Source organism: Poecile atricapillus, chromosome Z (assembly GCF_030490865.1).
Source record: "Poecile atricapillus isolate bPoeAtr1 chromosome Z, bPoeAtr1.hap1, whole genome shotgun sequence".
Lineage (NCBI taxonomy): Eukaryota > Metazoa > Chordata > Aves > Passeriformes > Paridae > Poecile > Poecile atricapillus.
Window position 1 is genome coordinate 47,421,501 of NC_081289.1, and position 72,089 is coordinate 47,493,589.

The 72,089-nt window shown below is 38.1% G+C and overlaps 1 protein-coding gene across 2 annotated transcripts; it reads left to right on the forward strand.

The window, feature by feature from the left end:
* The first annotated feature begins 8,495 nt into the window (after positions 1-8,495).
* LOC131573663 (glucoside xylosyltransferase 1) lies at positions 8,496-37,590 on the forward strand. 2 transcript variants are annotated; one of them, XM_058827835.1, is made up of 8 exons: positions 8,496-8,823; positions 16,627-16,719; positions 26,105-26,279; positions 27,218-27,343; positions 28,131-28,382; positions 34,371-34,494; positions 34,808-34,980; positions 36,960-37,590. In XM_058827835.1, the coding sequence occupies exons 1-8, from the start codon at positions 8,624-8,626 to the stop codon at positions 37,119-37,121; spliced, it is 1,305 nt and encodes a 434-aa protein (XP_058683818.1). In that variant the 5' UTR covers positions 8,496-8,623; the 3' UTR covers positions 37,122-37,590. The 2 variants fall into 2 exon arrangements, with proteins under 2 accessions (XP_058683818.1, XP_058683819.1); XM_058827836.1 differs by lacking the exon at positions 16,627-16,719 and having other exon boundaries at positions 8,497-8,823.
* Positions 37,591-72,089: the final 34,499 nt, after the last annotated feature.

Sequence of the window (72,089 nt, forward strand, 5' to 3'; positions counted from 1 at the left end):
GTGGATTCATTACTCGCGGGTCAAGAAAGCTCCAGAGAGTAAACAAGAGGAACGGACATCATGACCTTGACTTCACCTCAAGCCCTTTCAACCCTGATCATTGGACTCTCGATAAGTATAGTTCTTCCCCGAGACTCTGACCCGATAGATCCATGGTCTCACGCACACCCGTGTACCCACCCGGAATGGGGAGCGAAGGGACCCTATTTCGAGGTATATGCCCTACGTAACAATCAGCCATACGCAAGTAAATTATGGCATCAATCTTCCATGGTAGCATACAAGGGAGACCAAATCCAAATTGGGTGTCGAGAGCTTGACTCAGTGGAAGGAAGAACAAAGCAGCTAGTATTGACAATTCGATCCTTGGGGAAGTCAGCATCCGAACATAACTTAATTACCTTTAGTCCGGTAAAAATGGGTAAGCCCACTATTTGGAGGCAGCAAAAGGGCCCAATTTCATGTCGGTGGAGTGATTTCCGGGAAGATCCAACCGGATCACAGCCCCAAAGACTTGCCCCAAGAAACCACTCCACCAGCGGAATGCAAACAATGTTTGGGCCAGTTATGATTATATCAAAAATAAGTGGCAATCGGTTAGCACAGAGGCATGTATTCCTAGAGGACAGCTAGGTTATGTTTGCGAAAACGCTGTAGTGGAGGCAGAAGATTTATGCTTAGATGCTGAGAATAGAGTGTGCACCTTTGAAGTGCTTTTGCGTAATCGAACACAGTCACAAGTTTACTATATAGGGAATGGGTGTGCTTGCGTACGGACAGCCTGTGACAATGTCACTATAGATAATTGCCAAGAGGAAACTAACAATACTAACTTTTGTGTATGCAACTTTACCAAAGTAGTGGGTTGCGATTTTCATTATACTGTCCCAATAACTACTCAACAGCTAATTAACACAGATTTTAACCTGTATCGAGAAATACCAGAATTGCAAATAGGGATGGATGTCAAAATTCTCAAAGCAATGCTTGCACACCCTAAAGTAAAGGAATTGGTGCAAAGAGTGAATCAAACAACTACACGGATGGTATGGCAGGTAGAACATGATTCAGAAAGAATAAAGAATGTCCTCACCGAAGTAGAACAAGTAGGCCAGCATCATTGGTGGGATATCTTCACAGGATTTTCCCCAACAGCCACACAGGTTTTCAATTACCTGGTGCCCCCAATGATATTGGTAGTTGGAGCCTTGTTGGTTTTAACTTTTACAAATATTTTTATGTGGTGGAAGCTAAGGATCATAATGAAAAGGACCCAAATGGTTTGGGCTATGGTACGAGCGCATCAGCGCTCTTAGGATTAGACATCAGCACTCTTAGGATCAGACCTTGACGAAAGAATTCGTAAGTCATAAGAAAAGGGGGGAATGAAGCCATAAAATAGATAGCCTTCGAGAAATAATGGGTTAAAACATAGAATATGAAGGGAACATCTGGAAGTAATAAACACAACGACAGGAGGGAAAGAGAAGGATAAAAAAAATCACCGGACTAAGCGTAATTTAAGCCGAAGCTAAAGCATGCCTAATGTCAATATGATAAGTTGGCCCTAGGAGGTTGGGAACTCGGCCAACTACACCGGGAAAGGACCAAATTTGGAAAGAAGTTCAAAAGTTTAAGGAGGAAGACTCCTCGGAGACCCTCGCCCACGATGAAGGCCGACCGGAACGACCCCCGAAAAGATCCTCAAAATAGAAGTTTCCGCCCACGCCCCGCCTACGGCACGCCCCATATGAATATGCATTGATATGATGTAATTCCAAACCTAAAACTGTATAAAAGGCATGCTTTTGTTGTAAGACTTTGGAAAACTCCCTTTAGAGATTTCCCCAACGTGCACGTTGCTAATAAAATACCTCCTGTCTATCTGACTTAAACTGCGTCTCTTAGACAGTTATTCATCGCCTTTTGGGGCAAAATTCGGCATCAGTGGACTAAAATCTTGGCTGGCATTGGTGGTGTTCAGGGTCTGTTATGATAAAATGGTAAATAAAATTACTAAATTGTTCAGAACCCCTTTCTGAATGTATTATTTTTACTGTCTAGGAGAAAGTGCAAGAAATACAAGTGGGCAATTTGGGGATAAACAGCAGACTTTGGGAATTTGATCTCAAAATACCAAGAAGCCTCTGCTAATTTATTCATTACCACTTTTGGTTATGATAGAAGTTGCAATATTCCTGGGAGTACCGCTTCTGAAGCAAGAAACTATGAAAGCATCCATGCTTGCAAATTAAAGTAATAAATGAGGTAAGAAACTTCAGAAGGGGGCTTTGTCTAAGGCTTCATCTCACTGTATATAAAAGCTGTACTTTGCTACTGAAGCAGATTATAAAACAGTGGTCTGTGTGGATTCCTTCATCTTCAGTTCTTCTGTTCTGCTCACTGAATTGTCATTTGTGTTGCTTTGCAGTGTGAGGCAAAGGTCCTACAAGGCATTCTTGAAAGAAGCTGATTCTCTTGTAAAGACCATCAGTTTCCTATTTGTGTAGCAGGTAACTGAAGTGTCAGCCATGAGTATGGGACTTCATCCCTGCTCCAAGGAGGCAGCATGTGAGGCTGATACCTCCTTGGATGCAGAATGCATTAAATGCCACCCTGTCATTATTGGGCATAGATCCCCAAGTGCAGGCAGCAAGTGTTGGGAAACTGTTGACGTAACTACCAAATTTGGTACTAGCAGAAATACTGACTGAATTGGCATCAGATACCAGAATAGGCCTATTGTCACTAATTAAAGGGGTCTAATTTGGTCTTACTCATATATTTTTTCAAGAACAGAAGGGATTCAAAAGAGGAGAGCAAATTGTTAAGCTCTTCTATCACCCTTTTATTCATTTCTTTCCGCTATTGACTGTTCGGCAAGACTGCTACACAATTATGAGTCTGAAGATCAAAACAAATTTCTTAAATTCCACACAAATGTTTTGGCAGCCATGGGAGATCACAGCATTCCCCTGCAGATATGGGCCTGGTGCCTGGAGATAGTTTAGGACAGTGTCCAACTTTATTTTACCCTTTCTTGTCCTGAGGAAAAAAACCCAAAAAAACCCTAAAAACTAAATTTGTAAAGTTACAGATTAAAGATGGGCAGAGGAAGGCTAAGTTATGCGTAAGTACAATCCTGAGTTAGTAGAACTTTAAATTATTTTGGGTGTTTCAGGCTCAAAGATCAACGCTACACAATATCCCAACTACTCGCTGGCTCTGCTGCCACTTGTGCAGCAGAATGGTCTGAGAACAATCCAATTGACACCATAGATAAGGCAGTGTAATGTCTGCACACTCCAGGGCGTGCACAGGGCAACGCAGGGCAGGCTGACTGCTCACAGCCCTTACTTCTGTGAGCTTCGGGCATCACCAAGGCTGTCACTAAGTGTGAGGGTGCTGGGTACCTTAGGCACTTGGCTGTCATGTGGCTGTTGTATTCAGTGTTAAGCAGTCAGTAAAAAGGGCAATATTAGCATCTCATCTCTTCTTCCTGATAATTCAAGTACTAAATGCTTTAAACTGCATTTGAAGTAGATATGATTTTGAATTTGTATTTATCAAAATTGAGCAACCCTTAGGGAAAAAGATGTGGAGAGACAAATAGTAGGATTTTATTTCTCAATCTCTGACATTGTCTCTACATCGGTTTACATGCAAAATTCTACTTGAAGGGGGAGTAAAACCAGGGTACAGATGAACAAAATAAAAACGTAAAAAAATCAGTCAACACTTTACCTGGTTTGACTGACTGACCACTTTCCTAAACACCTCCTTACTGAATGACCATCTGTTGTCTTTTCCATTTGAAATAGGAGCTACTGGCTCCAGTGTATCATCTGGCTTGCATTGCTGAATAGCTCTTAGAGACTTGATAGCTCTCCTATACCTCTGTTTCCACTTATAAGAACAGCTGGCAGTTGTCATGTAATATTTTTTTTAATTTTAGCTGTTTGCTAGATGGAGTTTTAGTTTCACTTTCCAAGACATACAGCCTTTTTTTGATTGCAAATAATAAGATACATGAAATTTTATATCAAATATGAAAAAAACCACCAAAACCTAAAATAAAAGGAGTGTTTTTTTTCTGTTTATGGCCTGAATATTTCCTGGGCTAATGCATTAATTTTAAGGATCTTCAAAAAAGTGAGTGGGATAACATACTTAGTACAAGTAGTATAAATTCACAGTGTGGAATCTTCACTGTTACTGTGAAATGGAAAAGGTAAAAAATACCTTAGGTAACTACTTTCAGACATTTAATCTTAAAAATTCAACTTTCAAAGCAGAATTTGGGGTTACCGTTGCGCATAGTTACTGCTGGTAAATATTTTTTCTATTAGAGATAAAAGAATATATTGTAGAAATTAAAAAACCCTGATCTGGGTATCAGGACTCAAAACACCTGTTGCTCTAGCAAACAACAGCAGGACACAATAAGGACTTTTAAACTTCAGTATAGTTATGTATAATTGAGCAAACAAGTAAAAACCAGCCCTGCTTGCCTTATTTCTGTATTTTTTGTATAAGGTACATATTTACATAAGTAAGTTTGTTTTGACTATTTCCAAAAGTACTTTAAACAAAAGTCACAGAATCACAGAATGGTTTGGGTTGTAAAGGATCTTAAAGCTCATCTAGTTCCAACCCCCCTGCCATGGGCAGGGACACCTTCCACTAGACCAGGTTGCTCAAAGCCCCATCCAACCTGGCTTTGAAAACTTCTAGGGATGGGACGTCCACAGCTTTTCTGGGCAACTTGTTCTGGTGTTCTACATCTTCATAGTGAATTTTTTCTTTCTTATTTCTAACCTAAATCTACCTTCTTTCAGATTAAGGCCATTCCCCCTTGTTTTACCAATAACATGCCCTTGTAAGAAGTCCCTCTCCAGCTCTCTTGTTGCCCTTTAGGTACTGGGAGGCTGCAGCTAGATCTCCCCAGAGCCTTCTCTTCTCCAGGGTGAACAAGCCCAGCTCTCTCAGCCAGTCTTCATAGGACCTCTGGTCAACTTCATAGCCCTCCTCTGGACTCTCTCACAAGGTCCATGGCAATTTATTTAACACCTGTAGTTTATTAAGATAGCTTTTTTTTCTGGATTTATACTATTCTCTGGACATAGTAAATAGAATTGAATTCTAAAGATACAAAAGTTACCATGGCTAAATAACTAAATTCTAGTCAAGAAAATGATTTAAAGATTTATAAAAGTTAATAAAAGGAGGTAATCTTGCATCCAATTGTAACTTTATGTTTTAAGTACATTAAAGAGAGTAGCAGACATTGTAGCATAAAATGTTACATATTGTTCATAAACTATTCATGATTAGTAATAAAGATACATAATTATTAATGTTTAAAGAATTTATAAACTGTATTGGGTTGTTATACCACCTGATAAGGTTTATACCACCTGAATAATGTTTTTTTTTTTTTCAGTGATACAATTTAGGTATGGTATTTCAGTAACTTTTGCTTATCTTCCTTACTCACAAGGCCAAGTTTGTAGTAAGAAGCATTTTACTTTCTGTCACACCAACTGGTAGTTAGATTAAATGGACAGATTTTGCAGTGTGAAAAAAAGCCTTATGTGTGTGTAAGTTTAGCTGGTTTTTTCTCCCCAGTAGCAACAGAGAGCTTAACAAAGATGCTTTCTCTTTGACCTTGACTTAGTTATATTCTTAGACCACTGCGGATACATTCTCATTCATTAATTATTCACATATTATTGAACAACACTGAAGAGAATTTCTTAAATTCATATTTGGGTAATGACATGTTTGATAATAATAATAAAAAAATTCTCCCTATGTCACCTCTCTAGCACTCCCTATTTATTCTTTGCTCCTCTAAGAATATAATTTCTTCTACTGAAGCATGAGACCATTGTTACTACCCATCTGCCACATTCATTCTTGGTGCCACTATAACACCCGTCAGACCTCATTTTCCCCTGGGTGGAACACTCTTCCATATAAAAGACAAGTGTCACACCTCAGCAGGGAATAAGTGGTCTCTGCTTTTAAGCTTGCTGTCAGTAAATACTCCGTTGTATCTCTCTACTCTGACTCATGTCTCTGTGTTACTCATGCCCTGCCATATGGACTTGACAGTGTGTGTAAGGGGCTGTGGAGTGGGAGAGTGCAAGAATTCATGACTCAGGTCAGCAGGTAGATATGCAATGAGAGCAATGAAGCCGATTTTGAGCACAAACAAACACAAAATCAGGGAAGCAGAATAGCAGGCTGTGGCAGAAAGCACTGAGAAACACAGAACAGAGGCAGAAAGCCCGGCTAAGACCTTGAGTGGTGCTTTCAGAGCTAGTTCTTCCTACAATGCAAGCCAATAATCTCTCTCCAGAGTTCTTTTTATAAATCCTCTGCCATTTCATCTATGACTCTCCCATCACCACCCTGCGATCTTTGGCCCTGATTTCTCTTGTTCCTCCCTAGTTCCTTACTTCTCTTTGATTCTACGTTTTGTTGGTTTGTTGGTTTTTTTTTTTTCCCCTCAGCCTCAATTTCCCTGCTTGTATCTCTTAATAATCATCCCAGTATCTCCACTGCAAATGGAATTGAGTATTCCATATTTTCTGAGGGCCACCTTTTCTCCTAATTTCTTTTTTATTTTCAGGAAGAGGTGATGAACAATTTTGGCATTACTTCTATTCCAACTACCACAGTTGCCAGCTGGCATCCTGCTTTCCCCTTCTTTCAAGCACAGCCAAGAACAGCAGTAAGCTATGGCTCAGTTTTTATGAGCATTCACATAAAACCTACATCCTTAGACTGAAAAAGCTATAGCATAACTATTTTTTTTAATGGTTTATTGGAAACCATGTTGGCATTTTTCTTAAAATGCAGGGTCCTGAATGGGGATATTACTACTTATTTTAAAAAAGGATGTTTGTAGTCTATAGGAAAAAAAGTGAGCAGAATTATTCCAAGCTTCTATTTTTTTTTTTTTTTTTAACCAGTGTCAGAAGCTGAGAGAGCAGCACTGAATTATGACTTTAAAATACTTACCTTGGCAATAGTATAGGTTAATTAAGCTGTTAGGCTTTTGCTCAGTGGTCTGGGCTAGAGAGAAAAGATGCACTACTATGTTGGATTCAGCTGAAACCCAACCAATATTCCCCCAGTCTAGCAAGATGTACAGTGTCACTGTTGGACATGAAATGATTCACACGGATGCATCTTGAGGTGTGGTGAAAGAAAGAGAGTACTTTATTTGTTCTTTCAGTATTTATAGGTTTCTGACCACGACCAGGCATTGGATGGTCAGGTTAACACCTTCCCAACCGCACTGGCCGTAAGAGATGTCCATCAAAAGGCATATCTTTAATGGAATGTATAAACACCTATGTTTATAGTTACTTTCCTGGGAAAGTGGCTAGAACTTGTAAAAGCAATATTGAAGGCCTGATTCTCAGGGTGACAGTACAGCTATTTCTTCTGCCACTTCCCATACCTACATTTTGTTGTCCAGAAGCATGACTTGGTGATCTAAACTACCCCTATCTTTGCCAGTGACTGCAAACAAATCCTTCGGGCTCAGTTCTCCAAGCTTCTGTGGCCCAGCAGCACCCACCTGCTCCTTCGGCCAGGGTGCCACAGTCACCTGTGTGCCAAGGCCAGAGGAGGGAAGGGGGTTGGAGTCCAAAATGATTTGCATGCGCAGACTGTGTCTGTACAAGGAGAAAGGATCTCTGTGTAACTTCAGCTGCCTAAGGAATGAGTGGGAATATCACAAAATGGGTAAAGGTTGTAAGGGACTACAGTGGGTCATCGTCATTCCCCCTGCTCAAGCAGGGTCCTCCTAGAACACATCGCACAGGATTATGTTCACACAGCTCTGGAATATCTCCAGTGAGGAATACTCCACAACTTCTCTGGAAATCTGTTCCACTGCTTGGTCACTTGAGCAGTAAAGAAGTTCTTCCTCATATTCAGGTGGAATTTCCTGTCTACCAGTTTCTCCTGTTGCCTCTTGTCCTGTTGCTTGGAACCACTAAGAAGAGTTTGTCTCCATCCTCTTGGCACCCTCTCTTTAGGTATTTATATGTACAGAATATCCATGTGCAAAAGTAGCTGTGCAGATTTCACACAGGAAAAGTGCAACAGAAACACTGAGAGCAGGGCAAGAGTGTAATTTTGAGGGAGCTTTATCCCCATTTTTGCCCTTGATGAAGACACACAGCCTCTAATATAGCTTTACATTCTTCTTATATTAAGATCCTCAAAACTGCACACGGGATTCGAGGTGAGGCCGCACCAGAGCGGAGCAGACCGGGACCGCCACTGTTTCTACTTTGGATATTTCATCGCTCGACTTCTCTCGGGGACGCCTGAACGGGGACGAGACCAGGCTGGGCACAGGGCCGCGACAGAGGGAGGGAGAAAGCGGGAAGAGGGGGGTGCGGCTTCTTTCACTTTTGGGGCAAATAAACAGCGGGCGCTACCACGGCCCCGCCCTGCGGCCCGCCCGGCCCCGGTCCCGCCCCTGCCCGCCCCTCGCACGCCGGGACCGCGCTGGGAATCGCGCTCTGCCGCTCCCGTGGTGCTCCCGCTGCCGCCGGAGCCGCGGGCCCGCCCGGCCGTGCCGGCGCCGGGCGGGAGGATGCGGCGGTTCGCGCGGGTGGCGCTGCTGTGCCTGGGCTGCGCCGTCTGCTCGCTGCTCTACGGCCTCAGCCAGCTGGCCCTCTCCCTGGAGCAGGAGCCTGGCGGCGGCGGCCGCCAGAGGCAGGCCCGAGACCCCGCCACGCCCGGCGCCCGGCGGCAGGCAGGGAGCGCGGGCCGGGGCGAGGCGGGGACCGAGAGGTACGGGGCGCGGGGGCCGGAGCCGGGGCCGGGCGCGGGCGGCGGATCCCGCCGCATTCCTGCGGGGAGGGCCGGGAGGGCGGCAGCGTGCCGGTCTCCGTGCCGGTCTCCGTGCCGGGAGCGGGGGCCCCCGGCTGCGCGGGGCCGGCCGGGCGGCGGCGCCGAGGCCTGGAAGGCGCTTTTGGGGGCAGCGGGCGGCGGTGTCTGTGCGCTCCCTCCCGGCGTCCCGCGGCTGGCCGGAGAACGGCGGGTGGGGAAGCCTTAAACAAACAAGAAAAACTTTCGGGAGTGGCGTTGCCGGCGACCGGGGCCGCCCCCGTGCGCGTCCCCGCGGCGCTAAGCCCGTCCCTGGCTGCCGCTTGGTGGGACAGGGCCAGTGAGGCGATGAGGGCTGCGTTTCTTTCTTCCGAAAGGAGAAAATTTCACGGTGCTCCTTTAGGTCTGAAAGTTAGTAACTTTATGATTATCAAATATAACTTCAGTGAAGTAAAACTGTTTATTATGGGTTACCTTTATACAGCCAGTCTTCTCACAGAAACCAGTGAGTTCAGTTCTATAATTAAAGGGGTGCATATCCGAGCATCTCACACTCTGCATAGTTCTGTTGCCCTCTGTCAGCAGAAATTTTAATGTGGCCAAGTGGTGAGTGAGATTATGGAATGGAAATTACTAGTTTGCCTTCAGTTTCATAATCCTGTTCACCTGTGGCTGCTGGAATCCTAAAGCAAGAAAAGAGGAGTGACAAGAAGTCTGTTACTGAAAATGGAGGAGAAATTGGAACCAGACCATTCTGGTCTAGCTCTAAGGCTGTTCAGATTCTACAGCAGTTTGCTAAAGCAAAGCGAGTTTGTTGGTTTGGCAATAGTCACTGCTTCCCAGTGCTGTGCAAGTTCTGGTGGCCCCCAGTCCTTGTACTGCTTGTGCTCCTCTGAGCACACGAGTGAGTTGAGCTCGTGTGGTGACCTGCTTGAAAACTACCTAGTTTTCGGCCTACTCAGCTCTATGTATTGCCTCATCATGTAATTATAAAAGTGTCGATGCTGTTGTAAAGGGCTTGTGGAGGATGGCAGGATGACAAGCTGTGACTTAATAATCTTAAAATACCATGAAAAAGCATTCTGAGTTACTAGGGGTGGAGTCAGCTGAAATGTCAAACCCAGCTTTCGACTGGTAAACTACTTGAAAGAATTTTTCCCCTGCGTTTTTGCTTTACTTCAAGTTAACACAGATTATAACATGAAAAAACTCTAAGGATGATTGTGCCTCATTTCTAGTTCGTGATTAAAAACTCCTTGTAAGTGGTTGAAATCTACTAGTTCTAAATATAAATATGATTAAAAAATAATATATATTATATTTGATTTACTAAAGAGAAGATGCAGTTTAAATGAAGCAAACTTTTGTTGGGTAGAAGATGATAATGTAAATAAATTATTTGTACTATTAAACACTAAAATTACTTTAACCTGCATCATACTGTTAGTAAGCAAAAGAAGAACCAAGTTTATTTTAAAAGCTATACTGTTATAATATTTGTACTAAAAGTGTAGTTTTTAAATTAAATATACGAGTGAAGAAGAACCTCAGCAAGGTGCAAGAAGCTTCCTTCTTGCTGCAGTGACATCAGATGAGATATAAATCTGCCCCGTGTTGTAAAATAGAAAAGTTTTACTAACTGAGAAAGTTCTTACCCAAAGGTCTCAAGTGCCACAAGTAATTCCACTGTGTACAGTTTTGTAGGGGCATATCGCCTTGCAAAACCAGTGTCTGTTACCACCTGTGTGGGAATTCTTTACCTATAAACTGCTGTCAAGCTGAGGGCTCAGGATAAACATAGTTTAGTAATAAGTTATTGAAACATGCTGTTTGTGCAAAAAGTAACTTATTTGTCAGTCAGACTCTTAGAAAAGTCCCTAGGAGGCTTTTGTTTAAGGAAAAGCCCTGTCCTGTGACAGTTAAGAAATGTCCCATTGAATGTTCCTTTAGAAGCATTTTTAAATTATTCTCGAGTGTTAAACTGCATTACATTCACTTTTGTAAGTGATACGCACATCTTGCTGAATGTATTGGTGTTTTTCAGTTTTTATACATCAGCTACTTCTTCAGTAGAGATGGAGCACTGTGGCCACATCTGTTTTATGCCCACTTCTCACTGTCTTGTGATCATGTAATATCCTGAAGGGTAACCTTACAGAGTAAATTTCATTTAGATCACCTTCTAATCCTTGAAATTTAACAGTTTGTGTGCATTAGTAGTAACTTTCATAAATGGGTTGCTTCAGCTGTGTTCACTGATAGCTTTAACATAGATTTCAGCAGAGCAAATCTATCATCTGAAGGCATTTGTGCACTCAGCGGGGTTTTTCTTTAGCCAAGAAGTGTTTTCTTTGCCTGAATAGTCTAGTTGTTATATACCACAAGGGGAGAAACACCTGGATCATGCTCTGGGATAGGGGAGGGAGACACTGAATTTTCTGTTAGTTTTTGGAAACATGCAAACATGAAAACTGCAAGCCTTGGATAAGGGTTTGGAATGCTTCACCTGAAATAATTTAGCAATGGTGATGCCATGTTTAAGAAGAAAATAATTGAAAAGGAGGTTCTGTATTGAAACTAGAATTACAGGTTGAGGCAGGTTCTTCCAATAAACGTAATAATTAACAGGAGTTTATTGGGTAATCAGTTTGGTAAGGAGTTGTTTGTTTCAAACGCTGAACTGGCCTGAGGAACAAGAGGACTGGAGACTAAAGGCTTGTATCTTGAGACTTGATATAAACAGCTGAAGAACACAAAGAATTTAATAGCTAAACATCTTCATAAATGTCTTGGAGGCAGGACTTAAGGGGATACTGAGCAAGTTTGCAGATGATACAAAAATGTGAGGAGCTGTTGACTCTGTCAAAGGCAATATTTTGGCAATATTGCCACTTCAGTTGGGCAAATAATGTTCATCTTACTATTCAGGTCCAAAGTGCTATTCTAATAGCAATTTTGAGATATACAGAAGTCTGTTGTCAGTTCTATGAATTTAGTGCAGTCAGTGAATTTGACCCAATTAAAATGGAGCATGTTTCCCTTATGCTGTAGTTTAGCATTTTTGTGCTGCCAGCCATACCGTTCCGCTACATGTGGCATTGCTGCTTGATTGTACCAGTCTCTTGATCTCTAACTGGTCTGGCAGAGGGAGAGTTAAGTGGATTATAGTGCATGAAAAAGGGTCAAAAGTATATCCACAAGCTTAGCAGAGGAGGGAGGTTATGCCAGGTAGCTGGTTCTTTCCTTGATCTGTACACAGCTGTTTTCATCGGTATAAGAGCTTAGGCAGCAGTTTCACCAATTTGCTTCTCAGCTATTCTTATTTTAAGAAATTAGTCCAGAACCTGTCAAAGAACTTCAAAATGTGAGGTAAACTTAAAAGGATGAAACATTGAATAATTTGAAGTTGAAACTTCGATTTAATACTCTGCTGAATTTGACAAGCATTTGACCAGCAAATATTATTTTGCATAGGAATGTTGTGAAGCAATGAAATGTTATCAAGATTTTTCCAGTTAAAAAGTTTAGGTATCGGACATCTTGCATTGCATCGACTATATCCAAATAAAGCCATTGCGTCTATGACAACATATGTCATAACAAATTTGTGGTATTGCTGCAAATGTTCAGAAAAAGCTGTTGAGGAGAATTAGAAATTCTTGGTGCATTTGGAAGTTGAATTAAGCATCTTATCACCCCAGTTTTTTACTCCTGTATGATTATGAGCAGGAATGAAATTCATCCTTCCTGTTTTGCTGCACTTGTGGGCTATGCTGTAGGAGAGATGTGAGTCTGTCTATTAGTTGGTTCATGCAGTTAATAAAACACAGATTGTTAATGAAATGAATTATTACAGGAATGTAGTCATCAGGGCTGCACCCCTCACCATTTGGACATTCTGTGAAAGTTTGCTGTGGAGTTACAGTAGTACAAGAGATGCCACATGGATTGAAAAGTATTTCTGAAAACCATGACCTCCATTAAGAAAAGGAAGTTAGTACTGATTGTTGAGGGTTTTCTTGTGGTTAGAACTTGACCTGCCAGAGGACAGGGCCTCAGTCCTCATGACAGCAACTTATGCACTGCTGTGTATTTTGCACACTAATTTGAAATGGTCCTTTCATTCTGAAAAGCTTTCAGGTCACAATATAGACACCTTTTCTATGTCTGCAATAGTAAAATTTCTACTATGCAGAGGTGTTGAAACTAAATTAACTGATAGAGGTAGTTAAGAAACGGCTTAAGTTGCTTAAGGGAGAGATGCTTTGAGTTGGCAAACAGATCACTGAGAATGCTTGTCTCTGACACCAGTGATTTTTGAAACTTCATGTTTCTTTTTTATATTTTTGACAGTGGTAGGTATTAGAAGTGGTCCAGCCCAGTAGTGTGATGGAGGCAAGGCTGCTGCATTTCCATGTTCCTGGGTCCAGGCAGTAGCAAAGCAGAGCATTTATTCCAATGGGATCATAGACTCTTAGCACATACACACATGGCTGTCCACTAGAGATCAGCACACAAGAAACAGTGCTTGCACCACCACAAGCAAGGGTCCTGATCCTGTTCCCTTCTCTGACTGATCAGGGTGAAAGGTTTTAACGAAAAATACATCAGTGTATGTAAGATGTATCCCTGCAGTAACTGGCCTTAGACTCTTGGTCCATCCAGGAATGGGCTTCTGATCCTCTGGCCTCCACTGTTGCTGACCTGAGTGTGAACCCTCTAGGCTTGCAGCCCCAGTTCAGTTTGTGGTACTCACACCCTCTTGGATGTGCAGACACATGTACAGGTGAATGTGCTGGATCTCTCCAGTTACTGGCCTCAGCCTTGTGGCAGCTGGCCACATAATTGCCTCATGAAAGGGAGGGAATCTTTTGGATAGCTAGTGTCTTAAACATTAGCCGCTCTTCAAACCCCAGGTGGCCAGCTCAGACTTTCTGGTGCTTCCAGTTGCCATCCCTCAGACCCTAATCTCTTGTGGCTATGTAAGAGAGGTTCTTTCAGTAGCTCAGACTTGCTGTTCTCTGCATAGTCTGGCCCAGTCTGACACCTGGCTCCCGAGCCTCTTGCTCTGCTTGCAGGCTGGTCTGGCAGCTGGTGGTTATGTGCACCAACATGCACACAGCCACACGCTGTGTGCACACACCTCTCCTCATCTCTGGTGCAGGCTCTTGGGCCCCTCGGATCTGTGGCCATCTTCTCATTTGCAGGCACTTTGATCTCTGTATGTGCAGATGGAATGGAGCCCCTCTGTCATCCAGGAAAACAGAAGTCTTCACATGTGACTGGACCCTCTTATCTTCTCTCTCCGTTTTTTCCATTCTCCTTCCTCCCAAGTCCACCTTTGATCCCACAAGGAGTGCTACACCCTTTCAGGCAGTACCTCCATTAGGCTGTCAGTAAACTGGCCTGGGGAGTCTCTCCTGTTACCTAAGCTGTGGATGGATCATCTGCCTGGTTCATGTGCTCTCTGCCCTTGTGAATTGGGGCTGGGTTAGGGAACTCCATGTGCCTTGGTTAGTTCATTTCACCTTACATTCTTTTCTGCTTTCTATTTGTGGGGACTGGCCTTTAATCATGTAACAATAATAGATGTGAGCAAAATATCCCTCCATAGTACTGAAGGTGACTATTCCTGTGTGACTAGTAACCTCTCTGAGGTAAGAATGACTGTTCCTGTTTGTGAACAGGTACAATGCATCTCCCTAGCTGTGTAAAGCAATTTTTTGTAGTCCAAGCTTTCCTCAAATTTTATTTCAAGTAAAAAAATACCTTAATGAGAGGCATTTTAAATGATCTTATTGTGAATGCCTAGAAGAAAATGTTGTCCAATTATTCCAGTCTCTTAATCCTTTATGTGAAAAGCCTTTGGAGAATATGGTAGCATGTGGTCAATTGGGAGAGATTGCTGTTGGCAGGAGAATGTCTTGAGCTAACATTAGTTAAATTGCATATGTACGTATCCTAGTAACACTTTTGTTTTAAACATGCAATTTATGAATCAAACCCAAGGCTGATAATCTTGCAAAATGGAATATTGGAAAGGCCTAATGGGTCAGAGAAACAATTTAGCCATTACTTCAGATTTGTCTCTTGCCTTGGTAGTTTGGGTAGGATAATACTCAAGACAGCTAAGAAAACTCTTGTTGACAGCTCTAAGAGGAGTCCCCTGTAATATTAACATAGTAATCTTCCAAACCAGAGAATTCTTTTGGAGAGATTGTCTATTAATTTATCCTAAAAGTAATGAGAAACAGTTACTTCAAAAAGCTGATAGTAGAGATCGTAAAGATTGTTCTTCAGATAAGTGCAAGACTTTACGTGCCTTGAAGTTTTTATAAAACTTCAAAAGCCACAAAGAGTAATGTAAGAAAGAATCTGGCAGAGAGAGCTCAAGGTTTTATGCTTTGGTAAAGAGTAGTGCAGATGCTCCTGAAATAGAGTTGCAGTCTGTATTTTCGGGTTTTGTACCTGGGTATTTATTTGTGGAGAGCATTCTTAAGTAATGAAATAAAATTACTTGAAAATTCTTGCAAGCACATTTATCTACAGAATATAAAGATTTCCTGTGATCTACCAAAGAACTGCACCATCCCCCACAGCATGTAAATGAGGCTTTGTGAAACACTGTGTTTATCAGGTCTTTTTTCTCAAGTGTTACAAAAAGCAGAAATTACATAGCTTGACATTTTTTGATGTTACATTAAGCAATTATTTTCTGGTATTTGCAAAACATTGGCCTTTACAGGTTTCAGATTACACTTCCAAGATGGTACTGATGAATTTCAAACTTGCAAAGCCAACTTTCAGTAGGGTTCTGAGCTATAGTCCTTAAATACCTTTTCATCAGCCGCTTTTGTATTGGTTTTCTTCTTGCACGTCTTTCATTCACAGATACAAACTTTCAAAGGAGAATAAACACTACTGGCTTTGTATCACCAGGGCAGGGAGCAGAGAAGGTTGTTCAAGAGAGTATCTCTTGTTTTACAATATTCTGCTTACTCATTTCAGATCGTAATTCTTGATGTTGATTTTCTCACCAGAACCTTTGAAATAGACACTTCTGTTTCTTTTTAAAAATATTTTCTATATTGTGGTTGCATAAAATGTAATGGTGAACTGCTAAAACTAGCTGCTAGTGTAGCACTAAGTCAATAAATTGTTAGTGTTGCTGTTAGTATGAAGAAAGAAAATTTGTGAAATGTTGTGATTATTTCTGTGTTACATTAACCATTTGTTATGAAACAATGGAATTCCTTGGTGCTGCTAAGTCCTGTTTTTTATTAAAAATCAGATTTGCACGTTTGCACTGACTAGAGTAATGGATGAATAGGGATTGTGTTAAATGGACAGTGTAACCTCGAAAATGAAAAGTTACAGTTACTCATCTGTTTTGAGTAGATGAAGGTGTTGAGAAGGTCAAGTTCTTTCTAGCAATAAGGGCTGTCATTCACTTATTACCTATGGGCTTAATTTAATCCTAGAACATAGAAGAATCCTCAAAAATCTCAGCCCCTCTGTTTTTCTCTAATTCTAAAATGTTCTAAAAATTTTGAAGAGGAAAAGCTAAAGGATGTGGGACTATTCTACCTTTAAAAAATTCTGATTAGCATCTAATACCTTTTCCTTTGTATTCAAGTTGCATTACATAGCCAGTTTTCTGCCAACTAATTAACTGTTCAGCTTATGCTTGAGCTAGGAGACTGTCCATTGAACTTTACCATAAAATCAGTAACGTTTATATAGGTTATTTTTGTCTTATTCTGTTAGGTGTAAGAATTTGTCTGTATCTTTCTGGAATTCCTATTGGATGCTGCCCTCTGATGTTTGTGGAATGAACTGCTTTTGGGAAGCTGCTTTTAGGTAGGATGTTGTTAAATAGTACTTTATTGTTTGATTGCAGACAGATGTAGCTGATGCTTTTTGGCTCTTTAGAAAGGTGGCAAAACAAAATGTCTTGATTATTTCACATGCATTTCACCTGCTTATATTGTGGTTGCCTTTAGCTGGATTTTTTCTTGTTACATTATATTCTGGAATTGTAGAATCAAGTGTTACTTTAGTAAGAGTAGTTTTTTAAAATTATATTGCTTCGTTAAATAGAAACTTGCTAACGTCTGTTAAAAACCTGTCTGAATATAGTCTACAAAGTTAATGATAAATTATTTTCCTGAAATAAAATTTGCTGCACACTAATATCCATGATACAACTTGCAATAAAATGATATACTTAGAAATTACATGTGGATTTTTTTTTAATTCAAGTTCCATATTTTGTAGAATTTAGGAAGATACTTCATCCAAAAGCACTGAAGCGACCATTTTGAGTGTTCTTTAACATTTAATGTGTTAAAGAGTAGACTGTCTCCTTAATGTTGCATCTTTAGCAATAAGTTTAAATATTTTGATGTGGTGGCTCAGATGCTTTAGACTGTCACATTATACAAGTAGCTTGAAAAGAAGTAAGCTACTTGTCAGGTTATTCTCTAATCACAGACTCTGGTCTATGAAGAGTTATATACTCTTCAGTATATAATTTAAAGTTTTAAGCCAATTTTTCTTACATTTAAAATTTTACTGATCATCCTTTGATATGGTTATCTTTTCCTATTAGTATGAAGCTTGAATATTTCTGGGAAAGCAAAAGGGAAAAAAAGTTTAGCTTCACAAGACTTAGTATTTTTTGAAAATTATGGTTGTGGGAAAGGCTGTAGATCCCTTATTCCTTTCTGCTTGTGTATTGTCAGTGCTTTTTAAGCTCATCAGTTGTCAAGACATTCCTTAAAGAGTTTACTTAGATTGATTTTTATTCTGTTAGTGAACTTCATCTGCTATTTGGGACTGATGAGTTTTTCTCATTGCCATTAGTAGCAATCCATCCTGTGTCAATCCATAGGGATTTGCCTGATTTTGTTAGGCAGATTTAGCTTCCTGAATAGACAGAAATAACTTTTTTTTTCCTTGTAGGCTAGCTTTTGGGAGTTCAGCTTTATGAAGTTTAGCACAGTGGGATAAATCAAATGCTGTTGATTGAGGGTGTAAGGGCTTAGCTCATGCTAGGTGGAGGGACAGGATGTGATTGTAAGCTTCATTTAATCCTTGGACATCTGAGCCAGTTTTGCACTTGTAGTGCAGAGAGAGGAGAGGTCTTGCTGTCTTCTGACCCCACTAAGCATGAAGAAATCCAGTAATGCACAAAAATAGCAGGAAACTTCCTTTCTGGATAGTCTGTCAGGCTTGAGGCAAGTGGAACCTTGGAACCAGAAATGGACAAATCCTGTGCAGTTTATTTGCACATACCTTAAGCTGTAACTTTGATTGATCTATTAAGAATTCTATATGTGTCTGTGAAGACAATTCTGTCGAAGTATGTGTTGATTATGACTTTACTGGATGAGTCCACTTTTGTGATGAAATATGGTTCATGGTGAACGTCTAGTGTTTGCAGAATTTCATGTTTATACATGTTGAAATTAGAAGAAAAAAAGCTGCTTAAATAAGTAAAGGGTGTGTAGTGTTCAGATTAAACATTTCACATTAAGCTGGATTGTTTTATCAATATTTTACTATTAAATTAATCCACATATGTTGTATTGACTTCAGTGCTTGTTGAATTCCTCAGTGAGATGCTCTAAGTTAGAGTGGGCCACCATGCTTCTCCCAAACTTACTCTGACTCTGTTTAATATGTTCACTTGGAGTCAGAGGAGTTTTTGTAAGACAAGAAGTGGGGAAAGATGGCAGGGAGAAGGAGAAAGTGCTCACTCTTTGGATAGCAGCAATTGCTATCCAGCAATTGCTGGGCCTGTGTCCTAAGCCTCATTTCCCTGTATGGGCTGGAATAACAAAGAATTGCAGTTTGGTTTTGGCTTTGGCTATGAGTTATAATTGTGTTTAATTCTCAGACAAAGTGTGTGCGTTGTACTGGGTGCACTGAGAAGCTGAAGGCTGCTTCAAGTATGATACTTCTGAGTTGTGTTCTGGTTTGCAATAGGATTTTTGGAGGAAGAGGAATGAATTTAATTGCATGCATGTTTATTAACCACAGCAAGTGAAGTCTAGCATTCTTGATTTTTGAGACAATACCTGTAGGGTCACTTCAAGGTTCTTCATGAGGATAGTCTGTTGAAAGCTTTTTCCATAAAGAGGCAAAATTGTGGTTCTAAATTGAGTATGTTCTGCAATGGGAAGGAATGATTATTCTACCATAATAATGTCTTAGGCCAAGTAATTTCATCCTGGATTGACTAAACCTTTGTCATAGGTGTGATTGTTACAGTGAGGTACAGAATAAAGCTGAACTATGAAGAGATCAGGATAAGGGAGAGGGATATAAGGAAAACCTAAGAGTTATATATTTGATTGAAATCTGAGGATGGCTACTTTCACTGCTTATAAACATGCCAACAAAATAGTAGGAATCCAAATTAATTTGCTTTTAATAGATGTGGCCAAGTCTGGTTATTGAAATGCACTAATACAAATCTTGAATCTATTTGGGCTGATTTAATTCATGAGAACACTCAATCCATAAGACAGCACTGTTTAACCAGATTTTAAATGAGCTTGTGAATGGAAATTCTGACGTTCTATTCTTGCTCTTTCAATAAACTAACCAAAGGAGTTTGTTTAGAAGAGCAGATCATACAGCTGGAATAACTTTGCTAATAGTACAGTCATAAAATTTATCTCAGAGTTAGAATATCTCCATTTTCCACTGAAGTTTTGAAAACATTGGGAACTTTTTAATTTTTAAGTATTCTTATTGAAAAATCTTAGCTTGTTATCTCTCTGTTTCTAGCTTATAATTCCACTTAGCTTTTTTGTCCTGGATATCAGAACCACAGGGATTTGTTTACCCCTGAGAGAACTTGGCATAGACACTTTGGAAATGCAGTTTTCTACATTATTTCCTCTAAATAACTCTAAATGTATTAAGTGAAAACTAATGCTGTATGGATTTTTAAGATTCAGGTATGTACATAGAAATGTGATAGTATGTAATAGAAATGTTGAAACATACAGAGGACTCTGAAATTTGTGTATATAGACTTCAGTATAAGTCATGCAGTAGTTGAAGATCATTTGAAGCTGATGAACTCTGAACAGGTGCTGGTTCTAACAAGGAATAATGAGGATCTTCATGTTAATCAGTGTAAGATCAATTGCTTTTACTGTATGTGGGAAGGATTTTGTAGCTATCCTGCATCCACATTTTTTCACCACTATTCTGATTATCAACTTTATTGAGACTGTCATGTCTTATGCTTGTGGCACAGATTATTTGTTATCTTTCACCTTGACAGAAGAAGCATGAGATTGCTTTTACGTACAGTGGTATAGATTTTACCAAAACTTTAAAAATGCTGATAAAGATAACATGAGGCTCAGATTTTGCGTGGTCTAGATGATGCTTTTCTTTTCTAGTACAGCTTTCAAGGTGCTCAGTGTTGTCTAGCTGGTATAGCTGCTTATATCCCATTGGGACTGGCTAGGAGGAAATTCTTAGAGGTCATTACTATGGTTATCTGACCAGGCTGATTTCAGTTGTTGGATCTTGCAGCTTAAGTAGGTTTTAAGTTGTGTTGTCTGCTAAAGTATAAAGTTTCACTAAGTTTCTGGGTATATTGAGCTTCATGTGGTATGGTTATATTGTGATTAATTAGTCCTGAAAAAAGGACTTTCTCTAAACTAGCAGGCTCATTGGAGAATGGGGCTTCTATTTTTATAGTCAATTTGAAATTACTCATATATTGTAACTTCAAATCTAATCTACTAATTGAGTTGGCATTGAGAAGATTACATTTAGACAGTAAATGCAGTGGTATCATTAGCATACTTTTACAAAATAAGCTCTTGATTATGACATGTTTTTCATGCAGTGCTGTAGCAGAACATTAAGCTAAGTATAAACTAGAATTTTCTTCACTTTCAAATCCAAGTAATGTCTGTAGTTATCTTGATCCTACTTGTAATAAGTGTGGGAGTGATTTAACAGCTGCATTTTAATCAGTGTAGCTTTGCTGCCTTCTTACTCTGCCTATTTGCTTTGTATTTTATCTGGTGACTAAAGGCTGCTGGGTTAGGCTTAGTAGTTGATTGATTTAGATCAAACAGGGCATTAAAAGGAAAAAGGATGCCAAAAGTAAGCCATTTGTATTGCACTTACTATTTGATTTTCTGAGGTATATTGTAGTGGTGTCAGCTTTGAAATAATACAGTTTGATTATATGAAAATACTTTCCCTGCATAATTTATTGCATATAATTAGCATTTTCTATGCTAATTATGAAAACCACTTCTATTACACCAATTCGATGGAACTGTATACAGGATGCTCCTGAGGCTTTGATAACCTCACACCTGTGCTTTCCATGTGTTATGTGAGAATACAGAGAACTTTACCTTTATACAAATACTTTTATACAAATAAAGGTGACCTCTACTACAGTTCCTTGCATCAATTATAAAGGACAGAGCTAAGCTTTTTGTGGAGCTGGTGGGTATTTTAGTGCCAATAAAATTAGTGTTGATTTTTTTTCTCAGGAAGTACAGCTGGGATGCTATGAAGGTTCTAGAAAAGTATAACCTGTCAAAACATACTGCTGTAGCTTGCTATCAAATTGCAGCTTCATAATTGTAATTGACCTAGAAATGCTAATTTAATATACAATATGTCATGGTAAACATCTTTAAATATATGGCAGTTCTTGACAGACACTAGAAAACCTTGTTGTAGCAGATTCACTGAAGATATCCACCTGTGATCTTCTCTCAGAAGTTATTGACAGCAGAATTAATCAGTATAGAGTGAAGGTCTACACTTGGCACAGAAATACTTCAGGCCAAGGCTTGTACCTGGCCTTTTGCTGCTGCTAAGTAGTGTTCTAAAATACATGTTTTTTACTCACATTGTCAAAAGTGGATTGTTTTAAATGTGTTTCCTAAACTCATGGGAGTGTGCATGGAGGTTTGTCTCAAGTATTTTGTTTACTTTTACTGTCCCTACCTCTCATGTGTAATTAGTATCCTCACAATAATTAAATTCTCTTACTTCTTCCTAAAGACTCAAATCTGCTGTCATGGCATCCTGCACAATATCTTTTACTGGGTTACAGGTGCCTTCTTTCTCTTCCATTTTAATTACCAGAGGTTTTCCTTTCCCTGCATTGCTGGAGATTTTTTTTTTTATTAGGTCTGTCGAGTTTTCTTTATTAGTCTATCAAACACTCTTACTAAAATACAATTTGTATTTCACTCTGTTGTTGCTTTTTTCCAAGGTTTTCCACTACGTTCTCCCACACCAAAATTGAAGCTATTAATAATTAGAAATGTGCATATAAAAATCTACATTTGTGTTTTTCTGCCTCTCAACAATTTTTTTGAAAGTATCTCCTCACTTTCGAAAGCATCTTAACCCTTTCAGGACCTGTATTTGAGTTTCACTAAAAGTTCATACCAGAGCTCTGATACCTGATACCAAACCTGCTCAAGTTCAGACAAGTTACTATTCTTGCAGAATAATATTTATTTTTCTCATTATCAACTCAGCAACTGAACTGCTAAAAAAATTTGTATTGCCAAAAGGTCTTGTATCACTTGGTGATAACAGATATCGGACCAATTATCTAATCAAACATGGTTTTCCTTTCCCTGGCTTCCAGTGAGGTAGTGGCATGCCTAACAGCAGTGGAGAAAGATTGGGAGAAGAGTCGCGGAGCTGGGAAAAGAAAGGAGCAGTTCAAGGCAGAAAATTTGGGAAGAAATTAGTGGAAAAACTAAAGCCATATAGGCATAATATTGAGGAAGGGAGTGAAGCAAGTTACGAAAAACAGAATTAGCTCTGTGGGTGGAACATGTTCACATTGAAGGTGAGACTGCACAGCTCAAGCTGATAAGCTCTGCTGAACAATTTACACTTCATGCTGCCTCTCGCATCAGGATGAGGAAAAAGCGATGAAAGATGCTGGCAGCTGAGGGTTATTGGTAAACAGCGTTCCTGGTGAAGGGACTTCTCTCTGGCAGTGGACAGAGGTGTATGTGAAAGGGAGAGGTGCAGCACTGAGGCCTGGTTAATAAATGGAGGCTGTGATTCCCTGTGGTCTATATGCAGAGGAGTCAAATGCAGCTTTTAATCACTAAAGGATGTCTTTTTATGGAGCCTGGAGTAAGGACCACAATTCTGGAGTTTCCCAACTTCTGCCTTAAAACATCTGATATGTCTCATTCCCTTTGTAGTGGATAGTCCACAGGGGGAATGGTGGCCTGTTCTTCCCAACATTGATGGAGCTTCTTGCTCCATCTGCTCCAGGGATAAAGCTTTAGGTTGGGAATTTATGGATCTGAGTCCAGCTGTTTCCCATTTGGTATGAGCTGAAATGCAGTTTTCATTAGCTTTTTCTAAGTTGTGGTTTGTTTTTTTTTTTTGCATTTAAAGAAATAATTTTTAAGCACAGATTAAAAAAATTGAATTCAATAAATCTGCAACTTACAGAAGAAAGAGGTTGTGTGAACAAAGTGACTGTAAAAGCATTATAACATGATCAGTCCGGTTTTTTGTTGTGTGGCTTGAATGTTCTTTTATTCACAGAGGTCACTAGATGTAGAAATAATAAAATATAGTCTTTGAATCTTAGTGCATTTTATAGTTTCTTCAGCATAATTTTTTTCATACGTTATTAATGAAAACTGTGTGTTACACGTAATTCAGGAGCTTGGCTTTCAGCTATGCGGTTTGTGTAGGTTTTGCCCTTATTTATCACATGACCTTGTAATATCACTGTAGGCTCTCATGACTTCAGGGTTTAATTATTGTAATTCCCTTTTCAGTGGATTAGTGGTAAGGCTAATCTGCTGCTTGCAGCTTGTTCACACTGTGGCAGTGCACTTATTTCTGAGTTTAAACAACCCCCATCATATTCAGCTTGAGTTGTTTTTTCCATTACTGCTTACTACATGGTGTAATGTTTAAATTAGCTGTACATATAAAGGTCTGAATGGACATGTATTGATTGTATTTCAAGATTCTTATTTTTAGTGAGTGTGTGTGTTAACCTGAACTAATTTTCAGATTTTGTTTCAAGATTTATAAAAGGTTTCAATCTTAAAATTAAATAATCTGAATACAGATGTCTGCATATTGGTGTCTATGTCAGGTAGGTCTTAAACAGTCTCTTTAAAATTGAAAGGGCATAGAGGATGATCCAGATGACCAGCAATTTAGTTTCTGAGATGTAAATGGTTGTTAATCAGGAAGCACTTGCATATCCTAGACATCTTTTTAGGACTAATAGATGCAAAATGATCTTTGTAGTATGCAGTCTTTTTGGCATCTGGAGATCAGGTGAGATATTCTAGAACTTAAGTGTCACTATAGCTATGTTAAAAATCTATTCAAGCCTTAGGTGTTTACTTTGAAATAAGATTAATTACTCTCTGCATTCCATAACCTGCTCACTAGATCTCTATTGGCTTTAATGTGACTTTGGACACAGTTCAGGTTAGTATCTTCATTTAAGTGCCCTATTTTGGATCTAAATCTGACCTATGAGGTCTTTGATCCATGTGATTTTTAATAATGCCCTGAACCTTGACTTAAGACTGGCTGCATAATCTAACTAAAATTTTATTAATATTAAATTCTTGGATTTAAGATTGAAAAAAATAAAATAAAAAAAGGAGATTTTTAATTCCAGGGCATTAAATTCTTTCTAAAGTCAGAATGTTTTTTAAAGCAGCAATTATTTATGGCATTAAAATTCAGCAGTTTTATAGAGATAACTTTGCTTATATTTTGCTTTGTGGAAGTGAAAATAATGTGTGTAGCTCTTCTGTGCCTTAAAGAAAAGAGGCATATTTGCATATTATCTATTGCAAATTTAAAGGAAAACTTGTATTATTTACATGGTTGCATAAATTGGGTGGAGCTTATGTGCTAAGAATTACATCTGGTAATTCTGTTTTGATGCGTCCCTCTTCAACAAGTTTCTAAGAATGGGTGATTTGTCAAGCATTTCTCTACCACTATTAGTTTGGTAAAGTCTTCTCTAACTTTTAACTTCAGAATTGGTTTTGTCTGCATAATTTGGCATTAAACTTGTAATTTAAATGTTCAGATACTTTTGGTTTTATTGGCCCCTTCTCCCATTATCTGTGCAGACAGCTCAAGTGCATAATATTCTTTTGCAGATGGGCTTTGAGTCGATGTGTGTTTAAAAGCTTTGAAAGCTTTTCTGACTTAATCTGTGAAATCCAGGAGATTTTTGGTATAGACACTGCGTTTGCCACCAAGCTAACAGTATTTACCTGATAACAATTCTAGTCTATTATATTAAAATAGTGAAATAATTTTTAAGTGTGACCTGTGTAATACATTCCAGGCACATCTTACCATAACTGTTGCACAGGTGTCTTCAGAAGTAAAGGATTTCCCAGTCCCCAGTCCTTGCAATGATCTAGTCTCAAGGACATGGAGAGTGTGTGTGGTCAGTGTACCTGAGGGATTTCCCAGAACCATTGGGAGCATCAGGGCATCCCACAAGGCCATCTGAGCTATTGTTTTTCCCCCTCATCCAGCCCACGTTGTACTCCTGCAAGACAGAAGGACAGGAGAAGGCTTTCTGTGTTTTGTCAGTGCTTGGGCAAAGTGCTGAAGGGTGTGTTTGGCAGAAAAGGACTTAGTGGGGCAGAAAATGGATAAAACCTAGGTCAGTCAAAAATATTCTCAACAGAACTTTGTGAAAGTAGGGATTATTTCACTTTTGTTGTTGAGCTCAACTCTGCTGTATTTGTAATATTTTCCGATGTCTGTTTAGTCCAGGGAAAGGGGGAAAAACTCAAGTATAGACTTAATGTACTGTCAGCCCTTGACATTTTGATGTGATTTTGTGTAGTCTTTCTTTTAGCATAGCTATTTGGATGAATTTCCTTGCTAGTTATGAATAGTAAGATTGTAAAGAATAAATGTTTGTTTGTGTATAGATCTAGACCTTTTTTTTCCTTGTAGGCTGGGATGGTGGGAGTGACTCTGAGGATGATTCAGGTTAAATGTAAGCACACATATGATGTGTAGTGCTGTAGTTTGCATGTTCTGTTGAGTTATACTTTGCTGGTTTAAGTATGATAAAGGGTATTTTGTTAATTACTTGCTGTAGTAAATAGTAGAGTTTTTGTTTAAGCCTTAAATAATAGAGTTCTTCTTTAAGACTGTGCTAGAAATAATGTCAAACGAAAAAATATTTTTGTATCAGATATGATTACATGAAAACACATCCTTCTGAGAAAATGCATCTAGCAGTGGTGGCCTGTGGTGAAAGACTGGAGGAGACTGCTACTATGTTGAGATCAGCAATTATTTTCAGCATCAAACCTCTCCATTTTCATATTTTTGCTGAGGACCAATTGCATGAGAGTTTCAAAGACATAGTAAGTATTCAAAAATGTATTCAATCAATTTGTAGCACAATTTCAGTAATAACAGTTCTTCTACTTGTTTGATAGAGTGGCAGAAATGAAGGAGTCTAAAAATAAGGTAATAAGGCATTTGTTGTGTTGGATGGGGATCTTTGAAATTTTTTCTTGTGGAAGAATGCCAGCTGCTGATACTAGTGTTTCTCCTAGAAACAGACCAATAGTTTCTGATTTGTCATCTTGAATCTGTTAAATACAAGCCTGGTGTTCTAAACACAAACCAGTTACCTTGTGTGAGTTTAAATTAGAGATGGCTTTCCAGTAAAAAATTAGAGATCTGTCCTTTTTTTTGTCCCTGTGCTTACAGCATGAGTCAGTCTTCTATTGTTGAGAGAAAGTGAAACACCAGTTTTTAAATATGGTAGATACAGTGATGTCTAATTTTAGTACACTTCAGTTAATGAAAATTACATTATGATTGGAGTAGCAGTTTTAGAAGCTGACAAGGCTATAACTGTGGAGGATTTTACTATTTTTGTGCTTCAAATGCCTTATTAACTGTGACTTTAGTATGTTACAAATGCAAATTTATATACACTGTTATGCAAACAGTAGCTGTGGCAAAAATGGGGTAAGATTAAATTTTGAAAGATTTCATTGGTATTTTTTCTGTGGTAATTAGTTAAGAGGGTTTTAATTCATATACTTACTTTTTGTAAATTACTGATTTATTTTGCTTTCTCTTCCTTTTGAATGTGATCTGATATGTTTTCTTCATAGTGGCCTGCAGGTGCCACTTTTGTTCAAGTCTTTTGATTAGCTGACAAATTCTTGGATTTCTATTATGGAAAAGAGGCATTGCACTTGTTTTCAAGTATCAATTTGAATGGTGAATTGGGTTTTTTTTGGTAACAGAATTGAAGTAATTTTTGTGATTTCTTATTTTCACATAGCTTGATGAATTCCCCTATGAAGGAAAAGTTAATTACACATTATATCCAATAACATTTCCATCTGAGAGTGCAGCAGAATGGAAGAAATTGTTTAAACCATGTGCTTCACAAAGACTGTTTTTGCCAGTAAGTTACTTTGTAATAAGACAATCCAGAAGTCTGTTTATGAAGCATCAAACTGTCCTTGTTAATCTGATTTCTGTTCGGTTTTAAATGAAGAACTACTACTATTCCTTAAAGTTACTTTTACGATATCTGAAAAAACCCTCTGAATTTAATGTTCTTCTGTGGCATTAGTACCCTTTGGAATAAAAGTCCTTTTCTCACTGGATGCATTATGGCACAGTATCCTCAGAAAGAGGTATAGCTCATGTCATCATCTCAGAGGTAAGATGGATTTACCACACCTCATCTCCTCACTCAGTTGGAAATTCTCCTGCATGCGTGGGTCTGAGAAGTCTTAGAGAAAAGGAAACAATAAGTGGGCTGTTGTTGCCAGTGTTGTGTGCATATGCTCATCTAAAACAAGAAAGCATACTTCAGGCTTGGTGAATTAGAGCAGTGGGAGCTGTCTCCCAAAGACAGGCTCTTAATGCTTGTTTGATTAGCTGCATGGGAGCAGGAGCAAGAGAGCAGCTCCTGTTAAAGTTACACCTGGCCTCCACCTACTCCGAAGGAGCCCTGACATAAAAAATGTAGAATGAGTGCCTTTGCATTGCTGTTCTATATAAAACTTATTTCCCTCTACAAAAATTATTTAAAATGTGAGAAAAAGAAATGATAAGTTTATTGACTGCAAACTGTCAGCGTAAAGTGATTTTATTTGCATATGAGAAAAATTTGTTAAACTTTCTTGTGTTTTATGAAGAGAAATTCAATAAAACTTAAAATTCTGGTTTTCTTTCCCTCACAGTTAATCCTCAAAAATGTGGATTCCCTACTCTATGTTGATACTGACATCTTGTTTTTGAGGCCTGTTGATGATATTTGGTCTTTTCTGGGAAAGTTCAACTCCACACAGATTGCTGCAATGGCACCAGAACATGAAGAGCCTCGTATTGGGTGGTATAATCGTTTTGCTAGACATCCCTATTATGGAGTAACTGGAATTAATTCTGGAGTCATGCTAATGAATATGACACGTATCAGAAGAAAATATTTCAAGGTATGTGTGTTGCCTCAATTGCATTTTTGGGGGATTTCCATCTTTTAATTCTATTTCTGTTTCATATTCATATGTATTTTTCAAAATGTTTTCTCTGTAATTGTAATAATGCTCTCAGGGTAAACTTTAAAATAGTATCTATTTTAAAATGTTACTCAATGTAAGCCTTGAATTTCGTGTGTGCTTGATTGAAGTTTTCTTAGTTCTGAGAAATCCTTTGACTTGATACAATTTGCTGGGAATTACATTTGCCAATAGATATACTCAGATTATTTCTTCACTACAGACATCCCAGAAAAACAATTATTGTCCACTTGTAAAATGTGTGTCGGTGTATGACCAGGAGGTGGTGCTACAACATTTCATAAGTTGCTGAAAACGAAGATTTCCAAATTTTGATCTTTTACATTGTAGCCAAGTGATTATCACCCTAAGTATCTTTTTATTTGCTTTGAAGTCCTAGCTTTTGTAGACAAAGAAGTTTGTCATGAAAGTAGCTACTACTACATGTATGGAAGCAATGCACAGTGCAGTAGAAATGGTCATTCTTTCTTTCGTTGTGTTAAGAAAGAAGTTCTTTCTTAATGTACTTGAAACACAAGTACAAAAGCAGTGCTATGTGATTATGTGTGGGGGAAAGTACATCTCTGCTTAAGACAAGCTTGATTAAGGAAAAATAATCATGCAGTCAAAAATTTCTGGAAGATGCATCCATAAGAAGAGCAATATAAACTTGCAGTAGACATTAATTTCCCCCCATTTCCAGTGTAATAAGCAGCTTTCATCCTAGCATTATTGATATATATTTTCTTGAAGGAAGTTCAGAGAATTTAAGAGAAATGGAGAATGGATTGTCTCAGTTGTAGTTAAAAGTAGAAAGTTATAGTAGCTGTAGTATATGGCTGCAGTTTCTCCAAGAAAACTTCTCAATCATATATATATATTATTTATATATATGTGTATATATATATATATATAATCAGTGAAATCCTGTATTGTCTAGTTTGTTTGTTTTACTGATGATAGCATATGGAGAAATGAAAATACAGAAAAGTATAAAGACAGAAAACATGGGATTGAAAGCTACATGTATCTTAAGCACTGACAGTGCATTTCTGTGTAGTGATTTATTTTCAGTGTGGTAAACATTAAGATAAAGTTGGTCTTTTCTTCATATTGTACCAGAATTCTGGATTGGCGTCTCAGTACAACTGAGGTTATCAATTCATTGAAAACTTTATGCATTTTTGGTAAAATTTGAGTTCAGATTTTCAGAAGCATACAGATTATGTAGGATACTAAAATCGTCAATAAAATGAACTGTAGTTTTCTAGAGGACAGCATGAAGTCCTGTCTCCTTAACACTTAAAACTGGTGTTTTCTTTAAATTTAATTGTCTATATATACTTAAAATATAAGATTTAATTAAGTGAAATAATACATGAGTATTTTGAAATTAAAAATGAAACGCTTCACTTTCCCTTGGTTCTAGAGGGTTAGAATATTTTTTCTGTGATTCTGTGAGATCTGGGCTAAGAGAGTGCTGAGCAGGGGAACCATTTCATTTATTCTGTCTCAGTACCTAGAGTGTGGTCCCAGAAGCTTGCAGAGCATCACAGTGCCTGAAGACTTACAAGCTTTATTACAAAAACTACTGTTCATAGAAATTTGCAGAGACTGATGTTTTCATCTTCAGGTTCCTTGAATGTCTGTATAAAGAGACAATTGGTCAGTAGGAAAAATTGCAGACATCAGAACAAAACTTGGGAAAGGATTTAGTGTAGCTGAGCCTATACACAGATTGTATGACTTTAGCTTGTGATTAATAGCAAAGGAGCTACTATTCCTAAATCTTTGGAAAAGAGGTAGACCAAATTCAGGGGTAGGGACTGTCCAATACCCCTTGCCAGTGACACTGCAGATGCTTTCGTACCTAACATGTAATAGTTCCATTGTGTCCCATTAATTATTTCAGTGAAATACAGTGGAACTAGAAAATGCTTCATTATGTTATGGGAAGGTGTGAATTTGTTTATATTCTTTCAGGAGGCTCAAGGAGTATATAAGTTTTGGGAAGTTTTGTATCTTTTTAAAGATGTCTGTAGACCTTTTCGCACAATACTGTAGTGCTAGAGCATTTATCTGAAGTGAAAGTTTTTGAATCAGGATATTCCTCCAGTGCTATGGATTTAAAACTGTGGGTTCTTTGTCTGTTGTAGCCCAAATTACAAGGTGAGCAGCTTGAGGCCTTTAAGCATCTTTCTTCTGTTGTCACATTGATTTTTAAGAGTCAGAAGGATCTGGAGGATGGATAAATAAAATATAGAACCAGAGACTTTAGCCAATGGTTATAATGTTCATCTGGGTAGCAATAACTGTAGTTCCATGTACTGCTCCAGGATTAAGTCATATTTTATCCACTTACCTATTCGAGCCTCAATCTTCTCAGGACTGTCAGGTCAGGCCATTTCAGACAAGCATCCCAGCTCCTTGGCTGTTGGTAGTTCCTAATGGATGTCTGGCCCTATCTCATTTGTCCTGTGTGTTGCAAGCCTGTGTGTGCACGTACGGCACAAATGCATGCACTAAATGCACACACGTGTATGCTTGTATAGAGATACATGTGCATGCACAGAGGTGTTACTGAATGTAGTGTGGTCATTACACTGCATAACTGCACCTGAGCCTGGAATTCATAATGAAGCTTCTGATGGTTAGTGCCTACATGTTGTCTCTGCTAAGCAGCAGTTAGAAAATGGGAATGTAAAGCATTCAAGACTGTTTAGGATATGGAAGAGGTAATAGTAGGTGACATTTTTAGTGTATGTATACATATAGATGTAGATTTTTTTTTTTTAAACTGGGAGAGATATATCAAGTGCCACAGGTACGGTGCTTTTTAACAAAAAGACTGATGAGGCAATGTTGAATAGAGAGGAATGACTTCTGTCACGTTTATTAAGAAGGTTAGTTGTGATGCCTGAGATGCAGGCAGCCAAGGAAGGGAACAAGCTCTTAGAAAATCAAACAAGCCCCAAATAAATTAACTTCAGATAGAGTGTGCAAACTAGAGGTTCATGAGTATGCTTTAGGAAAAAAAACCCAAATTTCACAAAGTTCACAACCTTTTTTTCCATTCATTGTTACTTATGGCTGTAGTTACAAGAAATATGGTGAGCCTGCACCAAATTACTTTTCAAAGGGAGGTTCCTGCCTCTTACCAGCTGCTTTTCTCTACTTTACTTATTTACTTGGTTATAGCCTTTAGTGTTTGGTCCTTTCTGTGATTCAATTCAATTTGCTAACAGTAGAAAAAAGAAATCCTTGTGCTGGGTTATTGAAGTACATCAGCTTACATAAACATGCAGTAAGTGTTAGCACTACACTGTTAGTGCAAGAACAGGGTAAAATCATTTAAGTAGGAGAGGGCTGTGGGTCTCCCTTAGCATGAAGGAAATTTAAATTGGTCCTTTGTGGGACACAGCTGCAGTTTCTTTAGTTATTGCTGTGTGATTTGAGAATTTTTCCTCAGTTTTATATTTTCTTCCTAGAAGTTAAAAAAAAAAAGGCTAAATGTGACAGTTTTTAAAGTCTGACTTCAGCCTTGGCCAGACAGAAGTTTTCTGGTACAGAAATGAGAAATGGTCAAGCTAAACAGACAAAAAACCAACCCAAAATGTCAGAAAATAGGTTGATGTTCCTGCATATATTTTGTTCTTACATATTTTCTTCTGCTCAAGTCAACTAAGTTTTGAGAGTTCTTAAGAACCTGTGTCAGTTTGATGTCCTCACAGAAATGCCTACTATCATTTGGGATTTTTTTTCTCAAATCGCTAACATTCTTTGAATGTTGTGGAATACTGCAAAGAAGGCTTTTGTTCTGGAAATTTTAAAATTATTGTAGCATTTTCTCTTTGAGTTTTTTACTTGAGTAACTTAGAAAAAACCGTTCTATCAGCATCCTATTTCTTGGGCTGTTTCACCTCCCTGCAAGTTAGAATAGAATATTTTAAAGAAGGAAAACAAGTATTTAAGTAGTTTCTCTTGCTCCTACACTGGTGTCATTATATATCACTGCTATTTTATTAATATATAGCTCTTTTCTATTTATGCAAAGGTTATGGAAATATTACAGTTTCCAGTTCTTAAGTCTGACAGCACTATTTGTCAAGTAGTATTGCTTCTAGACATGTGGCTATGCAATGCATGTTTTCACCTGCTTTGCATCTTCTTGGGATGCAAATCCTCTGGGTTTCTCTACTATTAAAACTCTACAAGTGAAAAGAAAATTCTATTAATTAATGGCTTTAACAATTTAAACTTCTCTTTCTATGTGTTGCTCTAAAACTATATTTGTTACTGTATATTCTCATACCCTGATTTGCCTACTATGAGTGATCTAATTCTGTTTTTAATGCTTAGCATTTTCTCTAAACTTAAAACTTAGGTCAGTATTCTGTGAATTGAAATTTCAAGTGAAGGAATAATATTTACTGGCTGTGATTCAGTATTATTTATTTGCTTTTTTGGATGGTTTTAGCTTAGTGTTAAAGCCTGTGTTTTACTTTGCATTGAATCTAATGATAATTCTTACTAGTGAAGAATTTTCTTGTGCATTTCTTATGCCTGGGCTCATTGAATTCTTGCAGGCAATCATAATCATAACTTTTTTAGGAGAGAAGGGATTGTAAATATTCTTTTTGGCTTCTTGCATAATATAAGGTATAGGTATTTTTTGATATTCTTCTCTAAGATCTTGTAGTATTTCTTGGTTTAGTCTTCAGTTCTGAAAGCCCTTCATATTTGATTGCTGAAATGATTTGAGGGAAGAGTAAGAACTGAACTGCAATTTTGTGCACCTTCTACTTTGTCAGTGTAAAGCTCAGAGAAAGAAGTCTTTGATATTGTAAATCTCAAACTGAGTATTTTGCTCCTGGTAATCTGTCTCTTAACATAATATTCCTGTATGCAAATCCCAAGCTATACTGGAGTTTTAGTATGATTTTTTTTAACAACTTGCTTAAAAAGAGGCAAGGATGCAATGCTTGTACTTGTTCAGGAATTTTCTCTCTATGGGACTTACTGTTATTCCATCCACACTCTCAAAATTGGGAAGTGCAGGGTACAAAGTGAGCAGCCTTGTTCCTTTTCTGTTATAGTTGACCTTAAATAAGGTGTAAAGATAAGAGATTAGCTTTAGAATATGTAACCATTTAAACTGCAGATTAGAATCCTTTTGTTAACATGGAATTCAGTGTAGGCCAATTTACTTGGAGTAGCTGCTCCTAAACCAGAACCTTAGAAGAACTCCTTCTGTTTTGAAGTGATTCTCCTAAATCAAGTGTTTGGGAATTTGCTAACAGCTTTGGTTCTTACTGATTTTTGCTAGTTGTCCTGTCCTGTTGATGTGGAAATTCAAGTTCAGTTACAATAAGTTCAATTTGATGAAAATGCTTCTGAAAACCTTTGAAGGATTTTTGTATTCTTGTACACGGCTTTGTAGCCAGTATTTTTTATCTGTATATGTTGGGAACTATTTAAGAATTAATTTTATATTGAACTGGTTTGAATTTTTGCAGTTAGCATTAGAACCTCTGTATATTATAATTCTGTGATAAAGAGAGAAATTGCATGAAGTGGAGATATTTAAATACTCCCCATCTGCTTGCTGCATGATTTAAATGCAATTTTTAGTGTTAGATCCTACTGCTGTATAAAAAATCCCTTGCTATTCCTAGAATTCTTGGTTTGAGATGTTAGAGGGAAATTTTTCAGTAAGTTGATTGAGAAATAAATTGAGAAAAAAAGCATTTTGGAAATGTCCCTATAACTAGTTTCCTTAGATAGGCTTGGTGGTTTAAAAGAAAAAAAAATACATTTGGGATTTTTACCTTTGAAGTGCAAGCTACTGTGACTCTGTAAGGCATTTCCTTCCCTATAGGTATAAATGTCCTGAATGTGTATTGTTTTGCTTTGTTTTGTTTATAGAATGATATGACACCAGTCCGGTTACAATGGGGAGAAATTCTGATGCCACTACTGAAGAAATACAAGTTGAATATAACATGGGGTGATCAGGATCTATTGAACATTATGTTTTTTCACAATCCAGGTAAATCCACACTGATTTTCAGTCTAACACTGTGATCTTTTCCATGGGAAAAAAATATCCAGGGAAAAAAACCCAGGAAAATATTCAATTAGCAGGCTTTTGGGTGAAAGCTTTCAAGGGGCTATTTGATTCTTTAATTTTCTGAAAGCATTTGAGAGACAGTGCTGAAGCTTGCTAGAGTGTAATTAACTTTAAGATTTCAGAAGATCTGTACAGAAATTTATAAAGCTGTCCTAAATAAATAAAGAGAAGATTGGTTTATTGCCTGAAACAATTTTGATACTTAACCCAGAGCTCTCATTTTTCCACACAGAAAGTCTTTATGTCTTTCCTTGCCAATGGAACTACCGGCCTGACCACTGCATCTATGGAAGCAATTGTAAGGCAGCTGAAGAAGAAGGTATATTTATTCTTCATGGAAACAGAGGTGTTTACCATGATGATAAACAACCGACTTTTAGGGCTGTCTATGAAGCAATAAAAAATGTAAGTGATTTTTGCATTGAACTTGTTATTCTTTCATGTATGTTTATCTATAGTGGTACAAGTATTTTGTAGGTATGTTCATATCCATCCTCTTAAGTAATGTCAAGTTTTTTATCACTTTTTTTTTTCTCCTTTCTTGTTTGAATGGAGTTCCAGTATATTCCTGTTTTGATAAGCATCTTTTTAAACAGAGTATAGACTATATCTAGGTTAGGATTCTAAGACAATGCCTCTAACTGTCAGTGTTTATTTAAAAGGCTTTATTCTCATTTATTTAATAAATCACCCGATAAACTGTTTCCATGAGCACTTAGACATCTTAGAATATCTGAATAGGAAGGAGCCAACAAGGATCATTGAAATCCAAATACCTGACCCTGCACAGGACCATCCCTGAGAGTCACACCATACACCTGAGAACATTGTCCAAATCCTTGCACTGTGCCTTCAGGCCTCATGCTGTGACCACTTCCCTGGGGAGCCTCTTCCAGTGCCCAGCCACCCTCTGGGTGAAGAACCTTTTCCTGATATCCAACCTCAACCCTCCCTGACCCAGAGAGCAGGGATCAGTGCCCTCCTCTTCCCCTCACCAGGAAGTTGTAACTCCAATGGGGCTTCCCCACAAGGCCCTTCACCATCTTTATAGTCCTCCTTTGGACACTATTAGCTTTATATCCTTCTTATATTGTGGTGACCAAAACTGCACAGACTACTTACTCAAGGTGGGGCCAAACCAGTGCAGAGTAGAGAGGGACAGTCTTTTTCTCCAGGCTGAACAAGCCATCATGGGAAGCTTCATTTGACTGGAGATTTTAAAGTGCAGAAAAAATCCCTTCTTCCCAAAGTTTGTTTGTATTTACTGCAACGCTTTAATTCCTAATTGTATCTAGATTTAGATTGTAAAAAAAAAAGTATATACTGTGATTTGACCTTTTCCAGAAATTCAGTGTATTAATATGTTGCTGTTCCTTTAAATACTAAGCACAGTGACTTCTTTTCATTCTGCAAAAAAGTCATCTAATAAATAGTTTATCACTACATCAGTATACTCACTGAAGAGCTGTAAAACTTAGCACTGATGCACATTTTAATGTAGCAGGCTACTGTATGTGTATAACCTACAAAAATCAAGAGTATATTTTAATGTTGCTTTATTACATGTTGTCATATAGATATAAAAATGAAGAAAAGTACTTTTGGGGGTCTGAGAATACATTGCAGGGAAAGTGATTGTATTTCCATAAAAATATTACTTCTTTGTTTCCTTTGAGTATTGTCAAAAATAGAAGAAAAAATTATTTCCCTTTATTTATGATCCCATTTTGTATGTGAACATGTCAGAGAAAGTATGTAAACCACTACTGATTCAATGGTAATAAGATGAACAAAATTACGTTACTTCAAAATGCTGTTTTAACTTATCATTTGTTTATAAAGAACATTGCAGTGTTGAGCTAATGATAACTTTATTTCATGCTTGTGTTATACGTGGTATGTGTTTGACCATTATTCAGTTTAATGAAACTTCAGCACCACTTTTTATACTGCTGTTTCATTATAATTTGATAAGAATTATGTTACTTAAAGGTTATATGTCATTTGAGAAAGTTACCATAAAGAAAAAAAAAAAAAACAAAAACAAAAAAATCCAGAAATCATTTTAGAGTTGTAGATTTTTAATTGGGTAAGGTAATTTTAAATTTCCTCCTTGTCTGTCTGTTCATTTGCTTAACATTAAAAAAAAAAATCTTTATTGTTAGGTTTATTGAAGTATGAGAGTATATTTCTGTAATTTAGAGGTGTTTTTAAATTACTGCATTCAGAAGCACTCATGAGTTCTTAAATAATGAATATTTAATAATACAAATAAACCTTTAAACAGCAAATATCATGCTGAAAATAATTTTTATAAAACTCTAATACCTCTGATTAATGACAATCTTCCATATTAACCTTAAATTTTCTTAACCTCTTTACAGTATTCCTTTGGAGATGACCTGGTTCATTCACTTCTGCAGCCCCTAGAATGGGAATTACAGAAAACCACGCATACATACTGTGGAAGAGTATACAAAATATTCATAAAGCAGCTAACAAAAAGCATAAGAGACTTGCATGCCAGAAGATCAAAGGGAAGGTGATTTTTGACTCCTAGCTGTCACATCAAGAGACTGAATTAACATAGCTGGTCCATAGGTGCAAGAATTCTATTACAGCTTGAATGGGCTCTTAATGTGCCCAGAAAAAAAGGTTTACTAGCATACATAAAAATGAAGAAAATATTCATGTAATGAAGAACAAGAACTTTTTTTTCTGCAAAGGTGACTTTTTGGTTTTCTGAAGTTTAATCAGTGCTAGTGTTTATCTCATGTCTGATGATTTGGGTGTTACTGACTTCTATGGTCAGTACATTTAGTCTGCATAATTCAGTTATCTAATGATAAATGAACAAGGAAGAAATGAAGATGGCTCTCTTTGGGAGTGTACCTCATATTGTCTAAAATTCTCTTAAACTGTGAATGTAGCAATAACTGAGTCAGCAGCACTAACCTCACTTTAAAGGTGTGAACCTTTATGTAAACAAAGCTGTTTACAAGTGCAGAAAATACTCTCTTGTCAAAGAACTGTGTTGTAATCATTGACAATCTGTATGTGCCTTTATATGTTCATCTCTTACATGTTGAAGTACTGTTTTGACAATCTTGTTTATCTCAGATGTAAACTGCACACTATAAATATGATTTTCTGAGAAATTAATTACTAGTATGTGATACTAGTTTTCTCTGTTAGTAAATACAGAGGTTTTATATTAAAAATAATTTGTTTCAACAATTTGTAGAGCTATTAGCACCAAAAGGTAGAGCAGAACTGAGGGGGTTTTAAGTAAAAATCCAGTTTGAAGTTGTTTCTTACAACACTTTTCAAAAATTTCATGGTTTTGCAGCTTTATAAGGCATTTTGAAAGTAGAAAAAAAGCCCAATGGTGGAAAGCTCTTGCTCTTGTATTTCCATACCAGGAATTATTACCTGATTATTGTTGTAGAGTAGGTAGTACCTAAAAGTGAAGAGCTGTAGTAAGAGTCCTGATACTTCATCAGACTGTGTAGTAGATGGGTTTTTAGAGAATATATCCTGTTAAAATATTTTTTTAATAAATGGCTTTAAAATAGTTTTGGGGCAGACCCTTAACTACATGAATGCATTACTGTCGATAGGTTGATAGTAATTTGCAGCAGGTAAGGATTAGGTTTCCTCCAATTATCTTAGTGAAATTAAGTAATAAAAACTTTTTTTTTTTCTCCAGAGAAAACCATGAAGGGCTGAATTCTAGTGTTACAGTGAAATATTTAAACTTGCATGGTATTAAATGTATTGTAAAGTATGTATTAACTTAGATAACCTGTCTAAGCGAGATGAAGTCTTCATAAAGTGAGCTTTTGGATTCCAGGAAAGTTCCTGTGTGTTGAACATGGAGGATCCACTCACTGACTTGCACCTTCATCCCAACCCCATTTTACAAGCTTAATTTTTGTCAAAGGTAGACTGGCTCTGACTTCCAGATCCATGTAAGCTGGACAAATGCTTTAGCAGTACAAAAACAAACTTCACTGTCAGCAGAGTTTGAATCCTGCTTCTAATTTCCCTGCAGGCTCGGGGTATAAATTTTTGGAATGGAATCTGGGAAGCAGTCTGCCTGTCATGTAGGACTCTTTTCCTTGCTTTGTAACCTTTTGAAACCTGAAAATATAGAAATCTCTGTGAAGGTGAATACTGTAACTGACTGATTTTACAATATGCAGTGCATTATTTTTTTACATAAATACTGATTTTTATATCAATTTGTCTTCATCTTTCCTTTTTACCTGTACTATGTGTTTGTATTTAAAAAAATCTTTGTACTTATTTTTTGTGTTTGTCTTAGCAGAAATTTTCGGTTTTAAATTTTAGTATATTGTAGGCATGTCAAGATACTCTTAAAACCTAATGGGCCATTTAAGAAAAAAAATGGGGAATGTAGACTTCAGCATCAATCTTTCCACTTAAATTTCAAATTTTGTGGGGGAGTAGAACAAAAAGAATTAAGATTGATGCTTATTGTTGGACAAAAATTCTTACTTTGTGCTTATGTCTAGAAATGTTTACATAGCATACTACAAATAGCAAACTATGGCCTTATGCCATAGGTTTTGATTAATTTTTTTTTTAATATAAATGAAAACTACTCATCTCAGGTCACCTCCAGGTAACACTCATGAACAATTTAGAAAACTTAGAAAAAGCAAATAGCTTCCATTAAGTAATTCTCCAGAGTATTTGTCTATTTCAAATACATTTTTATTCTCTAATACGTCTGTTTTAAATTTAGAAAAACAACCAACCTTTACAAACAAAAACCCTAATATGGCTTATAAGAGAAACATTTGGAGACACTAAAAAGACTGGGAGTACAGATAATGTGATAGGAACCAGTGATGCTCCCAAATATTTCAATACCTGATCTGTAAGGTTAGATGCTTAAAGTGTAGACCTTACATCTGGTGTGGGAATTCTTATTGCTGTCTAGTTTTAGAAACACAGTGAGTATTAACAAATTGCCTTTAGGAATCCAATTTTTAATGACTTATGTGTTATAAAGTTATTATGAAGTGTAAAGTTTGATGGAAGAATGTAAACATCAGGAAATATACATTCAGATTAACTGAAGATAAATCTGTCTTCCTCATGCTTGATGTCATGATACCATTATTCTGTCTCTTTTAAAGGGATCACAGTCTCATGGTAAAGAGATCTGTGTAGAGATGTTATCTCTGTTTTCTTCTGCCTGGTTTATAAAGGTGTCTGTAAATGTAGAGATATGTATGGAATTTCTACTCCTTAGAAGGCTTAAGTTATTTTTCATTGTCTGTTTTTTTTTAGTTCAAATCTAAAAATTTTCAACTATCAAACAGGTTTAACAATATACATTTACTGACAGTATGATTTTTTTTTTTACTTAAGTGGAATATTCATGTATAATTAAAATGAATGTGTAAGCTTTTTGTCCAGTTTTTTTTAGTAAATTATTAATTTTGAATAGTTACTATTTTAACATTCTCTCTCGTGATATCTAGTGTGATTATGTTATCATGGCTTTCCTGCCCACTGCACTACTTTGTGAATGGGTGGCATTTGAAACAGCTCCAGTGATTTTGTGTGTTAAAATAAGCTGTAGAGAGCTGCAATATGGATTTATGACCTCCACTAGCAGAAACTGGATTCTTCTATAGCAGAGACAGTAGAAGTAGGAAGTAATGGGAAGGTACTTCCCATCACCATGGATCTTGCAGAAGATCTTGTATTTATCTTATGGGGTTGTTGCTGTCAGTCTGAGCATTTTTCTATGCACAGGAACTTAGAAGTGATTTTTCTGTTTCATTTCTATTCTCTTTGAATGTCTTCTGTTTCTTTTTTGGAAGTTCAGTTTTGTCCAGCTGCATTTTTCTAATTCCTACAGAGTTTTGCACAAATAACAGCCAAGTTATTTGTTCAAGTTGTCCAAATGGACAAAGAGTGAACTCAGCAAGTAAAAGATAACTAAACATGAATGTAGATGAGCACCCTAGGTTCCCTTAGGAAAACAAAAAATGTTGTTGGATCTTTTTAACACTACACAGGAACATTTGACAGCTTGCTTTCTGTATTCGACTGCCAAATCTTAAGTAATGCAGGATAATTTCCTACAGAAATGCAGGTTGCCTCACAGTTGCATTGTAGTCCTAGTAGGGTATTCAAAACTGTTACTCAGATTTCAAAACAGAAGATGTTTACAGAGGTAATAGTGAATTTTCCACTTCAGGAAGTGAGGAAATCTCATTTTAAAGTAGCTCTCAAAATCTCTCTTGTAACCATTTAGTGGATCTATATAAGAAGAGCTTGTCCTGCAGAGTTGTCATGAAATTTAAGATATGTTGGTCTCCTATGTCTTTTCAAGCCTTCATGGGCCTATTAAAATTTTAAGTTTCTTGAAGGAATACTGAGTAATTGGAAATTCTTGTCTTAAAGTTCAGTTTTGTGGTTGCTTTATGCACAGCTGCAGTCAATTCTTGAGAGAGTCCTCATTTAAACTTATGAATGTGCTTCTTCCTGTATATTTGCTTGCAGATTTCTGCAGGGCTTCTTTATGCTCCCTTCTGCCTTTTCCCTACACTGCTTTTAAAAGATAATCACTGAGCTCTTCTTTCATTTGAATGCTTATAAAAATTGCAGGAGGTATTATTACAGGTCTCCTTGCAGAAATCTGTAATTAAAGGAGAACCTGTATTCCTGCTGTGGTTGGGTTTTATTTTTTTCTTTTTCTTCAGACTGCTATTTGATGATGTTCAGGTAGGAGGAAATTTGCAGCCATTAGTAAAGTCATGTTCCTGGAGTGTTCATCTGTAGTTTCTTCCCTGAATATCTGTTCTCTTATGATAGATGCATGGATGTTGCCTGCCTGCTTCATCCATATGATTGCAAGTTTCTTAAATCAAATCAATGCCCATCAGTTCTGTTAAATCTGGATTTTAAATACTTCTTCTATATCTGGGTGCCACCTTAGTTGTACAAACTGGAGATCCTGTCTATTTCCACTTACAGATCATAGAATCAGAGAATGGTTTGGGTTGGAAGGGCCCTTGAAGCTCATCTAGTTATAACCCCTTGTTCTGGTCAGGGACACCTCCCACTAGATTAGGTTCTTCCAAGCCACATCCAGCCTGGCCTTGAACATTTCCAAGAATGGGGCATCTACAACTGCTCTGGACAATCTGTTCCAGTATCTCACCATCTTCACAGTGAAGAATTTATTCCCTGATACTTAACCTAAACCTTCCCTCTTCCAGTTTAAAGCCATTCCCTCATTCTGTCACTAATGCCTTCGTAAAACGTCCCTCTCCAGCTCTCTTGTAGGCCCCCTTCAGGTACTGGAAGGCTGCTCTAAGGTGTCCATCTTTTATTTAATTTCCTTGTTTTAGTTGCTAGCTAATCCATAAGAATAAAATAGAGAGATAACAGGGAATACATAATTTTTCACAACAGGAGCTAGATAACTACAGATTTCTGAGATACAATTAACAATTTTGAAATAGTTCTCTATCCTTGAATCTAATTTTTGATTTGGTGGATGTAAGGGTTAGTGTCCTTCGTTCATCGAATTATTTGACTTTTCCCTGTGTCAGCCCCTTTTGTGGAGGGATGGCAGTGATTTTTAGAAGACTGATTCCTTGTTTACTGTGAATTTCAAGGAAAAGAACTGTAATTTGTCACTGTAGATCCTTACTATCACCCTGTCTAAACTCTGAAACTAGGAATAACTGCCCCCTTGCTTCTGTATTGCTGTACTGGTTTTACTTGTTTCTTAATGGTCATGTTAAAGGGGAGGAGAAATGATACAGTTATTTGCATCTCCTTGTTAGTTCCTGGCCTGCTGTCTTTGAATTCCACATGACCCTTAAAAACCAACAACTAAATCCAGTTTCAGAGTCTGGGTCAAAGCCAGAGATCAACACATTAACACCCTCATTTAAGAACAATTAAATTAGACATCAGGATAGTTTCTTTGTGCTGTTTTACCAAAACAGGTCTACAAAAGCAGGATTTCTCAAGTATAATACAGTTTGTTACTGTTTTAAGAGTGCCAGGCTTATAAAATACAGGCATGTTATATTCCAAAAGTCTGTTAGAAGCCTTTAAGCATATATTCTAACTCTGTATAGTCTGTAAGTGTTATGACTACTGTACAAGGTATCTGTTGATCTAATATTCTCACTCAAAATCCCCTTCCCTCTTTTCCACAGATAATTTATTGGGTTTTTTTTGTCTCCTTAGAGCAGAGCAAAAATTTGGGAATTTGCTTTAAGAAATGTTCACTTGAAACTAAACAGAGTTTTGCAAGGGGATAAAAGAGAGTGAAGTTTGTTTTCTAGGGATTGTTTCTGCACTTCAGACCTCTCTAAGGCCATGGAGTACAAACTTCGGACTTGCCTGTGGCTTTCTCACTGCTTGGAGAAGTGCTGCTAGATTGTGCTGTCTTTAATTTTCTCATTACTACCATTGAACATCGATAGCCAAAAATGTTTTTTGTGCCTTCATTAGTGGCCTTCCTATTTTATGCAGCTTGTATTAAATGATTAAACTGAGATAAGAAATTTATTAGCATTTTCTAGTACCTTCATATTCTGGGAGGTCACTTTTCCTCCTGTTCTTCTATTGGGTCATTTAATATCATGCCCTCATTTTCAGAATTAAAATCTGGGTACAACAGGTCCATTTTTTCTTCTTTGTCTTACGTAAGTTAATGTTCTGCCAGTCATTTCTGTACGCATTTTACTAGAATAATTCACATCAAATTAGTCTGTAATATTTCTAAGAATAGCTGAATCATAAGTGGATAGAAAAGTTACCCTAAACTGCAAATCTTTGTGGTTGAATTACTGAGTATTTAAGGCATATTTGTTTTTGGCTTCCAAGAGAATTAAAGCAGTATAATCAGTTTTAACTAATGATTTAAGACTAGGAAATCAAATTTAATTAAAGTTGATGTTTTAGCCTTGTAATGCTGACTTACTGTGTCTTACTGAGTAGCTGGTGTCCAGGAAACTCTGCTTGCCTATTGGATTTCATGAAACTTCTGTCAAGTATTCAGTTGCATATTCAGTAAGCAGTTCTGACTAGTCACTGGTATTGCTATTTTTTAAATTTTAAAATATTTTTCTGTTTTACTTTATTCTTTTGTTTTACATTTTTATGTCACGGATAGTATTATTCAAGGTGAATTTGGATTGCAGATCTAAGCCCAAGAAATAAAAAAAAACAATTTTGCTACCCAAAGTGAGTTATATATGTTTGTCTTTTGATTTGCTATTATTCACCAGTCTTGTGGGTAAAATTGGGGATTTACTGCCTCTCATCCTTTCTGCTTCTTGTTCCTGGTTGTCTCCTTTCTTCACTGCCCCTCTAGTCTACTTGCTGCCTGTCTTCTCCAGGGCTTGGTGTCACTCTACCTTTCTGACCTTTTTGCATCTCACTGGCAGCTGTATGTCTTCTGCCACCAGGTCTGTGCTTTTAGATCTGTTTGCTGTAATAGTGTAAGTGTGTTCTAGTTGAATTCTAGTGTAATTCTAGTTGAAGCCAGAAGGGTTCCCTGGAGCAGGCATGCTGCTTTCTCCACGGCACTACAGCATGAGCACCACATCTGGCATCTAAGTGTGTTCTTGACCCAGTGCAGTTCATAAGCAGTGCTGTGTGTTTCTTGATTGTAACTTGGAGAATAAATTTTGTTTCCCTTTCAGCTTTGTATAGACTATTACAAAATTTTAATCATCTTTATTTTTCTGCAGAGATAAAGGCTTTTTACCAGAGGCATTTCAGGAAGAAAGCTCTGCTGTTGAAGCCATTACAATTGAAAGGTGGTCTGAGCCATTCTGCTTGCCTGAGGCAGGCTCAGCAGGGCTTCTGAAAACAGCATGAGCACCTGCCTGCCAGGGCACCTGGTGTCAGAGAAGGGCTTGGTCCCTGCTCTGTTCTTGTAGCTGCTGGATAACCTCTAAGGAAGAAACAAATCCTCAAACAACTCCTCTTTCTGTGAAGGTACAAGAAGAGAAAATTGATTTATGACTTCAAAGGGCCAAAACAAAGTTTTAGAGGGATTGTTGAATGCAACAGAGTGCACAGTATTTAAAATTTTTTTATGGCTGAAAAATTAACAGCTGCAAATAGCCCATTGAAACACACAGGATTTTGAGAAGTACCTTCTTTACTGGTCCATAAAAGCAATGAACAAACTGAGCAAAAATTAGTGATGGTAGGATACTGCTTAAAAACTAGATCAATATCTTATTTTTGCAGTAATCCTATTTTGCCTATTTTGGTTATTCTTTGTTCAGAAGGATAGGGTGTAATTAATGAAAATTGATTTAACTTGAAGAATAAAGCATTAACAATTTGTTGTAAGAAAAATGAGGCAGATAGCAAATTTGCTGTATTTTTTATGTGTTAGACCACAAGCAGTCTCTAAATTAATTAGAAGTCAGTTTCTTAGTGTACATTTGTCAAATAATACAGTGGGAATTTTTATAGATTTGTACAAAATAAACTTAAGTGTTTTTATAAATTTTAGAGTCCAAGTTGCACTTAATACCTTTTTGCAAAATACATGTATTTTGAGACCACCATATCCTATGTCATAACTTTATAACTATTAGATGTGAAAGTGCTTGTTCTCCACACAGAATGGTATTGTGTCTCTGAAAAGGTGTAATTTTTGAGGAGTGTGTTATATGGTGCCTTGTGCATACCAGTACTCTTCATTTTCATCTAAATTATGACTCTGAGGATGCAATTTTTTTTTTTTCTGTGTCAGTAAAGCAGGTGTCCATTACCCTTAACAGCACTGGAAAATGAAGAGTTTTGTCCTGATACCCACTGGCACTTTGGCAGGCATAGAGGAGACAAACTGAACTGAGTTTCTTAAATGAACCGTTTAGCAGTACTGTGCCCGAGTGAAATCATTGGCTCACTGCTTCAGAATACTCCATAAGCACAAAGGAAATACAGCAGTACACAGTCTTTAACTAGAAGGATAAATACAGACTTTCTGACCTCTTCAAAAATCTTCCCCTAATTAATTTTACTCCTGAAAGTAGACATTTCAGAAGCTCCTTGAAGTCCATTAAGGATTTTGCTATTGATTTAATATGAAAGTGCTCAGATAACCCAGCAATGGATGGCAGCATAAAGCACTGATAAATCAATTAATAAAGTTTGGCCTTGGGGAGGAGTATGTTAGTTCATCTAGTCTCATCAGTCATATATCACAAGTCATCAAATTTCTCTCTGTTACAGCTGTAATGAACCCAGTAATTTATCTGACCAGAGCATAACTTGTGTCTAGCTAGCTTACACCTTTCAGAGAAATGTCCAGTCCTGGTCTGAGTGCCTGAAGAAAGAAAATGCTTCCCTTTGCCTGTTCGTTGCAATGGTTCATTGCTCTCACAGTGATGAGTGTGTGCCTCATGTCTCATTTGAATTTTTTCTGGTATTAGGTTTCTGCCATAGATTCTTTTAATGCTTCTCCCCACTGGGGTAAAGAGGTCCTTAATATCCTGCAGTTTCTCCTTGTGGTGATGCTTAAATATAGCAATCAAATCACTTCTCAGTTTCATTTTGGATAAGTCAAACAAATTGAGTTCATGAACTTTTACTCAAACACATCTCTTAGGTTTTGTAGCTCTTTTTAATACCTTCATCAGTTTTCCAGAGGCCTCCATAAAATATGGGCACAGCATAAAATATGGTGTACATGATTTCAGTATAGTGTACAGTGTAGTTAAGGATTTTGTAATTTTAATACATAGGTAAAATTTTCCTATTAATTTCTAAATTTTTACATTGAGTGCTCATGTTAGCATACTTTCTATTCCTGGGCTTAGATCTTCATTCCTTGCTGTAGGCACATTTGTCTTTGTTAGAATGAGCTCAGCCTAATGCTGTTTCATCACAGTAATGCAGATTCAGCTGTGGAATTGCTGCTGTTCTCACTGTTTATCATCTTACCTGGTATTGTCATCTGCAAACTTCACCAGCCATGATTTTATATTTATTTCCAAATTACCAGTAAAAGCTTTTAATAATGTTGTCCTTCCTAACAACACTGGAAACAGCTCTTTGATAACGATTTTCTATCAAGAATTATTTGTTGAGAATGGCCAGTTAATCTTGCAGGTTTTTTGTGTTTCTGTTTTTTTTCTGCATAGCATAATTTCAGCTTCATGGAATAAAAACATATATTCAGGAATAAGTATGATATTTGACAATCTTTATTTTCTTGGAAAACACATTGATTATTTCTGATTGTAGTATTTTGTTTTAATTTCTTTCCAGATAATATTGTTGCAACTTCTGTAATATTTTTTTTGTGTGTGACAGTACTCTCATAGTACTCTTAACTGAAAGTTACTCAGTATTTTAAATAATATTAAAATTATTTAAATTGTTTTGTGGAGTTTTCTGGAAATTCTAAGAGTTGTTGAACTTATTAACAGCAGTGTTCTTCCATAAATTCTTTCATGGTTTCCTACTGTAAATTGCCTAGATCTGCTGGATTTGAAATGTTTATACTTGGTCAGTGTTTGCTTAACTTTCTTCTGGTTTGCTAATGGACACAAAAGTATATCAGCACTCTCATGTGATGCAAACATATTTTATTGCTGAATTCAGAAGACTTACTTGAATGCTTTCACATTATCAACAACATTAATTAGTAATGAAGACAGTTTTAATTTCTTTTGTTCTTAATTTATTCCCCAAAGTACAGCATTGTATCCTGCTTAATTGGGAAGGGAGGTGGTGGGAAGAAGTGTTGCTTTTCAAAACAATTAATTGGTAAGCACAAATACCATAATATCAATTTAGAGCTGGTATCTTGGAGATGTGTTAGAGTCGTGTCTTGCTAAAAAAAAGAGATACCCCAGTCATTTATTTGCTTTGGGATCATGCTACAAGTTTCAGAGAAGCAGTTACACAGTATTGAGTCAAACAAAAAATCAATACCCTTACCCCTATATTTCCTTCTCTCTCTCTCTCTCTCTCTCTCTCTTTCTGTCTTTGTTTTGTGCACAAAGTTGCCTGTACATGTGTAATACAGAAACACAGGGAAGAACATTCCTTCCCCTATCTTCTAGTTTTTTAATATCCAGATGGAACATAGAAATGAAGAAGTAACTTTTGAGACTTGAATGATGGATGTTGCACCCACTTTTCATGGATGTGAAATAGCTCGTAAACGGAATAAGAGTACCTACTATCTCTGATACTAATAGTATATTCAGTTTATTTCCATCAGAGTGTTCTAGCTTTTGTCTCTTGTGTTCTTGAACGGGCCTGTAAGTTACTTTTTATAAGGCTATCCCTTGAGTTACAAACTTGTATTGATACAAAACTATGCAATTTTTGCTAATGGTTTTATGTATAGTCATATTGGATAGTAGTTCTGAAGTAGATCATAGTTATTTCTGTTGCATTTGTGTAAAATTTAGGTGCAACTCAGTTCTTTTTTATCACTGTAATAATACTGAACCTCATAACTTTGTAATGGAAGAGAAGGATTTTTGATTGTTGTTTATACAATATGCCAGGTACTACTTGTCAAATATTCTTTGATGCTACCTGCTAGGACCTACTCCTGAGGCAGATTAGAGCACAACATCCTGCTGCTTTTGCAAGTGGCCTCAATTGTTTGAGTCCTTAACCTTTTACATTTCAGTCCCTCACACTGCCTTAATAAGGGATTCATGCATCAGGAAATTTATAGCTCCTTTACTGAAAACATATGTTGGATTCATAAAACCAAATTCTCTGAATTAATGGTTCTAGACCACTGTTTAAAGGAAATTATGCAGCTTTTCTCATCCTAAGGTAGACATATAATGTAAATCAAAGAAATTTTACTCTAGAAGCAGTTGGTTTTTTTTCCCCTCCTGACAGAGATTAGAAAGCGAGCTTAGAATCAAGTGCCAAAATGCAGATTCATAATGTGAGCTAATGTCAATCCCAGCCAAAGCCAGATCCATTTAAGGTTTATTTTTTGCTATTCCAAGTATTTGTGAATATGTCCAGGAAATAGTTTTTCTTCCTGAAACACTTTTTGAAATAATTTAAATGCTACGTGTTGGTCTGTGGCTAAAGAGAAATCATAGATAGTAAAGTGGTATGTGTTCTGCTTCCTGGCAGCATAACATCCTGTATTAGGGTTTCTGATGGCAAATACTAGTGTAATTTTTTCCCCCCTAGCTAATATACACAGAAAACCCACTCTGTTACTCTAGTTACTCTTGTTAGTAACTTCTAAGTTGATTTAATAGCCATCAGTGAAGTTTGGATTGGGCATTAGGAAAAGGTTCTTCACTAGCAGGGTGGTTAGTCACTGGAACAGGCTCCCTAGAGATCTGGTCACAGCTCCAGGCCTGCCAGAGCTCAAGGAACATCTGGACAGTGCTGTTAGCATTTTGGTTTAGTTAGTCCTGTGAGGAGAAGAGAGGTGAGCACAATGATCCTTATGGGTCTTTTACAGCTTGAGATATTCAGTGATTCTAAAGAAAATTAGCTTCAGGTCAACTGACTGTTGCAGCATCTACACATTACATCTGTAGACTATTGCTGACTTGAGAGTTTTGGCTGATATGTGAATTATGGTAATCTCTACGTCTGTTCCTCAGTCAGCATTTCTAATTCTGGCTGCTGGTTTATTTCCCAAAGTCCTTTTGATCACAAAATAAGGCCTTTGTGCAGGTAATGCATAATTAAAAGAAAAAATACTGAACTTCAGGGACTGATAGAAGACCCTTCTGCCTTTCATTTATGGGAAGTAATCCATCTATGCCAACAAAGCCAATTAGGAAGTTTCCACAAGTTACTGTCTTCATTTGTGCTCTGTGTATGCTCATAAGTACTGGCTAGACAGCAGCTTGATGAAGTCTCTGCCAAATGCTCACATTTGAGATCTGTGTTCATTTTCAGCATTGTGGAAACCATATCCACTACCTCCCACCTAACTGTGATACAGGGTTGAATAGGCAGAGAAGGTCAAGTAACTAAATTTCTGGCCAAAGGTAACTGCTGAGGTGTCTCCAGGGAATGACAAGCCTTCAGCCTGACCTCCATGCCAGGGAAGGGCATGGAGCAGAGCATTTTGAGTGCTGTCATGCAACATGTACAGGATTGCCAGGGAATAAGGGCCCAGCCAACAGGGGTTAAGGTATGGAAGGTCCTGCTTGAGCAACCTGAGCACCTTTTGTGACATGGCAATCCAGTTAGTGGGTGGGGGAAAGACTGAATGTCATTTGCCTGGACTTCAGTAAAGCCTTTGAAACTGTCTCCCATGGTGCTCTGAAGAAACTCACTTCCCATGGCTTGGACAGCTGCAGTCTTCACTGGGTTAAAAACTTTCTTAATGGCCAGGCCCAGAGAGTTGTGGTGACTAGAATTACATCCAGTTGGCAACTGGGCACCAGTGGGGTTCTCCAGGGCTCAGTATCAGGGCCAGTTCTGTTTAATATCTTCAGTGATTTGGACAAGGGATTGATTGTACCCTCAGTAAGTTTTCAGATGAGACCAAGTTGGGAGGGAATGTTGATCTGCAGAGGGATCTGGACAGGCTGGATCAATGGGCTCTCTGATGGTATTGAAGTTCCAGGTATTGAAGTTCCCAGTAAGGCTCAGGGCTCCACATGGGTCACATTAACCCCAGGCAGTGCTACAGGCTGAGGGAAGAGTGGCTAGAAAGTGGTCTGTCTGGTGGAAAAGGACCTGGGGGTGCTGGTGACAGCAGCTGAACATGAGCCAGCAGTGCCCAGGTGGCCGAGAAGGTCACTGGTACCTGGTCTGTGTCAGGAACAGTGTGGCCAGCAGGACCAGGGCAGGGATTGTCCCTCTGTACTCAGCACTAGTGAGGCTGCACCTTGAGTGCTGTGTCCAGTTTCCCCTGAGAAGAAAGGAGAAGCTGAGACATGTGAGGAACTGCAGCCCCCATTCCTCATCTGCCTGTGCAGGGGCAGAAGAAAGGGAGAATTCAGGAGTGACCTTGAGCCTGGGAAGAAGAGAGGGGTTGGGGAAAGGTGTTTTTGAGATTTGGTTTTATTTCTCACTGCCCTACTCTGATTTCAGTGGTAATTTATTTTTCCCCAGGTTGAGTCTGTTTTGCCCATGACAGTAACTGAGTCAGTGATCTCTCCCTGTCCTTATCCAGACCTACAAGAATTTTCTGCTATTTTCTCTCCTGTGTCCAGCTAAGGGGGAGTGAAATGGCTTTTGGTGGGTACCTGATGTCCTGCCAGGGTCATGCTACCACACGAGGTCTAGTGACAGTAGCCCTTCCTCACTATTTCCAATCCTGAATTTTATAAGGAGATTTTGGGAGTGGTTTATGAGTGGATTAAATATTGTTTTTCCTTTGATCCTCTCAGGCATTTTGTTTTCCTTGGGGCTGGCTCCACTGAATTCAGAGCTTCCCCTGCCCCACGGCCATGGTTGTCTGTGGCAGCCCTGCACACCAACACACCTTGTGCCCCACTCCTCTTCCCATTACATGGGGGGTGAACCTGCAGCTTCCCCCAGCCCTCCTGGCTCTGACAACAGTGCCCAGTGTGGGCCACAGTGATGCTGCAGTGAGGCAGGGTGTCAGCACCAGCTCTGGGTTTAGGGGGTGGTGTGAACCCCTTCAAATCATAGCTGTGGGAACTGAGGCTCTCTGGCTCCTAGCAACCTTAGGAAAAGGCGGGAATGCCCACCAGATTTCCTCCTCATGGTCCTGTTTATCTGGTCCATCATATGCTTGAGGGCATCCTTGTGGGATATCACATGGCAACAGAGTTTTAGTCTTGGCAGTTTTTTTTTCATCTGGAGATTGCAATGAAACACTGAGGGTTTTGGGGTTTTTTTGCCTCTGGGAGATGTAGCATTTATGTTTTGTCACTGAAACATTCATTATCAATGCTTGTTTGGGTCTCTTACTGCTGGTCTGTTGGGTGTCAAACCAGCTTGCTTTTTAACAGCTTCTGCATTGGTATCTTGCTGATTTGAATAGCTGGATTTATTTGCTTTGTATTTCAATAATGAAGTAGCTAAAAGTCACCTTTAGTATAGTCCTTAAGAGTAACTAATCTTTTGATACCCTAGAGCTTTGAATCAAGGGTTTTAAATCAATATTTTCTCTGTAATGTTCCTGTTTTTCTTCACCCTGCACTCTATGGACTGAAAATTGGTGGGGTGCATTTGGGAATTGTAGAGAACATGGAATAGGCAAAGAATTAGGTGTTCTTTTGGGAAATGCATGAAATTAAGAAAATTAAGTGGCGGTCTTCTCAATAAAACCTCTAGTATTATCATTGTTTTCATGCAGTTTTGTTCTTAAATATCTCTTGGGTGCTAATTGAAAAGGAAACAGAATTTTATTTTTCAGGATGCAGTGAAATCTCAAACAGCAATTAAAACACAGAATGGTTTGGCAGTCTGTAATGTAATTGGTTCTGTGGACAGGAAAAGCTCACAAACTGCTTTGCATTTCCTTCACATTTGGTCTCAATTTTAAGAGACCAGTCATCTAGGAGCCCTAGATTCAGCAGAATCTCAGGGGAAAGGAAGAACAACAGTACAACTTAAATAGCATCAGATGTATGTTTATCTCTAGCTTTTTTGTTTGCTTTCTAAATCTGCTATATTAGGTGTACTACTACAAGCTGTGTTCTTTGAAATTCATGTGTATATTTTTGAGAGAAGTTACTTGGTGCAAAAACTGAGTTTGCTAAGAAAACACATTAATTTGACATAACATTAGTTTTGGTTTTCTTGTGTGAATTCAAAACATTCCTATGGTCTGGAGTAAAACAGAACATGGCCATATTTTTGATGCCCCAAACTTTAATTTTATTAAAGAAGGTTTTCATAATGGGTTGTTTTTTGAAAACAGTTGCTGTAGACTTTCCACTGGTCACTCCCTCCAGTGAAGTGATACAAACTCAGAAAGATAAAAAAACACATGCAATTCAATAGCTATGAGAAATAAGATGTTTCTAAAACTCTTTAGCCCCTATAGTTTCAGTATAAATTGCTGCAGAATGATAAATTTTTTTTGTTACTTCAGCAGAAGGAAAAAAAGAAAAGTTTTCATCCAGATATTTTCATGCCAGACTAGCATGAAAGATCACAGTACTGCATTTCTCTAAGGAAGGAGAATGGCTTTCCTCTTGGACTTACTGAACCCTGTGAAAGTGTTCACTGAAAGGGGAGAGACAAGAGTGCTGAAATGTTCTACTTCCTTTTTATGTTGGGGATCTTACTTTTAGGGTGAAATCTGCCTGCTTTTGTTGGTGTTCTTTTAGTCTAGTTGTTTTCACTAGTCACTGACAGCTTAACTGTTAAAGTAAAATCCAGTTGTTAGTCTCCCCTTGACTGTTACTCTTTTTAATCTCCTCTCTGGATTTAACTGTGTATTCCTTGTTCCCCTGGCTGATGGGTGCTGCTGTCTCCACAGCAGGCTGCTCCCCTTGGGACTTGTGGTGCTCCCCTGCCAGCATCCGCCGTTCTTTCCACATGTGTCACCTTCACTCCACACCTGTGTGTCCCCCAGTGTGGTCTGTCCATGGCCTCCAGACTCAGCATCTCATCCTTAGGGTCACCCTGATGGGAGTGTTTCCACTGGCTCAGCCTGTTTGCTCAGGCTGTGATGGAGGCTGCAAACCCACCTGTCTGTTCCCCTCTGCTTCTCATTTGTTTCGACCTCTTCTCATGTGTTGCCATCAGCCTAATTCGCCAGTTCATGGCAAAAGACAGCTCTTTACTGCTTTATACAATTTCAGCTGCTGGGCATCAATTCTGAGATAAACCAACCATCATATAAATAAATGGTATCTTGACATAGCAGCAGCCCACAAAGTTCAAATGAAATGGCACTGACAAAAGCTGCTCTGTCAAAATTAGGATGATGATGGCAGCTCCATCCAGTTAAGGATTCCCTACAGACCAGACCATGACTAACCTTTCATTCTGGGGTCTTATTCAGGTGCTTCTGTAAACTGGACCAAACCATGGACTGTAGTTCTCTGCAGGCTATTAATAGAGCTCTCTGGCTTGGTAATGATATGAAGTAAGTTATGCGAGGAACTCTGATTTCTTATTTACACAGGCCAGTAGAAGGGCAGTGACAGTGGCAAAGTATAGTCTTTTTTCTCTAAGAGGAGGAGTCAGAAATGGCTTGTGTTGATCAATGCTGGTTGATGCAGTAAAATATCCTTACACATCATGGACATAATTTAGAGCTCAGGGGAAACAATCATAACGTTTAAGAGCTGTAGCTCTTAAAAGCAGAGAAAGGTTGAATTCAGCCTTTTTTTCCTGATAGATTTCACTGAAACCATGCTAAGTGAATGACAGGGCTGAAGTGAGCCTTTTCCAGCAAGTCACAGAGATGTTCAGTCGCTGCTTTCAAGTTTGCATTCATTGGTATCTCTCCACCTGAAAAGCTGCTTAGACAGTCCTCTTTTTTTCATTCTTGCTCCTCTTGTGAGGTTATAATAAATATGTAACTCCTCTCTATTTATATCACAGTGTTAAGTTGGTATTGGTTTGGGGATTTTTTGAGCAGGTTTTGTGCTACCATCACTTTGTTGCCCTTCTCTGGACATGTACCAGTAGCTCAATATCCTTTTTGTAATGAACAGCCCAAAATTAAACACAGCACTCGAGGTGTGGTCTCACCAGTGCCGCATACAGAGGGGCAATCACTGCCCTGGTCCTGCTGGCCACACTTTTCATGATACAAGCCAGGATGCCATTGGCCTTCTTGCCTACCTGGGCACACCCTGGCTCATGTTCAGCTGCTGTTGAGCAATACCCCCAGGTCCTTTTCCGATGAGCAGCTTTCCAGCCAGTATTCCACCAGCCCACAGCACTGCCTGGGGTTGTTGTGACCCGAGGGGGGGACCTGGCACTTGGCTTTGTTGAATCTCATGCCCATCGATCCAGCCTGTCTGGATCCCTCTGCAGGGCCTTTGTTCTAATCCTTATCCCCATCTTCTAGTTCAGGGAAGATTCCTCACCTCTGTAATAGTCTTCTCCCACAACAAAGAACCAAAGCCTATTTGGTAATACTGTAATTAGCACAATCATGTGCTGATTCCCAGAATACTCCTGTTTCCATTAGGGCTTTTTCTTGAAAAGACAAGGACAACTTTCTAAGATTGTGACTCAGTTCCACTGCCAGTTTCAGAGCTGCTGTAGCTGGGTAGAGAGACCTCAACAAATGAGAGGGCCGGGCAACCAACCACAGGAAGTTCAGTAAGGGAAAGTGCCAGATTCTGCACCCGGGGTAGGGCAGCGCTGGATGTACAGACTGGGGAATGAGGTGCTGGAAAGCAGAAAGGCACCTGGGGGTCCTTGTTGAGGGCAAATTGAATGTGAGCCAGCAGTGCCCTGGCAGCCAGGAGGGCCAGCCCTGTTCTGGGGGGCATCAGGCACAGCATGGCCAGCCAGGCAAGGGAGGGGATTGTCCTGCTCTGCTCTGAGCTGGGGCAGCCTCACCTCCAGTGCTGGGGGCAGTTCTGGGTGCCACAATATAAGAAAGATATATTAGAGAGTGTCCAAAGGAAGGCAGCAAAGATGGTGAAGGGCTTTGAGGGGAAGCTGCACAAGAAGTGGCTGAGGTCACCTGGTCTGTTCAGTTTGGAGGAGATGTCATTGCAGGTACAACTTCCTTGTGAGGGGAAGAGGAAGAACAGGTACTGATCTCTGTGGTGACCAGTGACAGGACCTGAGGGAATGGCCTGAAGTTGTGTCAGGGGAGGTTTAGGTTGGATATTAGCAAAAGTTTTCTCATCCAGAGGGTGGCTGGGCACTGGAACAGGTTCCCTGGGGAAGTGGTCACAGGACCAGCCTGACAGAGCTCAAGAAGTGCTTGGACAATGCTGTCAGGCACGTGGTGTGACTTTTGGGCATGGTCTGTACAGGGCCAGGAATTGGACTTGATTATATTTGTGGGTCCCTTCCAACTCAACATATTCTGGGGTTGCGTGGTTATTGCTCATTTGTATTGCCCATTATTTAGTGAGCAAATTAGGAAGCCTCAGTGACTCTTCTGAGCAGCTGATAAAGGGAGATGGTTGTATCCTGGGATGTCAGGCTTATGAAGAGTCCCTCATTCTCTTCAGGACTGGGAAGGATCCATTACACATCTTATGTGCTCTATCAGTTGGTGACTTTGAAGTCTATAGTCTTTAAAAGGGGTAGCTTTTCCTCATCTTCTGTAGGAGATGGTCTTGGTGTTGATTTGGGCATTTGGAAGTCTGAAATGTGAAGTTTCTTTTCTACTCATAGGACAGAAACCAATCAGTTTCCATCAGTACTGATTAATGGTTCATGTTGGACGTGTTGAAGACAGGTTGCCCTCAGGCTTGCTGGGTGCTTCAGGAGTCACTGGCATCACTTTTCCTAACTCAGATCCTCTGCAGCCTGTGACATGCATGCCTAAGCCTTATCTGCTTTTTGAGATTCCCCCAAAGAACTTTTGCAAATAAAGGCCCCTCAAAAGGCTTATCTTCAAACGGCTACTAATCATGAGGAGGATATGCACAGAGATGTGGCCCCTGAGCATATATTTTTCCTTTTCCTGGAAAAGGAGGTGTAGGCATACTAACACAACTTCTGAGTGGTTTATCATAGCACTGTTTTAGCCTGAGCTAGCAGGTCTGCCAAATGACATGTCAATATAGCAGCGTATAGGCTACATAGCATACATAACATACATAGGCTGTCAAATTCTGTACTTTTAAATATCATAGCCATGCTAGGCCCTCCAAGGAAACAAAACTCCATGCTTTGTTTTCTCCCTGTAGCTTTTGACAACTTACTGTGAGCCCTGGGTCTTCATGTGTCTCTCTCTAATTTTAGGCTCTCTCCATCCAAAGATCGTGGTCTATGGATGCTAAATCTGAACCAGAGTGCCTGTAGTTATTACAGGCCACATAGCTCAGTCTTGCCTGAGAGCTAGCCTGAGAAATTCATGGGAGGATTTGAAAACAATCCTCAGAGACAGAAAACAGCCATGCCAGGTGCTGTTTGTCTGTCCCTTGTTTTCTTTGCAGGGGAAGGTCAGAGGGTGTTGTGCACCACTGACCAATGATGGTGATGTAGCAGTTTACTAACCAATAAGAGTTTCCTTTCTGTACTTTCCAGGAACCAGTCTATAAAACAAGCCTGAAGTAATAAACTAGAGAAATTCTCCTGTTCTGACTCCATGAGAGTCTGCGTCGTTCTTTCCAGCCGTTCCTAATAGAGCGACAATGGTCATGCATTATTGGATGACAATGACCTTCCACATATCCTATTTGGAAAACTTAAGGTAAAGCTGGTTTTCTTGCAGCTTTTGTTCTGAAACATTTGCAGAGCTGTACAGCAGATGGTGCTCTGTTTCCCTTTCTTCTAGAGGCTGTTGTCATTAGCTAAACTTTTCAAACTGGAGATTATAAATAATGTTTTCTGTACTGGCTGAGAAATTAGAGCCACATATTTTTAGGGATGGTTTATTTAGCCATGCACTGGCTTTGTTTTAAGGAGCAAGAGAGCATAAAGTATGTTTGTGGGTTAATTTACAACACTAATCTATCTTCCCAGTGCAGTTAGAGCAGAGAAGTGACTTACATTTATTAAGGTATTCTTTTCATGTTTGCAAAATCAGTACTTGTTTTAAATGGGTAATTCTTCAGCAAAATGAATGAATCACAAAGGAAAGTACAGGTTTAATTTAAACATTGAATCAGTAAAACTATAAGGACCTCTAAATCCAGCAAAAAATTTCACAGCTTAATTAACCAAAATGTTTATCCAGGTACCTGAAGTTGGATGAAATAAGAATGTGTTTTCTGTTTTTATGGTGAATAGTTGAATTCCTGCTCTAGCCCTTTCAGCAGAGTAAATTCTGTTTTCCGATACTTAGCCCAGGCTTTCAGGGGCTTGTTTCACAAGTGATAGCTCTTAGATGACTAGAAGTGGTGTGGAAAGTCAAATCCTTTTTGAGGATTTGGTGAGATACAGCACCATAAGCTCTGAAATATTGCAGACTGCAGTAATACCATAGTAATCTTCAACAGCATTAACAGCTTAAATATACAAGCCTATATAAATTGGTTTAAAATCAATCAGGTAGAGAACTTCACTAATTCAAATTAATAATTCTATGGGCTGTACTGTGAATTATCGGATTTTGCAAATTAGAAAGTAAAAACATGATGCAAGGCTCATGGAAATCAAAGTAAATACTTCCATTAGCATTACTGTGCCGACATTATCCCCTTACCTGGATTTCCGTAACAAAGACACCAAGAATACTGAAGCACAACAGATAACTTGCTCCTATGGACAATTTTGCTCTATTTGCTATCTTATGATATTACCTATTGCACTCTGTGGCAATGTACTTGATAAAAAAATGTATTGCTCTTCATGTGTTATTAGAGCTGAGAACACCAGTCATTCACCAGAGCCAACGGTAGATGCTGTGTAAACATGAGCTGAAAGGACAGTGCCTCACCTGTTACTCCCCAGCATTTTGCCACTGGGAGGCTGTCTTGTCAACAGCCTACCCACAGGAAATTTTTCTCTGAAGTTCTGTGATTCTATATATAGTATTTCAGATAGGGATCTCTACATTTGTAATTCAACCAGAAAGAACAGCCTTATAAATTTATTATTGCTTTTCTACATTCAGAATCTTGAAGTCAGTCTACCTATGAAAAGATAAAGCAAAATTCTATTTCTGTTAGTGATATCTACTTGTTAGCATAGTATATATCTCTTAAATAGATCCAAAGTGTATCTCATAGAAGATTTTATTTTCTAAAAATATATTAATTTTTTTTTCTTTTAAGATGTGAGGAAGGGTGGTATGAAGATCATCAATGAGAAATGGATCAAAATTTGTATTTCTCCTTTCAAGACCATAAAAAAAATTTGTTAAATATGTTTTTCTGGCACAGAGAACATTTTCCCCAAGCTGTTACCTAAGAATTGTGTCTTTAGATTGATAGAAAGTGAACTATTAAATATAAATGTGGTTTGTCCCTGAATTAGAGTTATGAGGAACAAGGCATACAGAACAAGGATAAAAAGAGGAGGTCAATTTCTTCTCCATTTTAACATGGTTTCATGCAGTCATATAATTATCAGGTGATGAGTTACACCAGTGTATAATTTCCACACTCTGGGGAGCCAGGACAGCTAAAACAGATTAAGACAACTCAGATTAAGGTAAAATCAATTTGGACTGGCAACAGATGGAATATGGGGAAAGAAACATGGCATTTCAGAGTTCAGGAGGTGGCTGAAATTAATCAGGCATCGAGTTCATTGCATAAGGTTTAAGACTGGGACCAAAGGGGTCTGGATTCTCCCTAGTGCTGAAATACAGTAAAAGTTACATATCTTATATACAAGCTGTACTGTGGCCCTCAAAGAAAGTACTAAATGGATAGACTGCCTCTGTCACCCAAAAAGGAAATTTTGTGGAGAATGAGAAGGGAAGTCTGATTCCCTTTGAGGCCCCTTGAATTCAATGCCAATATGTTTTAAGCCAGCAGAAAATCCTGATAGCTCTATTCCTCCTTCCTCAGTTGATTTGATGAAAATTAACTTCCAGCATCCACATCTGATCAAATCACAAGCTAAAATTATGTGCAAGCATGAAAAAGATGATGGCTTATTCCATAAATACACATTTGGCTGTAACTTTCAAATAACGTTAACAGAGTTCACACAGTATTAGTCAAATCCCTGTCGTTAAGAAATGGTATTTCATAAGAAAGCTAATAATAGGATACAAAGATCCTAAAATTATTAGATGATGACTTGTTAATGGGAATTCCCTTTTGTCATAACCAGTGATTTTCAGTTTACTCTAACAAAGATGATCTCTCTCTGAGGGAGATGGTAGTATAATAAAAATCTCGAAATTATGTAAAGAAAAGAAACTAAAGATTGAATAATAGATTCAGTGGTTTTGTAGAACCAGGGTGATTAAATTTTAAAGACATTGTTGGGGAAAATAAGGTAATTCTAAGGCAGAGCCTATGCCACTGCCCATTGCCTATGTGTCGAAGTCCCTCTCCTACTCTTTTCTCCAATTATTTGAGCTGACCAATATATCAGCATAACTCTCTCATCAACATTTTAATTTTAGCTTTGTAAGTATAGGTAAGAATTTCTGTGTCTTGCCTTTCTTTGTTGTGGGTATACTACATTAACTAAATATCAAGAGGTCAGTCTTCACTGACAATTTTCATGTGTATTTGTGCACTGGTAACATAACATAATGTTTGTGAGGGCAAAAGAAATGTACCTTCAGATTTTCACAGGAATGCTCCCTGCTCTCTGATGTCCCATCTCAGCACCTACTGGGGCTCAAGCTAGGGGTTAAGGAAGGGCTTTTTCTTTATAGCCTGCACACACAAATAGCATTGGTACATCTTCCTTCCTCAGTGGAAGTTACCTGCACTCCTTTCATTAATTTGCTTTAATGTGGGAGAAGGAATGTCATCTAAATGATTTCGGCTCCTGGGTGAAAACCTATATGATTTTTGAGAGAAAAACACTGTAGCCACTGAATGTCAAAGCTGTGATTAAAGAGCAAAAAGCTGACATGCTGACATGGATACCACTGTAATAGGGGATGTCTCAGTGGGAACCCACTGCCACCATCAGCTTTTTACTGTTTTTGTATTGCTAATATGAAACGAAATGCACCACTAGGAATACTGTTGCATATCAGACTCTTATTTCATAAATTATTACTATATTACCCTTTAAATGTCCCAGTGAGCATAGCAGCATCAAAATAGGATGTAAAAACAATAAAACCAAGCAAACAGCTATTATTGAACTGTTAGATATGTACAACAGTTTTTTTAATTTCTTTCTCTTTATTTTTATCCTGAATAAACAGTTTGCAACAGATAGGGTCATTCAACCACCTCTGTGATACCCTTGTTTCTGAATTGGAACAGGGTAGATAATTACTGCTGGGAATGTGTTGTGACAGGCTATAAGAGTGGGTAAACTGGAGAATGACTTTTGATATTCAAATTTCCTCTCGTTTCCATATTCTGCTGCTGGCACTTACGAAGGAAGATGTATGATGTGTCTCATCATGCACTTGGAAGGGCTGAGAACTCACACATCTTCTCCCTTCTCAGCTTTCTATCTATGAGCTAGTTGGAGCAAACTATGCAAGAAAGATAAAAAAAAATATATATGAAAAGTTGTATTTTCTCATTTTCAGGAGATCATGGAGGATGGTAATTCAGAAGCCATAACCTCTGTGGGAGGAAGGTTCATCGGTCAGTGGCCTCATAAAACCTGCCTATTCTATTTCATGGAAAGCTCTGCAATTTGAAACAAATTCCTAATCAGAGCAAATATGTTAAAATTAATTTAATTAAAAAAAATTCTGGATAATTTATTTTTTACTTATTTCTTCCATAATTTTACTTCATACTGGCTTATTACATCACTTTAAATATTTGAAAAGAAGTCCATTTAAAAAAAAAAGTTCTCCAAAAAATTGAACGTGTTCCGTTGCTCCTTATCAGAAAGTATTTCCAAGGGAAATTAGAATCAGGCATGGTTGAAATAATCAATTAAACCATTCACCAGTCAGCATTTTTCAGTGGAGAAACACTGTATCATAAGATTTGTGAGTGTATCATTCATTCAGAATAATTTCAATAAAAACAGGAAGGTTAAGATTTATGTGATTTGTCTGAAGGTGAGATGCTCTATTTAAAACTGTGTCAAAGTTCATTTGGGAGATGCTGTCTGATCTTTACAGATAGATTAGAATATAAACAATGTCCTGGCAAACAGCATTAATAATGTCTTAGACTGAGATATCATTAATAATCATATGGCTACAACTCCAAAAAATAAGGTTATCATTGTGCAATAAACCAAAGAAGTATACTCAACTAGTTTATGACTTCATTAAAGTGGTGAGCTATAATCACTATCTTGCAATCAGCAAATGCAAATGCTCTATTTGTAGTGCAGTCAGTTTTATTTAATGTATAACTTTCTCTTCAGAGAAGAGAAGCTTAGCACATTGTTCTTGGATTTCAGTGCACTGAAAGTTTATTCTTTGGAAATATATTAATAACACAGAAATGGAATTGGAATTACAAAGTATCTGATGCCCTTTTTTGCACATTTATGATGTGCCTCAAGCAAGAGCACTGCTTGTAAAATACAAAAGGGCTAAAAAGAATGTAGTTGTCATGACAGTATATGTGTCCAGATTGCAAGCCAGAAAACTGTCACCGATAGTTGGGATATAATTGACCACAGTATATGATAAGCACATTATTGATTGATTAATGTGACCTAGTTGTATTTGAAATGTCAAAGGGGAAAATTGAGTTGTCATTTTATATCATGTTCTTTTTCAAGTAGCAGATAAATACTATAATTAATGACTTTTCACGAAGGTTATCTAAAAAATTTAGGGAATATTAAACATCACATTATTCACAGTCACCATAGGCAAATATATTATTGATGAATATTGATAAATCTTTGCTTAGGTGAAGGCATCAAAAGAAGTTCATATCCTTTAATACTCCTTTTTTATAAGACATCTCTTCTGATTACTTTTTTTATAATCATTTAGCTAGGTGAATTGACTCAATTCACCAAATTACTTTTACAATTTAGTAAGGATTTTTTTGTCTGTGGAAAACTGGAATATTGAACTTGAAGGTTTAAGTTTGCTAGTGTTGAAATCATTTGTGAAACTCCTGTTGTCTAGAAAAGGATTTAGGGTTGACACCTTGATACCTTTTTTCCCTATTTACACAAAAGAGCCTTGAATTTTCTCAGGTAGTTGAAAAAATGTGCTTTAGCAAAGGAATTTCCAAAAAACTTTCTCAGCCTTGCTGTAGATCTTGAAGAATCCTTGAAGCTATTATGGATAAAACAAACCCAGAAAGCATGTGTAGCAAAACACTCAAATGTTATCACTCACAATTTGCCTAAAGCATACCTGCAAAAGGAACTCCCTGTCCCTAAGGGACTTTTTCGCCAGAAAATGCAGTCTCCAGCATTTTGAAGGAAAAGGAAAAAATTCAAGAGTAAAATGTTTAACTGAATTGTTTCAACCTTCATATTTAATTTAGGCAAATTTTGATTTGTGTCATGTCTTTCAGGTCAGATATTGTTTGGACTTCATAGTAACATAATAAATTAAGTTGATGGTGGTATCTTATGATGTCCTATGAAGTCCCTGAGTGTCCTAAGTTGTTTCAATGTTTTGACTTGTTGATATCAGTGTAAATGCTGGATTCTTGTCTGACTTCAAGTGCCCCAGTCATGGACCTGGGGATACAGTTGTGGCACTTGAAGCCTGGGAGATATGTGCCCTCCAGGATCAACACCCAAAAGGCAGCTGGGATCCCCCAGGGCTCCTCAGGTAGCTCTGAGCACCTGCATTCAGGTACAGAGCTGAGCCTTAAAGTGTCCCTACTACAGTGGCCTTAATCCTCCTTTTCTCACGTGAGGGTATTGACTAAAACTGCAGAGATAAAAGGGATGCTTGGCCACCAAGTTCACCTGTAAATATGTATTGGTAGGCATGCAGATTCTCATGTTTTAATCTGGGGCAGAATTCCAACCTTTGTTATGTGGGCAAAGAGCTTTTCTGGGATCATTTTAAAAATATGGGGCTTGTCTCCTTTGGCAGTATCCTTGGGAAAGAAGTGGGCTTCATCAGAAGAGTGAGTGCATTAGAGAATAAGCCAAATTTACCAAAATACATTTTAAATTTTCTTAGATTATGCATTTTCCAAAGCAAAAAATACCAGGTAGAGGCTTGCTAACTTGTTCTCTTAAAAACAAAGCCAAGTCAGTCTGCCTTCACAAATCCTTTCAGAGTTTTGGCCAGGCAGTAAGCAGGAATCAGTTGGAAGTGAAACAATTGCTGTTGTTATCCTCTATCCCTCACCAGGCTAGAACGTAAACATGGGAGGCATCATTATGGTCAAGGAGTTATGTTGTCTGGTAGGATAAGGCCATTCCTTATCAAAGTGATGCCTAAAATGCATGAAGTTTATTGTGAAGATTGTGAGGATCACAGATACTGCTTCACTGGAGTAGAGGTGCCACTGGCAGATACCAGGGAAAAGTACAGAGGTGAAGTCTGTTCCTCTTGACCCTGAATCACCTCATCATCACCCCTCAATCATCTGCAGCTAAGCCAAAGGACTTGACCCAAGATATTCTCCAAAATAGCTGATTGCATTTTTACTTCTCTGTTTTTCCAATAGTGGGATGTTTGCATGCAAGCATGCGTGCAGGAGTGGTCAGCAAATAGAGCACAGGACCCCTTGGGTGGGAAGGAACAGAGGGACACCTCACACAGCCTCCTCCCAAGTGAGCTGGTGAAAAGACTGGGCAAACAGGTGCTTATTCTGCCTCTGAACCCAGTCATCAGGAGCCAACCTGCCATAAAGCTCCCTAATCTTCCAAAGACTTGGAAAACAAAATCATATCTTTCTAAAGGACAACCAGTTGTTTGACACAGTTATACACTCTGGGTAATGTTTTGAGCAAATGTTTAATTACAAAAGGATGGTGCCTAAATTGCCATAATTAAACTGAACCTGCGCTAGAGTTCACAGCAGCCAGGACTTTTTACAATGTTGAATCACTCTCATTGAAACACTCTGTCCTTAAATAGCAGGAAAAGCTGCTATTAGAAATCTCTGTAATAGCTTTTATGAAAGCTACGGCTAATTTAGAGCCCAATTAAACCCAGAAATCCAATTATTTCTGAATAACATAATTGCAAAAAAGTAACTAGCATTGTAAGTATGCACTAGCTATTATGGAAGATGCTTTAATAAAAGAAAATCAGCTCTGAGCTATTGAAAATATATGTTCTTATCATAAGGATGGTCTGCAAATTTCAAAATTCTTCTGTGTTCACTGGTTTGTGTTGAGGGTATGTAAACCTTGGTGCTCTGTGACTGCTATTACATGCATTTTATGGGTCCAGTTGGAGAGCAGATAAAAGATGCTAGAGCAGAGCCATTTATACAAGTGCTTGAACAATCTCTCTTGAATGAGTCAGTAATTATTAATTGGCTGTGGATGTGATTTATCCACCTACAAAAGTAGTGAGTTTGGCCACCTACACACACAGAAAGGTTAGAGGAAATAAGGCAGACCAAGCTCCTAGCACAGACTGACAGTTTTGCTCCTGATGGGAGCTCTTAGACTGCCCATGGCTTTGCTGCTCTTGGTGGGCAGTGGGGGCAGCCCAGCACTCAACTGCTGCCCCTGTAGCCCTTGGCTGTGGCTGGTGAGCTCATGGGGCCACTGGCCTTGTACCCATTTGCCTCTGCTCTGCAGTGCCTTAGCAACATCCTGCTGCTCCCCAAAAGCCTCACAGGCAGGCAGAGCAGAGAACTTCTGCTTTCTCAGCATTGTAGGAGACACTACCTACAGTTTTGTGCATTCAGGACTTTGCATGGATTAATGGCATGGATGAATGAGGAGGAATTTTGATGTCATTGGAAAATACTTCATAAACTCAGGGACAGACTTTTGCTTTGATATTTCCATGGAGGTAAGTGAAGCAGAGGTTCACTTCACCTAACCTAGCTATTTGCAGTAACTGTACACTTTTTTACCCCCAAAGCAACAGTTCAACTTTCAATTACTATTTAAGAGAAATTTCCTTCTTAAATCGACTGGAGTTCTTGCTAAAATTTAGCTTACTGATTTCATTGCAATCTGTGCTGTGGAAGACCACATGAATAAAGCCCTGACCCTAAAGGAAGGCAGAAGGAGGAGAAAGAATGGCCTGCTGAAGGAGTAAGGATTTTCAAGTTGCTATGTATGTCAATCTGCTCAGATGTATGCAAGGAAAAAAATAGTTCATTAAATGAATGAGTTCTATTACAGAAATATTGCTAAAAAACCAAATAACTTCAAATGAGTAGAGGGCTGCTGCAACAAGGTTACCAGCTCAACGCTGTACATAAAGCTTTGCACAGTTTCTCCCAATCTGATGGAGTTCAAGGTCATTCAAGACAAAATATTTAGTTTCTTTAAAGACATCTGAGTCATGAGCACTTAAACTGTCTGAACAGAGTTAACAGAAGGAATTAATTATTTCAGTTCCGGAAACACAATAAAAGAAATAAAATAAACTCTAACTCCAGAATACGAGTTAAGAAAAGAAAGTGCTCTGTATATACATAATATATATATATATTATACAGAAAAGAAATTTTCTGTATAAGCTCCTGTCAATTTGGCATGCTTAGACACAGTAACTTTGTTTAATATGCGTTGGAAAATAATTGCCTTAAAGGGGATCCTCTATATATATAAATATATAGCTATATATTTATACAGTTATATAGTTAAATAAAGATATATAGTTTTACATTTTTATTTTAGTAGGTTAGTAGATGTTTAATGTTGACACAAATAACTTACTATTAAGTAAGTTACTTATTATTAAGTGTACTATTTAAGAATGGAACTCATGGTCTCAATTTGAGACCATTTTGGTGGTAGAAAAATACATTTTTGCTAATGATGCTTTTAGCATGAGGGCATCTTTGAAAACTACATTTGCAAATATCAAAGTTAGATGAAGGATTTCTTCAAGAACTGTCAAATCAGTGCTCATGTAAAGATTGCACAAATAGAGTGCATTAGCATTGTTGCCTTGTGAAATCAACTAAAGAAATAATCTCAGAGAAATGGAATGATTCTGCTACTGCAAAATGTAATGATTTGTGTAGTTGGAGGAACTCAGCCAGAATACAGTTTGAGTGAATTATAGGTCTTTATAACCAAGTACTTAGTTGAATTTTTTTTTAATTTGGTTTTGCCATCATATCAAATTTACATGTTTGAGGTATAATTAGCCAGTCTGATTACAAAAAACAAAACAAAAAAAAGACTATAATTTAAAAATATAAATTAACATAAAATTACAAGCATTAAAAGTTAATATCAACTCAACGTTCATTCTTTTGCATTCAAATGAGCCTTACTAAGTTATTATGTCCATCTAAATATCAGTATAATTTTCAAGTAATACACAATTTCATAATCTGCCTCTCTCCCTATCCTTCTATTAGCTCTATTGTTTCTTACAGTTTGTTACTCCAAGAAACCATTCTAGAATTACATTGTTTCATTTTTTCCACATAAAGTACATAACTTGAGCCTAGAAATACAATTCTGATGCGCCCTAGACCTTTAGTGACCATGTGTTGGCTCTAAATATACTGGTACGTCAATGGCCTTTTTTTTGAAATGCTCATAAAGAAGCAATAACTGAATTTCAACAAGCAAATCAACCCAATTGGTTAAGAATTATGATGCTTGGCTTTCTAATGCATATTCAGAGTGGTAGAAAAGAAAGTATGAAATTTAATTGTATCATAAAGCTGTCATGAAAAAATATATACTGAATATCAAGCAGGATTACATTTCTTCAGCTGTGATCATCTGTGGAAAACTTTATTTAAAGAACTGCTGCATTTCTAATGCTATATTTCTGGTCACAGAACAGTTCTAAGAACTACATCACTGAAAAAAGTGACAAAATATGATTAATTTGATTCATCCTCTAGAGTTGAATGTTTCTGCACAAACTCTGGTACTAATGTCTGTTTTGTACAAAAGGCAGAATACTGACAAAATTAAAGCAGCTCCTATAGTGTTTTCTGTTCTTACAACAGTAGCACAAGACCAATAGCAGTTTGGAAGCTACAAAACCTGAGAAGTACTGCCTGATATCTGCAACAGCCCTTTGAACAATTTGTATTATTTATTTGCCAGACAGTGTAATCATAAAATTTATACTCCCCCTCATTACATGTGGAAACACATCTTATCATAATTTCTATTACACTGTGAGCAATTCATTTTATGCACATACATGAATGAAGCATTTGGAACTATTTTTTATCTTCACACCTCTTTAAGAAAGTAAAATGAAAGGCTGATATATAAAAAATAGGATCATTGTATACAACATGGCATGTGTACGCATATGTATCCACCAAAACATCTCTGAAAAATGAGGTTTTATATTTTAGTAAAGTGTTTTTACATCTGCCAATGGGCATGCTGCAGAAAACTGACTCAAATGACTTGGAATCCAAGGAAACAATCCCGAGATAACTTGGATGGCCTTTAAACTGAGTCCTGCCTGTTGCTACTGATTTCACCAAGCTGAAGACAGGGATGAGCCCATTAGGGAATCAGTAAATTAAATTTACTAATCCTATTTCCAGTTACATACATTTAAGTGCATAACTAGTTAGTGCAATTTACTATGATGACAACTGATGATCCAAAGCCATTAAAGAACAATAATATTAATGATATTGTGCCTTGTCACTGCACCAGGAGTAAGTTTAAAGAAGATACTGTTCTCCTGATTATTTCTCTAGGCATTTTTTTATCAAGAAAGAAGCTCTGTTTTGGAGCCAGTATTTGTAGGCTACTTGTTCTTTTTTATTTTTCTTTTCTTAAGGGACAGATATCATTCCTGTGCCATTTTTGTGTATGACAGTATTGAGAAGATGTTCTTTACTGCTGTGCCTTAATCTCAAAAGCACAGGTCTCAGTTTGAAAATCTGCCTGAATAATCTTTTGGTAAATCTTTTGATATATTCCTCCTCTTCCCAATATGGACACATGGCAGTAGAGAAGTTTTGTTTGTTGTGTCCAACTCTGCTTCCAGAGCCGATTGAAAATAGGAGGTGCAGGGGTGCATAGAAACATTCTCTCTGCTGTTCACAAAGAAGTAAAATCTGAAGTCTTTGGTTCAGCTGGTGCTGACACAGTAAAGTTTCCATCAGAAACAAAAATCCACCATGAAAAAAAATTGTTACATGAATTTGCAGGAAGACACTTATGAGGAATTCTGTCATCTGTCCCCAGCTGAGAAGTGTTCTCATCCAGTGACCAGAGCCAGTGACCTTGTTGATGACCCCTGTGAGCTGTGGGAGATATAGTGAATATCCCAATAAGCAAAACTGGCTGACCAATTAAAAAAAACCAATTTAGTCAGTGATGATCTTAACCTCACAGACAGAGATCAGTGTGTTCATAGTAAGTGACTTAACTAGTTTGCATAACTTTCTCCTTGCAGTGATTTGCATTACTTGAACTCGAAGGCTGGCCATGCCTAATCAAGTGCCTTGGGTCTTTAGAGCCCTGTGGGATGTATTAAATGGTGAAACTTCTCATATGCTCTTTGCTTTTCAGTATGCCAGACCAGAGCAGTCTCCCTGTCAAATCAATGAAAAATAATACCTAATACTAGGACACATGGGTGCTTCTACCCTCAGGCCACTGCTTAAAATCCAGCACAGTGTCCAGTCCTATTCTGCTCCAAAGACTGTTACCAAGCGACAGGTGTCAGGTAGCCTGGTTTCACTGAGCAAGTTGTATTGGCCCTTTTCTAGGGAAAATGTGATTGCATGGCTGCTGACATGCCCTTCTCTCAGCAGAAATATGGAGTACCTGAGGGACTCCAGAGAGTAAATTGCCATTTCAACCCCGAAGCAAGTCCTTCCACAGTGTGTTTTGTTTGAGGCACAAGCCTGTGTGCCCCAATATTGGTTGTCTTATGCTTTTTCTGAAGGACAATAGGACTCTCATCAGGGAATTTTGTGAGAACACTGAATAGATTTTGAAAGAAAATACTTCCATTTTTCCAACACACACTAAGGAAATTATGTAGTGTCTATGATACCTATGCAATTCACCATTTATATTTCTAATATCCTTTTGTCTATATGCAGTGTTAGGGATTTTGAGAAGACCTCTGGTCTCCTCCAAGCAGGTAAGAATCTGAGAGAAGCAAGAGGCGCTGTGAGAGAGATGAGGAGAGCTGGGAGCTGGGGCAAGACCAAAGTGAAATAATCTACTCACGTTAAGTTGTGTTTTGATCACATGTCCTGTTTCCTACTGTGCACGTGGTTTTGGGTTTTTTCTTAAATATATAAACCATTAGACCACAAGCTTCTCTCATCTGCCAGGTGGAGGATGAACCAAGGAGATTGGGGAAGGAGATATACAGAAAAAAGGTTGCAATTACACTGTGTGATGTAGTAACATACGTGTGCTAACAGAGGTGTGGGAGCACTTCCTTAGTACCTCCCCAAAGAAGTCGATTCTTGCACACTACATTCACACATTCCTCCACTCCCCACATCTGTGAGAGAGGACACACACAAATACTCACTTGTCTTCCCATATTTGGAGTTGGATGCCTTTATTTTGAGCAAGCCTTCCCCGTGAGTTTCAGCAGACTCAGGACAATGTGGTGTGCTAGTGAGCCAACACAATTGTCAGCTGGGTAAAGACTCCCCTTAAGCTTCCTTAAGAGCAAACTACAGACCATTACCAGCAAAACAGAATTAGAGAAACTGCCTTGTTAAAAGTGTGGTAGTGTGCTTGATTACATTTACATTCATAGTTAATTGCTGGCACTGCTGAACATATGAAAAGATAATTATGACAATGGTGCTGGTTATTTTTAAATGGCCATATGAATATACATTTTTTAAATGACAACATTAAGCGCATGTCTTTATCAAATGAAAAATGTATGTCTGCTATTCATTCATTAGCGAAAGATTTGCATCCATAGTACAATATTTAGCTTTGACTGAAAGAAGGTTCATTACTCTTCTGAAGCAAAAGCACAGAATGAAGTGGAAATACTCTCTGAGTTTTTGCTGGCAGTGTGTTAGAATGGTGAGCAGCACAGCTGGGAGTGCTGAGGGCCCCAAAGATTCCTAGTGACTATGACCCAGATGTTGTTCATGCCTCCACTACTCCCATGAGCAGAAGGTAAATGTGTTTGTGTAAAGAAAGGGCAAACGGACCACTCTGTGTGTATTGAATTTTAAAAAATATATAATTGAAAATATACACTGAGATCTGTTTCAAAGCATACTAACAGGGCACTGAAAGTTGTATTCTGAGGCTCTCTTAAGCTTCTTACTTCTTAATCTGCTGTCAAAAAGATTGCTGACTGTCCTTTCAGTGCAATGCAAGAGTTAGAAGGCTGAGTGATAACACTCCTGATCTCTCTGACACAGATACAGACATTGAACCAAAGGTAAAAGGTGTGTGAGTACTTAGTTTGGGAGAAGAACTTCATTGTCCAGCAAGAAGAAATGAAGAAATCTCAGAATATGCATGTTTCAAAGAGTGTAATTGAATATTTGTGACTCTCAGGAAGGCAAGTGAGCAAAATAGAGGAGATGAGCAATGAGTGTGTAGGGTGGGGGTACATCATGCTGGACGACATAATGGAAAAGATCTCCAGCAGTTCAATTTCTATTTGCAGTGCTAATTTCCTATTCTGGAGACTGTGAGCAGCAGTAACTTAAAAAAATGTTCTTCAAAAATTTCTTTATTCATGTACAGTGAACTGACATGGGGCAGGGAAAGTGAAAAACAGTTGCCCTTACACAGTTACGGCCAGCATTCAATGCACTAGCACTATTGTCCAAGAACACATGCATTTCAAACCATCAGTTATTTCTTGGTTTTGAGTAATTCTATGAAAAATTGTATGCTGGGGGAACTTTTGGCAAATTCCAATTAAATATTTTTCTTTGTGATTTCTCTCTCCAGACAGTCCTATGATGTACTTGGTGAGGCAGCAAGACCCCAACACCGAAAATGTGGGTTTAATTAGTAACAGTGAACTTCTCCTACATGCTGTCACTAAGCTCTCTCTGTGGTGTTTTATTGGTGGTAGAACTGCTTTTATCACCTCAAGGATATGTGCAAAGCCCATTGAAGTCAGGGCATATTAACAGGCACAGTGAAGGCAAAAATGACATCCCTTGAAATGGGAGCTAGTAAGACACTTCTGAAGCTGTCATTCTGTATTATTTGCTGAAAGCTGGAACTTCTTCTGACTAGGTGACAGTCCGGAGGGAACACATATTTTTCAAAAAGTGCTTCATTTCTGTATCATGTAATCATAACAACAATAACCTTCCAGTGTATTCTGGCTGACAAGTCACTTGCAGTTTTGCTAGCGACATTCAGTGGCAATTGGATCAGCCTCACAGTGAAGGAAACCTAACAATAGCAGCTACGGGAAATAAGAAGAATGAACCCTTCTTGTCCCTAAAGACTTTAAATCCTCCAAGCATTTGCTTTATCCTTGTTCTCTTTTGGAGGTGAGTGGAATTCATCCTCGTTCCTGGACTTGCAGTAGAGCTCCACTACCTGGGTGATTGCACAAGGGATTTGGAGATCAATCAGGATCCAAACCAAGCCTCAGCATCTCAGTTCCTTTCTGCAGTAAGAGCTTCTTTTATATGAAAAGACAGAAAGCTATACTGTTGAAATCAATGGCAAAACTCCTGCTGCCTTCATAGAGGCTCATTTTCATTCCAAAAAGTGGTGGCATTTTTAGTGCTACTAAACAAAAAGTTTCAGTAGGAGTCTCTTAGTAAACCACGTGTTGATGGATCCTGGACAAAATCTTGAATAAAAAC

What these genes read in the sequence shown, in the direction of transcription:
- LOC131573663 (XM_058827835.1), top strand. Translation starts at nt 8,624, where the DNA reads ATGCGGCGGTTCGCGCGGGTGGCGCTGCTGTGCCTGGGCTGCGCCGTC. An exon ending in TTTTGGGAAGCTGCTTTTAG is followed by an intron (nt 16,720 to 26,104) that starts GTAGGATGTTGT and finishes TTTTTGTATCAG; the next exon opens with ATATGATTACATGAAAACAC. An exon ending in ATGAGAGTTTCAAAGACATA is followed by an intron (nt 26,280 to 27,217) that starts GTAAGTATTCAA and finishes ATTTTCACATAG; the next exon opens with CTTGATGAATTCCCCTATGA.